Source organism: Diadema antillarum, unplaced genomic scaffold, assembly GCF_040938485.1.
Source record: "Diadema antillarum isolate AM-2024a unplaced genomic scaffold, OU_Dant_1.0 seq00000512_RagTag, whole genome shotgun sequence".
Lineage (NCBI taxonomy): Eukaryota > Metazoa > Echinodermata > Echinoidea > Diadematoida > Diadematidae > Diadema > Diadema antillarum.
Window position 1 is genome coordinate 447,099 of NW_027271466.1, and position 72,089 is coordinate 519,187.

Below are 72,089 nucleotides of genomic sequence, written 5' to 3' on the forward strand. Positions count from 1 at the left end.
CACTTTAACTATAAGATCACAGGCTCTTATGATATTATGCTGTGATTGCTGCTGTTCTTTTTCTATCCACTTAAAACCAAACCAAAACAGCCTTCTCTTAATTACTTGAAAAGAGGCACAAACGGAAATGCCAGGATGCGGTGATACACAAGGTGTAAATGAAAGATAATGATTAGTCTCTTCTAGTGCAGCTCTTATCACTATTATCAACACAGAGGTTTGAAGGAATCCGTTGGACTATGTGGACTGTACTCGTAGTCACATGGATAATAATTCAATTCTCTGATGATGTTCAACAGATATTGCTGAAGGTAATAGACCCACGACAACGTCATCGGAAATCCGAAAACAGCTATCATGGCCTCCTCTCCAGTTATGGGAATTCTTCTTCTCACGATTTTTGCTATTTGTCTTCGATTATGGATGAAGAAACGTGCCAACAATACAGAAGTAATCATAGTCTCTCAATTTAATTTGGACTTTTAAAAATCCAAATCTGCATCTTTCAGGCTCAATTAAGTTAAACTCATAAAAAAATGGAAAAGAAGATTCGAGATGCCTCTTAGCATGAAGGTTGCTAAAACTATGCGCTGTCATCACTAGTTGTCGTACTATATGTCTATGGTTTTAAACTGACGGATATAATGAATAATAATGACTTCCTGTTGTGAGTGAATAATGGATTTTGCGGAAACTTAGGCCTGTTTGTAAATATATTTTATCGGTTGTAGAGTTGCAATTAACCCCATGGACAATTACCCCCTACCTTTCCCCTGACTCTTATCCTAATCCTGAATCTAATCCTAACCATGCCCCAAACTCTAACCCTAAACCCAACCATAACCCTAATCTTCACTGCAACCTTATCACTAACATGTATTTAGCGTGGGGAGGGGGTGGTAATTGTCCTCGGGGTGTAATAGCCCTGATACATTGTTATCACGTGCATTTTCCCCTATAAAGTGAGGATGATGAAGTCATTGTTAACAAGCATGTACGAGATATAAACATCTCCTTGCTTTCGTGTGTGCTCTGAGATATAAAGCGACCATTATAAAGTATCCAATTTTTCTTGTATTCCTTATTCATGTTCACAGCACTACGCTCCAAACGCGGAAATGAGTAGCGAGGGGATTACTCGAAACTTAGCTGACAATAGTTCACGGCCTCTCCAGGACGTTAAAAAACAAGATGGCGAAAATGTTGCCACTGTGACGAAAAAGCTCTCCGTAGACGAGTCGGGTCCCGATCCCGAAGGTGTCATCTTTGCTCACTCTACAGAAACAAGTGTGGACGAAAATAGTATTGATGTAGAGGGCCACTACCTGATTCCCAGTGTCGGAGTGCGCAGAGTTACAGGAGGTAAACTTCAGGGAGCTCGTAAAAAGACCAAGACTGGTGACAATATGAAAACCCTATCCTGTCATAATACCACCAGAGAAGGTCGATCCAGTCATTCCAAAGCAGAACAGTACTCGCCTAGATACAAAGATCTGCAGTCATTCATGTACCAAGAAATAACTTCCGACCAATGCACATCAGATGCGCTGTGTCGTTCCGAGTGCCCGAATATCAGTAGCAGTAAACATCGTGTCCGTCCTTGGGCTGGCCCTAATAACACATTTCATTCTGCATCTACTTGCTCTAATAAACCAAGAGAACAACAAACGAAAAATGAATCAAAGACAGGTAAAATGTGCGATGATCAGTATATCAACTTGCCTCTGAGAGAAATAGGCCTATCTCATTATGAAATCGATATATCTCCTGAAACAAACCTTCCGAAAGGACGGAGCCGCAAAGCTGATTCTAATTTGATGCTGTACGAGAATATTCATGGTGACTCACAACTGTAGAGTACGCTCGAATCTTGAATGCTATGTAAGTCCTCATATGTAATACGAGGTCAAAAAAGAACTCCTCGATTTCTTACATTTCTCTCTCTATCTCTCTCTTTACATTTAGTGACTATGTGAGAGGTGATTTCCATGAGCAAATACCTAGTTAGTGTTCAACTTATCCCTTATACTAATACTATAACTAAAAGCACAACACTAACAATATCAATGGATGATTTAAATGGGTCTGAAAAAGCTATATGAACATTTAAAAGGTGTAGGAGTTGAAAATATCTTTCAAAAACCAATTTGTAATAAATAGATCGCTCTGTCTCCCTACAAATAATTATTTTAATGAGAACTCAAGAATGTAGTGCAATGACACGGATGATTTCATCTTGGAGTGGTGTCACTAACAAATGAGCCACCCTTGATATTGAAGAAAAAAAAAATCAGTGAAGAACACTCGTGAGAACGGTTTCGACAGCTACGTTAACTACACGGAAGTTAATCAAGCAAACGCAGTCAAAGCAGACGGTACAAAACGATGGAGTATACAGGAGAAGCAAAAAGTCCAGTTTTCACGATGTCATCCTTCCTCGAGCGTCTCCTGTCAGCTTCGCTGAGTACTATCGTGCACGAAAAGTGGTACATTTTTGTCAATGAGAGAGAACAACATAATCATACAAAAACACAAACAAAGACTCAACAATACAAAAGTCGATGTAAATCAAATGGAATGAATCAATATCACATTTTTAAGTTTAGCAACTCAAAATAAGATATCACATTCATTTATTGGAATTGCATTTATTACAATTATGAACACCAGGAAGCATTCATATCGAAGAAATGCTAAAGGTTTCAAGTTATAATGATTTCATTAAAGTCAACGAAGAAGAACGTTTACGTTTCGTCGCACTGAGTGAAAAAGCAAGGAATGAAAAAAATATATGACGGGTTTGTTTGCAAAAACCGATAAGTCCATTTTTGAAGATTTTGAAGTACGATCTCTGTCATAAAGTGCAAAATAATACCTTTTAAATGATATATTGGTCACTACATATAAAGGTATATTTTTTAAGTTATGGTCAAAAGAAGCAAAGATTTTCTTATTATTCTCTTTATTTTTCTTGACCTTTAATCGCAAATATCTCCATTTGGCAAATATGGACTTATCTGTTTTTGCAAACAAACTCTTCATATATATCAGTCAATATTATGCGTGCAATTCAAACGACGCCCTGTTATAAATGACGCTATGGAACATGATCTTGGGTAAGCTAGCAGTATATGTTGGGCAATGGTGTCTTATGAGTAACATCTTTCCTACACGTTAATAGCTAGAATGTTTGTGTGGGTTTTTTGTTTTTGTTTCAATGATTACACGCCAATAAAACCCCCTTTAAAAGTCGTCATTATGAATGATTGCTTTGGCTACCAATATTGAATTGATGGGCATTATACATGATTCTTCCTTTTTCTTACAATCAGTGAAAGGAGATTTTGTGATCTGCACGTCTTATCTTTTGGCTGAACAAATCATGCTTCTATGGGGGCAATCGCACTATGAAGCCGGATGTTTATGATATGTGTACAGGAATAATGTTAATAAGCACAGAATAGTTGTGATATGATAACTTGGCAGAAAGTGTTCTCATGACCACGCTTCGTACCTTAACAAAAATTTTCACATAAAATGCTCACTGTTGTATTGCATACACCACAGCTGCTATATTTTGTGAATATGTTTTTAATTTCGAAATAAACACACATGAAAACGTATTAAACGTGCTTGAATTCTGTTTTTCAGTGCCATGTTTTATTCAGTTTTGCAATCCATACTAAAATGTTTAATCTATCATTTTCCTTACCGCAAAATAACACAAACATACTTTAACAAATAAGCAAAGAAAGATCAATTCTTTTCAGCAAGGGAAGTAAGCGGCCCTATTACACAATTTGATTGAAACGGTGCGTAGATTGCTGTAAGTTACTTTCAATGACGACACGAATGCATGGGTGCACGTTTGAAGCAGTGTTTATTGGAGAAAAGCACATAGCAAATGGACACATGCAGTTATCTGAAGAATGCTTAGGTGAATTCTAGTAACTTACAGTACTGCTATAACATGTCTATAACATAACACAAATATGAGAGTACTATATACGTGCAATATATTGACAAAATTGTGAGCTCAATAACTTTACTTGACTAGGTCCTTCAGTAGTTAAAATCAAACACGAAATTGTGGATTCCTTAATAATGCTTCCATGGGTCTAGGGCATTTACCCCCTGGTCAATTACCCAAAACCCTTCCCCTAACCCTAACCCCTAATCCTAATCCTGAACCTAATTCTAATCCTAACCCAGACTCTAACCCAAACCCAACCTCATCCCCAATCTTTACTCTAACCTTGTCACTAACCATGCAGCATTTATCCGGGGGATAAATATCCTTGGGGGTAATTGCCCTGATACGATATCCATGCATATTGCCAGCTTTACATTGTATGCGACTGTAAATTATGAACAGAACTAGTGTGCGATAGGTACTTTTCTGATGAATCTGAGCGTTTTGATTATTGTTCTTTGTACTCGCTAAAAAAGATCGAGTGAAAATATTCACTATTGAAGGATATATTATTTTGAAGCACTAAAGCTAGGCTTTTGTTTCATTTTCAAATGCTAAATAGTGTCTTTAGATCGCCTTAAACATTTCATTTGAAATATTAATATTAGTCAACTAATCTATAAGAAATAAGAACTTGAAAAGGTGTGTTAACTGTCTTTTATTTTTTGCTGACTGTATATACATGTACGTTGCCGATTTTCTATAGATAATTCAGCAGTGGATTTATCCTACATCACTTAGTTCCAGTTCGATACTTAGTATGAATATCACATTGAAAAATACTCCATTTTGAGTGTGGTGGTCACAGTTTTTACTGTGCCACATACTGTAAAATAAGGAAAGTCGTATTTTTCATGCAGTATTCAAAACTTGTATTCTTGTCTAACTTTTGATACGCTGCATTATTTTCTTCAATGTAATTGCAAAAAAGAACAAATAACAACAAAACAAGAACGAACAAACTGCCCCGGTCAAACGTCCTACACGTAAAGATCGACGGGAGTTAGAAACTTGTTTGAGGATGACTTAGTACAGATACTACATAATCTGATACTTTGATAACCAAAATCATAAGCATCCAGAAAGTTGGCAAAGTTTCGTTGATGATACATGTGTCAAATTCAAATGGGCAGGATCACCAATCACACTGTCAAACGTCCAGCTGTCATTAAACGAATCAGATCCAACAATAGGAAAATCATCTTCCAATACTTCGACACTGAAATGACATGTTCGACACTTATCTGTTATTATTTTGTTACAGGCTAGAATGAAATGATTAAACATAACATCAATCTTTACAAATTCCATTTTATGTAGTCTTCTTGTCCAGCGACGAAGATACTAAACTTAAAAATTGATAACTTTTGAATTGAATGGCGGATTTTCCTCAAATTTCACTGATGTGTGCTATTTATATTGCCACGTTGACTCAATTTTAACATGGTGAAAATGTCATTTAATACCAAAGGAGTCTCTGTTTCCTATTTAAATATGTTGATGCAATGACGCGATGCTCCGTTTTCTATAGAGATATTCCAGGTGTACCATCAGTTTATACTTTCTCCCTTCTTCTACCCGTCCCCCTCTAATTATGTTATAAAATAGTTACAGACTCAGCGATGATATAAACGAGGCATTTGGGTGACATCTTCCGAATTCTGTACTTGGTGTTACATGCAGTTACAGAATAACTGTGCATGCATTTATGAAAACAAATAACTTTTATGTACAATGATTTCATTTCAACGTTTATTGTTATCGTGTCTCGCTCTCTCTTTCTCTCCTCTTCATGCTCACGTAGTCAGTTTGGCATTCTTACATTGATTCAACGGTAGTCTGTAGTCTTAAACAAGGCATTTGGTACTCGTTTTATGAAGAAAAAAAATGTGCTCGTTGAAAATAATCACACGCATGAAGTGGCAGCGGAAAGTTGCGCTGAAGGCGTTTTGTTCCATTTTTTCTTTGCTTGTTAGCTGATAAACCCGGAAGTGGTACCAGAAATATACCCCCCCCCCCCTTTTTTTTTTTCAAAACGTGGCGCCGGCCTAGTTTGGGACCGATCCCCCTTGAATTGAACCTCTTCTCTATAATGCTTGCTCACACTGGTGTACAGTTCCTCTCTCTTTTGTGCTGACCAAGAACTAGCCAAATAACAGTCCTCCTTTCTATCCATCTGTGCATAGACTTCAACAGTTACAGTATCGGCGGGTCATTTGGTCTTCTGTGGTGCCTTGGAAAAATCCAACTTTTAGATGCACCCTTATATCTTTACTCACATCAGTATATACCATTCCTCATTTGAATAAAGAAGTATCCCTTTCTCTTATCCACTCTTTCAAAGAATTCCACAGGCACAGATTTTGCCTCAAAAGTGACCTTCTGTGGTGAATCTGTACCCTTCAATGAAACTGTTTCCCATCAAAAATGCTTGTTCACCTTGGCATACAGTTCCTCATGTCTGAATGCTGCCGTATCACCAACCTCCTTACGGGACATCATTCCTTTATCCACCTGTGCATAGAGTTCCTCAGAGGCAGTTTCGATGTCATTTTTTACGTTTGTGATGTCTTGATGCCCGTTATTGTAACTTATTCCCTGTGAACATCCATCTCCCTGCGTATTAACGTTGGCATACAGTTCCTCGCCACTACATACTGACACAAAACTCTCCTGTTCGGTGAAATTTCTCCCTCTCCTATCATCCATATTAACATAGAGTTCTACAGGTGTTGCCTCGACGCCATTTTCGTCTTGTGTGATCTTTTTTAGCCTGCCAATGGAATCATGCACCTTTGAGGGTCCATCTCTACGCTTGTCTACTTTGGCGTACAGTTCCTCGATGTTCTGTGCTGAAACAGAGCTATTCTCACGTGAAGAACTTCCTCTTCTCTTATCCACCTTGGCATAGAGCTCAGAGAGTTCTTCGGCATAATCTTTATCTTTCGTTGTGACTTGGTGTCTGTCAATGAAAACGGATCCCACTGGAAGCCCAACCGTTGCATCGATGTCGTCGTATTCATTGTCTTTGTTAGAATAATCCCAGTCAATAGTTTCCACAGATCTTCCACCAGAGGGGGAATTTTTTGCCCTTTCTTCATCTGCTGCGTAAGCCTGCCAAATACAATTGCCGGGCTCTGCGTGCTTACCCATAAGACCGGTTGCAGGACCTCTCGCAAATTCAAGCGAGTTGTACTCTGATTCGTCAAACAACCGAACCTGCGGCATCGAGATTTCTCCGTCAGTTGTGTCACTGCCGATGCCCGTTGAAACGAACTTGTCACATTCATATTCTTTAACATTTCTCAATGGCTTCTGATGCGATTTTCCCCCAAAACACTTAACACCAACTGGTTGCTCAGAGGTAGACGACCAATTCTGCCCATGGTCTTCTGCCGAAACGGCTCCTTTCGAGATCATCTGCATGTTGTCAAAATTTCTGCGTACGTATTCAGCATTTTGGTAAATATTATCTTGATCATAAGCAGAGTCCTCAATCCTTGTAGGGATAGGGTGTCCCCCAGGAAATATGGCATGGTCGACTGAAGGCCTCAGGGTATGGAGTGGGAAAGCAGCATCCGGAGCGTGATTATCAGGAACTGTCTGTTGGTCTGAAGTTTGCACTCCACTTATGTCAGCGTCGTTCCGAGTTTGAGATGGCGACGGTTTATATCTGCAATGAGCGGGAAGACATAGCATATCAGCTCCACATACTTCCCATTTCAGTGAACTAGAAATCGATATAAGTTCCAAAGGCCTAATCAATTCTATAAATGTAATTGCGTAATTTTACCCAGAAGAAAATTAAGACTTCTGAAGTAAATTTTAAACAATTCTATACATACACTATGACAAAATGAAAAAAAAAGAATAAAAATCACTCTCAATGAATGCTTTTTCCGTTTACATTTCCCGAGATAGACTCGAAGAGATAATGCAAAATATCGAGTATATAAACGCTGCTTGTTTAATGATTTAATGTTTTTGCTTTTTAGGGGGGGGGTAGGTGCGAGGGCAAAATCGACTGAATAGCCTGTAACACATGTGAAGCAGCAGATCATTCTTGATAAGAATGGAAAATAAATGGAATGAGGCGCTACCTCTTTCAGGAACAAGAAATTGTTTTTATCCGAACACAACAAAATACGAAAACATGGATGACTTTATACATGTCATATATTTGAAGGGTCCCAATTCCACTTATAAGACTTCAGAAACTGAAGTTCCATGGTGTCAATTTTTGGCCAATGCTCTTTAGAACCACTGAATTAGGAAAGGGAAGTGACATAAACGAAATTAGAGGTTTCAGCAAAGACTCACCTTTTTCTTTGATATAAGCACCAAGCCCTAGAGATGATTGCAAGAAGAGTGATGGCAATCACATATGAAAACGTCAGCACAATCAGAAGAGGAAATTTGCCTAAAGCGGATAGGAAATGATAACAATTGACGATATGATGACAATGATGACAATGATATTCAGTAGAGCCTAGGGTAAAATGATAGACAAATTGAAAATGTAAGATTCCATTAAGTGATCCAATTCCATAATCCTTAGTTTTGTGTAGCAAAGAGTAAAGACATTAATGTATTTTCTTTTTGTTGGTATGTATGTGTCAAACTTGTGTTATGCACAAATACGTCCAGATGGCTACTTCATGAGGTTGCTCACTATGGCTCTTTAAATCAGCCTGCACATAATAAGGACCATTACTTCAGAACTTCACGGGATTTTCCAAAAGTCAGCTCCAAAGCAGCACCTAATCAGGTCTGCTGGCGATGTTCAAAGTCACCTTGAGTTAAAGTGCACTATATATAACTTTAACTCAAGGTATAGGTTTTGCTCTGGGAGCCACTTAATGGGAGAGCGCGGCAAACATACACTAAGGGCAGACTCTGGACATGCAGGACATTGCTAACATAAGGGCAGAGAGGGCTGAGAGACGTTAATTGTCCATGGATCTCGGGAATACTTACTAACTACTAAGCAATAAGTCCATGTAATGAACACACAAATATATACCACAGAAAAGATCGTATATTTCCCTGGAATTTAAACTGCAGATATTTGCAGTAAAACAAACAGGTGATCTTCTGTGACCTAGTTGTGGACTTCTAGTCTTAATGTTCAATTACCCTAAGTGCAACAGTGGCTCCATTTGGAATTCAACACTATATCATCATTCCAAGTCATTCATTCATTCAGGGAATACCGCGGACGTATATTGTATAGCATTGTACTCTGTTCAGGAGAGTACTTACAGCTGTCGGTTGCCTACTTTCCTGTGACTTTTTGAATTTTAAGTAGAAATACTCTCTTCGAGACAAATAAACGCTATCATACTACTACAATTCTGCTTGATAGTGAATAACAGAATCTGATAATCTCCTTTGATGGTACAATATGATAAAACTTTTAGATTGAGGATTTACCTTTGACCGCTCGGCACAATGGGGTTGATGCGTTCCAAACTGGTGATTGTGGCATTTGACCGTCGTTAGGTGGCGTCATACATAACAGAGTTGCACTACCATTGATGGTGTAACCTTCATCACAGTTCAGGGTAACTATGGAGCCAAGCCGCGTGGTGTTTGAATTCCATGTTCCGTGTGGTACGTTATCAAGGTGACCACATTTCAACTTTTTACCTGGAGAAGACAGATCGAATGTAGATGATGTTATCATTAGTCAAAAAGGTCATTTGTTAAGACACAAAAGTAGGGCTTAGGTTTCCATGTGGCTTACCTTGAATACTTACTGCAGTAAGGATAAAGACAATTTGTTTATGTATTTCCTTTCTTACTTTGTCTTTGTAAAGGCATTTTGCCTACTTTTCTGGTCCAGCAATTAGTTATTACTCTTTTTTTAAAGAAGAGACAGCAAACTACACGCTGTATATCAGTCTCGTCCATTTCCAATGATTTTGATTTTGTATGTGTCTAGACATGACATTTATTGTAGTTGGATTCAAAGTATGTAGTTTATGTTTGAAATGAAATGAACGAAATGAAATGAAGGCAGAGTAGGGTCTACACAACAGAAATACGAAATGTCAAACATAGTATTACGATATCATTTAAAATCTCAAAATTTTCATGTGCTCTATGCAGTATCCCACGATTACTTTGCAGGGAGCCATTCCGTGGATAGAATGAACATAATTGAATAACTGAATTATTTATGATTCAAATTTGAAAGGTACATCGATACCGGAAATGAATGCCAATATCGTTGTGGTTGCGGTAAAACATTTTCGAGCACATATTGCCATTATCAAATGTGTTTGAAAGCAGCGTTTGTAGATATTTCTTTCTTTCCGTCTAGCTCTGTCTGCATAAGAACGGTACTTATATGTAAACATGAATTGAATGCAGATATGCCTTTGCTATGCAGATAGTGACGCCACGAGAGCATGATGAGAAATTCATGTTCTCGGTATTGCTTTTATAAGTCCATCATTTCTATAAACGATTAAATGTCTTGAATTTAGTCCCCTTCTATTTTTCTTCTTAATGATATAGTGTCCGGTTAAATTCACTTGGCAACAGTGCCCTTTGATATGCAGGGACGTTCATCTTCATTGCAATGACCTTTGGATAAAATGTAAAGCCGTCTGTCATTTGATTGCCGGCTTTGATGACCATTTCATAATTTTTATCGATAGCAAGTTAGAATATTTGTTTACTCAGAAAGGAAGCTGACCAAGATTTGACGAACCAAAAATCATTTATAGAAGATGCCCTCTTATCTCGAATAGTCTCAATGAAATAAGCCGAATGAGATTGAGCATTTACGTTTAACCGGTAGGCAAGATGGAGCTGAAGCATTCCAAACTGGTTGTTGTGTTGTGCCATATGACGTCACACAGAGCAACGTTGCTCTACCATTGGGGAAGTAACCTTTATCACAAGCCAATGTTACCGTTGATCCAAGCCTCATGGTACTGGAATTCCACACACCGTGCATTACATTGCCAGGGTGATTACATCTCGGCTCGTTACCTAGAAAGGACGGAATGATTACAAATGACATTAATACCAAATCGAGATAGGCTGGCCTAAAAAATAACAATAACAATAATAATACTAAATAATGATGATGATGATGATGATGAGGATGATAATAATGATAACAATGATAATAATGATGATAATAATAACAACAATGATAATAATGATAATGATAAACAAATATAGATAAACAAATAAATAAATACTTGTAAGGCTGTTGGGGAGGCAAAACCTTGTATCCCCAAAATGTCAAAATGTTCAAGAGAGAAAAGAGATGGCAGCCAATGCTCTGTAATAGATGGAGTCACTTTTCTTATGACATAAAGTGGTGGCTTTGTTTTGAGGGTAAGACAGCTAAGATCTGGATAGGACATGACTTAAGTACCAGTAATTACCTGACAACTGATAAAAAACCCCGATTTTACAAGGTCTTGTCACCCTAGCGACAATAATAGACCGGTGGATAACCTGCAGTGACTAATTTGTGCAAAGTTCGAGTTGTTACTTAATAGGCCCTCTCTTTAAACTATGTTTTTATTAGACTGTGAATGCTGTGTTTCCATCGCAAGGCCTGTATAGTTCAGGATGTAGCTAAAAGAAGAGGCGAGTACCCGTGGATTTGGCCGGGCCAGTTACGCAAGTTGGGACTGGTGCATTCCATGCAGGTATATGATTGGTGTCAGGAGATCTCACACATCGCAACGTGGCACTGCCATTGACGACGTAACTATCATCGCAAATGAGAATTCTTGACGATCCCACTGACGTCTCAATCGAGTTCCATTCTCCGTTGGATACGTTACCAGGCTGATCACAAAACATCCAAGAGACTGAGAAAGGGGAGGTCATGTAGATGAGAGAAAACGACTGCGTTACATAGGAAATTTAACTGAATTAACAAAATCAGAACATTCACAAAGAGTATGAGGGAATGTCGACATAGTCTTTGTCTTTTGGCTTATCAAAACAAATTTAAGGTTATACCTCTCGGATTAATCAGATAGGATTGCACCAATAAATGCGAGTGACATCTTCATCGATTGTAAAATAATTAAGGAGAATAGTAAACTAGTGTGAAAAATTCTAATCGCTAGAAGTTAAGTTGCCATGAGGTAAAGTGCTCTATTATCCCATGTTTTTTTTATGGACGGTAACATAAGTGTTTTCTGAGCATCACCATTTCGCTACGTCTCTTTTTGTCTTTTATTTCTTGATTATAGTATCAGATGTCATCGCTTGTTGCGAGACAACCGAAGTGTGAGAAAGGGCACGTAGTGATTTTATGGTTTCGATAACATAACTTTCGGTTCTAAAATTATTCTGCGGCAAGAACTACTCTACTGCACGGAGTCTTTTCCACTATTACCATGCCTTTTCTCTTTGAGTTATGCAGTTGTTTAATATGAAGGGAATTAAGTTCCTCGAGCATAATGTATTTGTGGATTCAAGGAAATCAGAATAGCGATACACTCAGTAAAAGTTTGTAGAAAATCTGAAGATCTGCTCAAAAGTTTTGAATGTTCACATCTTTTATCAGGGAGTTAAATCCATGCGCTTCCCTCCCTACATGCATGACATGGAATCCCTGCAACGAAACTTGGTATTATGAATACGCAGGTGATTTCATAAAACCTACTTATTATCCAACCTTTACTTGAAATTCTCCGTAGATAAGACAAGGTAAATTGTTATTATCATAATGCCTTGTAGAGGTCCTAGGAATGTTTTCGATGTCATAATCTGATATCAGCTGCGTTTAATCATTCATACACGTTCTATAGAATAGGCATTAGCATGGTTAGGGAAACATCCCCATTTATAAACGAGCGTGTAATTACATCAATCACTACAAGATTTAAGACCTGACTGAGACGAAGGTGTACTTGTAAGGAAAAAAAGACCAGAATCCTTTAGAGAAAAGTTACTCTGAAACTGAAATCTTACTGCAAGATGGTACAGTCGAGTTCCAAACCGGGAAGTAAGTCGACCGTCCAGGTAGTCTCACACATTGGAGAGTTGCGTTACCAATGATGGAGTAACCTTGGTCACAGGTGAGGGTTACCATAGAGCCTAGTCCCGTCATGTTAGAATCCCATTTTCCGTTTGGAACAACGTCAAGTTTGTCGCAGAAGCCATAGGAAACTGTAAAGAATGGAAGTTAACGAAGACAAATGTTGAATTTAGATTTGAATTTAGATTACTCCTAGTTATATGTGTTTACTCTTCATTGTGCATAAAAACAGACTTTACTCATGTTTGAAAAATGTTACGCAGCTACACACACACACACACATATATATAGAAAAATAAATTATATAAACACACACACACACACACACACACACACACACGAGTGCGTGCACGCGCGCGTCCACACAATAGGCCTTTATGTCTGCAGATGTGCTGTGGTTTTGTTTCTGCGATGAAGACTTTTGAATTTTATGAAAAAGTCATAGCATTTTTGTTTCGGCTAAACGTGCATCTGCAAATGCACGTTTCTTGCAGTGATCTATTAAAATCATTGTTTCAGATTGCCTAGTGACGTGAGTGATAGAAAAAATACAAAAGTCATTAATGACCCTAAGACATAGCCTTTTCAGGTGATTGTCTAAGAAATGCAATCCCACATCATGTTCATACAGAGCAAATTCAAACAAATATTATGGAAGATTATTCATCTAAATCGTTCGTAATTACAAATTAAAGAAATATTAACGTTTCTAACGTTACATCACCCTAAAATAGAAGGAAAAAAACAACTTAAATAGCTCCAATTAATACTGCATCAGGCACATGTTTGCGTATTCATATACTGTAAGTGGATCTTCCATATTTTTATTTTTTCAGAATCAAAATATTAATGCTTCAGCGTTTAAAAAAAATATTGATGTTGATGACGGGAAATTGTCTTTGGGTTTGTTTTCGGTAAGTCATTCATTCAATGAATTACTTATATCAAGTAATTCATTCAGAAATGTACATAATCATTACCAAGGAATAAGCCAATTCGTAAAATTCCACTTTGCGTACGAGCAGAGAAAGGTCATTTGGACCAACTAGCTTGCCATAATTAATATTCATGCATTCCTTATAAATGGTGCTAGCCAGCACATCCACGTTAAAACTATTGTCTGGTATTTGTTAGAATTGAAAAACAAGTTTGTTACTGCATTCAGTGCAAAATGATGAATAGGATGGTTTCCAAAGGGTTGAATGACTTGGTCTACCCAAGTCCATTGTTTGTTTAAACATGCGTTCTATAAATTGTTAGGTCGGGCAAAATTACGCAACATATCGCCTGGAAAAAAAAAGTGAACTGCCCAGCCAACTGAGAAAAAAAAGAGGTCATTGTACCAACGTGCACATGGGCTAATTCAAATTCAAATTCAAATTCAAATTTATTTCACTTTCACGTTGATGTGATATCCTTGCACAACACTCACCATTAAATGCGTTATAGAAATCATGTCTGGTGTTACTTTCGGCCAAGTTTGGACATAACCACTCGTGACGAGAATTGTTAGAAGAAGAAATGCCAGCGAGTGTCTCTGATGGGACGCACATGCATGCGCCTTGATGGATTACGGCAATGACGTCAACGACCTGTCTTTGTTGTCGGCAGGTGGAGACGCATTCCATTTCGGTCTCTACAGTTCGATTTGGCCGACCCCGAAGAAGACTGCTGTTTTGGAAGACGTGTTGTATTGTGTAGCATCCAAGAAAACCTGGTTCTGAGAGAGGAAAGATAAAAACTCCACGATAAACTCCCCCTAACGGAAATTAATCATGTAAATTGATCATTACGCCTCCGGCTTGTTGATAAATGACTATATTTCATTATGACGTTATTAGTCGTTATGAAAAATCCTCCACCAGGGTCCCGTTTCTTAAAGTTTGTTATCAGTAACAACTTCCAAATTTCTATGACAAATTTGCTCTCAGTCAGTCAGATGCAAGGATTTTAGTATCTTACAATTATCGTAATTTGTTATTAATAACAAGTTTTATGAAAGTGGTCTCGTCTTTGCATTTTTGACAGCCTAATTACAAACACACGAGAAGCAGCTCCACCAGTGCATCTCACAGCAGTCTTGTGAAGTGTATACTACAATATGCATAATGTCCACATACGTCATGCACGTCAACTGCTTTCCACGCAACAAACTTGATAGTTGTACGAACAAGTATACCAAAGGCTCAATCTGAATCCATTTTTCCCAGTGGGCAGGATGGGTACGACTGCGTTTAACTAATTTTTACCTCGGCACCTAAGCTTCACAGCTCTGAGAGAAGGGCATTCGATGTTTGTCCACGAACAGTTCATCATACTTCGCGAATCTGTGAAACGAAAATGAATCGCTCTCTTTGATTGTTTCTTTGCGAAGCATAAGTTTGCTTAATAGTTATATTGATATAATATTGTGTCTACTTCACATTTTATATAATACACTGGAATAGAATGTCCAATCTTAAGAAGATTTAAGAATGTCCAGATAATAGTTCGAAATATGACATACTAACTATTGTCGAATAATTATATCGCTTCTTAAAGCTTGAAGGTAAATAGTAATCACAGCTAAACTTACTGAGTATATTAATGCGGAAGTCTGCGAAGATCATTACAGAAATTTTACCTAACATACCTACTTGTGGTTGACCGCAGTCAGTAATCCCCCCCGATCTCTCTCTCTCTCTCTCTCTCTCTCCTCTCCCCCCCCCCTCCCTCTCTCTCTCTCTGGCCACGGTTTATTCCATTTCCAAAAACATAAAAATATCACATTATACTTTTTTTTTCAGCCCTAATTTGCACAGGAAATCAAAACAGCTTATCCGAGCCTTAGGATAGTTGAAAAGGAAAATTAATTAATCAAATCACCCTTTTCAATCTTCCTTTTTTCATTTGATTGAAACATGACAGTACACGAGACACGAAAAGTCAAAATTCTCCCTTTTTTTACCTACGAAAATGTTAATACGGTACATTTCCTATCAACTCTTAAAGACAAAACGATATCTACACGTTACATAACAATCAGCTCAGATGGTCAACATTAAAAACAATACTCACATGGCGGACAATAGCCAGCCTTTACCCAGTTTGATGCGTTTAGATGAGAAAACAAAGCTGAGGCAGAATAGCTGTGAAATGCCGGGAAACCAAGCTCCCCGCAGATGGAATCTGCAACCCGGTCAGTGAAGCCGTCTCTGCAAACATAACTGTCCGTAGCTGTTTGCAAAACTACCAGACCGTCGAGAGGAGAATGTCTCCCAATCAGTTTCACGGCCGGTTCATCTTCTGTCAAAAGTATAATGAAAAAAAAGTTTAGATATTCTCAAACTAAAGATTTACACAACCGTTTACACTTTCAAAGTCATGAACAAATTCGATACAAGCAAATTACCCCAAATTTATTCTGCATTGAATTATGTTTATGAGGAATAGCTCAGTAATTACGCTCTTAGACAATGCAACGACACATTTTGCGAAAAGACTTTTTTTTTTCACTGTCACTCGAGCTTATTCAATCTGGGATTCTCTAAAGTGTTAATGTTGAATTTATGTACTTAAAAGATGAGTAACAAAGTGTGGGTTCACACATGAAATATATGACGCTATATTTGCTAACTTTCCTACGTATCTGCCGTCCTCTTTGTATCATCCTAATTTTGTGTTTCCCATATATAGCAGTGTTCGTGTTTCATATCTTATGCTGAATGCGAACGTTACACATCCAATGTGAATTCTTCATGTATCTGATTCATCGATTATGTATTTCATGTGGCAAAAAGATGAGTAAAAAAGAAACAAGTTATTTCACACAATCGATCTTCATTTCATTTTATATTCAAATCATTTAATTTCACTTCTAAATCCTAGCAGAAAAGAAACACTGACTGTTCATAGGAGGTGGCATTTACATGTGAATGTGTAATGTGTGTAAACATCGTGTGTTTTTTTGATTATGTGATATACATACATAATGTCCATCCGATCAATTCTTGGTCATTTATTTTCTATTTTTTCTTCATTTTTCTCTTTTCTGATGTTATGAGAAGTTATAAACTGATAAATTACATTGCAGTTGACTGATGATTTTGCCCTTCAGTATTAAGCTCAGTAACTTTGTAGTCTATACGAGATACTACGCCTGTCTTTGATAGAAATCAGGATGTAGTTGGCTCTACTGCAGTGAGTGAACTTATATTCATGACCTTTTTTTACTACTGCTTTGAATGTGAATGGGTAAATATGTAAATACGTAAAAAGAATCGACAAAAGAATCAATGATATGTAATTTGAAAATTGATTTACACTCCATCAAATTGTTATTTAACCGTGTTATATTTGCATCATTACTGCTTAGAGAGAATATTGATATCACACTCATATGGATCAGAAAACTATATCTTAAATTACGACTCTACAGCGGTGATGAATCACAGGGAAAACTTTCTTTATAAAATATAGTTTAAATCAACTGCACATACTGTTTACAATATGATAATTTTGCAAATGTCATATAAACGTGTCCTCGCATATCCAACCCGCTTTTACCGCTGTTACCTCTTAAACCTCACTATTCTGGTGGATATTTAATCGGGGATTCAGTCATACATAGTAACTGTTATTAACACCTTTTATTTGTATATATACCCGATCACGTCAAACTATACACACTAAGAAATCAGGGTTCAAAATTGAACCTCTAGGCGTGATGCAATAGCAGCACCCCTTTCCCTCAAAATTTGAACCCCTCTCTAGGGTTCAATTTTGAACCCCATAAAAATGAACCCTCTGAATTCAAAACTGAACCTCAAGGTTTATTTTTTACGGGGTTCAAAATTGAAAAATTGAAAATTGAAAATTGAAAATCATAAAAATGAACCCTCTGACTTCAAAACTGAACCTCAAGGTTTATTTTTGCACCCAGGCAGGTTAAAAATTGAACCTCTGAAGGATACATTGTTCAACCTCAAGGTTGTAAAAAGGTTCATTCTTCCACCCAAAAGGGTTATTTCTTGAACTTTTCAGATATCAAAATTGAACCCTTTGCGGTGCATCTACGCTCCCTGGTTTTTATTTTTCCTCCTTAATGGGTTACATATATACTTTACATATATATATAAGCCTATATATATATATATATGTAAAGTATATATGTAACCCATTAAGGAGGAAAAATAAAAACCAGGGAGCGTAGATGCACCGCAAAGGGTTCAATTTTGAAAACATGCATGTATTAAATAGACACATATATATATATATATATATATATATATATATTATATACAATATTACATACAATATGTATATTATTATATATATTATATATCCTGCTGAAATAATGGAGATGTTCAAGCTTAAAGTACAGCACAGTGTTCAGAGTTGTTCAATCAAACACATACTCCTTAGCAATGCCAACACATACTCCTTAACAATGCCACCACCAATTCATTGTACATGCTGCTCATACTTCATGTTTGGCACACACTTTGCACAGAGAAATTAAAACATATCTGCATCACAGATGATTACATTTCATGTTTGTTTAATAAAGTCTTGGGATGATAAAAAACGAGGAAAATTAAATAAAGAGAAATTCCCCATTTTCGTACATTATCTAAGTACAGTTCATCATTTGGTACATACAAACTTGTCACTTTCATTTGTCAAGATGGATGCATTTCTGCATTCACACAAAAATGCACATGTATTAATTTCATAGGCTAGGTTTTCATCATTCAAAACAAAGAATTAAGTCAAATCAAGTTTTTGCATTATAATGTAATACATGTACAATTAAGAAAGTTAAATACAATACATGTACATAACATATACTCATATAGTAATGGAATACAATGTATATCTAAATTTTGTAAATAAGGGAAAACAATATTCCCTGATGAAAAAAAAAATGTATCAAAGATCTGTCATTACATTATCATTACATCATTTCAATTCCCTATAAGAATTTCTTTATGACAAAAAATAAACATAAAAATCTCTCCCAGCAGGAAAAAAAATGAAACATTTGCAATCCATGTGCGTTGTGCAAAAAGTACACTTTTATCATCTAAAGAAAGCAGAGCTGTTAATTCCAGATGTTGCATTTGCAAGCAGTTACAACACAGTGAATTCAGGTAAAAAAATAAAACAGTTGAATAAAAGGTATACATGTACATTACAAAACCTTCATGGTTAGTTTCCACATGCATAGAAGGAAACAAAATGGCCACAATACTTTCCAGCTACATGTATATGCAAATGAATGAAAATACTTCATAAATTAAAGATTAATATCTAGAGACCTTCAAAAAAGAAGGATCATTAACAAGTAATCAAAGCACAGTACACAAATATTGGTAGGATTTCCGTGAACACATCTTTACATGGCTAATGTTTACATACTATAATTGTAAAGGTTAGTATCCTCACCTGTTACATAACAGAAGGAAAAGAAGGATACCAAGTTTGCTGAAACTGCAATAAAATAAATAATCAACACCACTAATACACACACACACATGCAAATTTTGACAAGCAAAAAAGGAAAAAGGACCCCCCCCCCCCTTCCTCTAACAGCATCCAATTAACCCAAAGTATGGGGATATGTCTATTCCATCGATATAGGGATGGCATTTGTAACTAGAATCACATTGTACGAGATATGATAGAAGAGAGAGGAACACTCAGAGATAATAGTAGGATAGCATAGGCAGGATAGGAGAGGCATAAAACAGGAAGGTACAGGAATTGTCCAGCTTTATACAGAAAGCTTGAATTATACCACTGTACTACAGTGTAATTCTCAGTGCTGGCTCAAGGCTAAAATTCATCTTCCACCCAAAACATCAAAATGCAGCTTATATTCATAAGCAAGAATGACAAGAAAACCAAACTACTCTAGCTGCAAGAATTTCTATAACAACCTCGAGGATGATAGTACTGTACAAAGTGTCAGCATACAAAACAATACATTTTTTTAGTATTTTAGTCATTTAGGCAGAGGATGATACACAATGCAAAGCAGATACAAGTATTAACTCATCACGATACAAGTAGCCACAGGGTTGTAACTCTACAGTGATTTCTTTAAAATCATTCGATGAAGTGCTCTTCACAATACAATATTACCCGCCAGTATACTACACTGATTTTATGAAGACTGTTTCAGACTGTAGTTGATTGCCCTGGACAAAGGTTTCATCATGGATGCATCTGTAGAACTGAGTGAAGTTGTAGCGATTCATTCCACGAAGACAGCTGAAGAAGGTGCCTCAGTCATGCAGAATACCTGGGGGAAAACAACAACAACAACAACAAAAGTGTTACACTCTCCTCTGTATAGTGATGCAAAAATGTACAATATATCATACATTTATTGAGAAGATTAATTTCTGGGAGGAAGGAAAACACCAAATTGAACATTTCTATGGGTTGCACTTTCCTGACAAATCATAAGTACAACACACTCTACACACCCTCTTAAGCTTAAATTTGATTGTAGGGTAACAATCTCAAAACAATGCTATACTACATGTATAATGTAATTCAAGAACTTTAATAGACCATACACTCTACACTGAAAATTTGAAAATGCTCTGCCATCTGGATGAAATATATGCCAATGAAGAACAGGTGAAGTCAAAATTACTTGTGAGGGCCATCAACCCTCTCCATGAAAAAGGTCATACTGATCATGTACCGAGTTTTCACTTTCAATGCAAAAATGCAGATTAACCTTGAACTGGGAACAACTGTTGATTGAGAGAAGAGAGATGACCAGTCCAGTCGTATACTAGTACTGGGACAAACGTCTTGTCCAGGATCATCCTCCTTTAAAGGGGAAGGCTAGTAACTGATCAGTGGGAATCAGTGGAAATGCTGGGAGATGATTGTTCCAATCCTTATGGGATTCATTCAAGAGTTCATTGTATATCTATTGTTGTGTGAAAACGATTTGCTTCAGAATGGTCTCATATTCAAGTAATGTGCAGTTTAATGCTTCCAGTGGCCCGTTGCATAAAACTTACCATTGAATTTCAATGGTAACTACCGTCAAAATTAGGCGTCACAGCCAATCAGCATCAAGGATTATAAAATTTACCGCTAATTTGAAGACTTACCGCTAGAAAGGAGCGGTAAGTTCAGCGGTAAAGGTTTTATGCAACAGGGCCCAGGTTAGCGTCCCTGGTCAGTGACGGAGCATTAATCTGCACATTACTTGAATATGAGACCGTTCTGAAGGAAATCATTTTCACACAACAATAGATATACAATGAACTCTTGAATTAATCCCATAAGGATTGGAACAATCATCTCCCAGCATTTCCACTGATTCCCACTGATCAGTTACTAGCCTTCCCCTTTAATGTTGATGCAGTGACTGCATCAGCAATTCGGTACAGCGTATTTGGCCCAGTATACACTGGACTCCTGTTATAATGAGGTCCTCAGGGCCTACAGTTTTCTTTCGTTTTATCAAAGTTTTGTTGCAACCAAACAAGTAAACAATAAAGCAACAAATGTAGAGCCAATAACATTATGGCCTCAATTTCAATTTTGTTGTAACGTTATTTATCAGAACAGGAGTGCACTGTGTGCATGTATAAAGACTGATGCATTAGAGAGTTCCATAAATAATACATCTGAACATACAATGAAAAAAAAAAAAATGAGACACAGCAGTCTCGTGATCAACTCACAGTATTGTTCTTTGGCAGATCAAGTACAGGTCAGTTGCAGGTTAGGTGGCGACATATGGCAGCAGACTTTTCCGGACTTTGCGAAATGTTGGCAAGGTTTCTTTCTTCCTTGGCGTTGTAGTGTTGCGATTCCTGCGTTAAATCTATTAAGCACATGTACAAAAGTAAACCGAATACATGGTATGTCATCTTTGATAATCCAACTAAAAAACAACAGTAATGTAGAGCTGTGCAAGAAAGAATTGGATGCTATATACATGGCCACAGGAACCAAGGGGACTCGGGCCCCTAATTTTTCGGCACAATACAAAGGAAAACATTATAATTGTCCCCACTTCGGGTCCCCATCCCCCCCCCCCCAACTTTCTTTACCCAAAAGTGTGTAAGTGGCACTAGAAAGAAATACATGTAGATAAAAACCTGGAAGTGTGAGCACCATAAGGATCTGTTTTTGCGCTGAATACTTTTTTGTTTTTTTTTTTGTTTTTTTTTTTGCTTGTAAGCTGAAACCTGGAAGTGTCACCAGAAGTTGCATTCACGGCCTTTTTTTTTTTTTGCTTGTTAGCTCATGAAACTAGGAAGTGCCCCCCCCCCCCCCACTTTTGAAAACCTTCCGCCAACAGTGATACAAAGACTCTGCATGGCATACTGCAATTAATCTTACAAGATTAACCATTCGATATTTGCAACTCTTACAGATAATTAATGCTGCATTTGCAACATTCATAAGAAAACAGTTTTTATATCAAAGGGAGCAAAAGTGCATTTTCCTGGCCTGCAGAGAAAACTCACCTTTGCCTTGGTGTCACAAGTAGAGAAGAAGCTTTGACATCAGGTTTCATACCGAGAATACTCCCAGGGAGTAGGATGCAGTTCAGCGCAGCATAGTCCATAATGAAACAAACAACATCCTTCATTTGCTGTAAGGACAAGGATGCTTCAAACACCTTTGACCTGAAGAAAGAAAGAAAGAAAGGGGAAAAAGAAAGAAACTTGCAATGGTAACACAGAAATTTGAATTTATATTGAACTGTTCATGTGCAGTAGGCCCTATAACAAATCTGCAGGTAACAGTGCCGTCAATGCGATACAAAGCATAAGGGTCTGAGTAACGTACATTTGTTGTACCGGTATGGGTACCAATTGTAACCAAATTTACCACCACCCACCAGTTTAATATGTAGATGAATGATGTCTGCACAGCGCATGGTGATGTCAATAGGCTATTATACAGATTGCTCACACTTAATACAATGTACTAGTCTGCTACATGACGTACAACGCTGCTGGCAACTTGTATTTTCACTTCGAAATCAGTATAATTATGATCGACTGTTGTTCACCATGTCCATAGATATAAAGTTTGGGCCATAAAGTTTATATATGTACTGTAGATCTACTTGAAATATCTCTTCTTCTTTCTTTTTCTTTTTTTGATAATCAGTACCGGTATCATCAGCTTCACACCCTTGCCACACTGACACAGCTAAACCTTTTAGTCTAGCTAGTCGGCCACTATATACCGTACAAGAAATTTTATAAAAACCAGTATAGGATTTTACTGTACTCAGTCTGCACTACTGTGGTACTTGGTACTGACTGCGGCACTGTGCAACCAAACCCAAGTAAGAAGGAATTTCTTTCACACTGATGATTACTAGCTGTACCTCCTCTGCCTTAGTACAGTTTGTGGCACATTCTCTCATTCAGTGTTTCAATCACCGGTATCCGTATCATGTGTGTCACCGCCGACCGCGACTCTCACACAGCTTATCATGCAGACTGTATCAGGGGCATGCAGATATGACTAGTGACAGTGCGCGATCGAGTCTTAGTCCCACACACAGTTGTACACTGTGGGAGCCCGAACGCTTCGAGTTCGGGCAGGTCGCAGCAGTTAATAGCCTACTGACTCTGTAGACTGTCTCATATAAGCACATGCAAAAGAAGACGAAACAGTATCACAAATCACTATACATTAAACTACCATTAAATTAAACAATGCAAACTGTTTTGCCTTATTTCTTGTCGATAGTCTCACTCAGAATGCGTGAGACTTGGTAACTCTGCTAAATGGCAGTAGCAAGCATGCAGTAGTAACCGTAAAGAGGCCCGTATTACTTCCCATTTATAGGTCATATGATTTTGCATGTACAGTGTATTAATACACGCGTGAACGTGGTAACAAAGAACGGCACGACAAACGATTGAAATTAGGCCTATTACCGAAGAATTGAAGGATCTAGCCGTACAGAAGCAACCCAAATATGTCATGATTTACAAAGTGATCATTTACTCACCTTAGTCTTGTATAAATCAGCAAGTCTTGCAACGAAAAAGCCCTGCTTCAATGCAATTGCACGGGAGTTCTAGAACGAAATGGAAGTGATCTGTCGCGACGCTTTGCTTTGTGACACGTATACACATACTGTACAGTATAGCTAGCTCGCTGTATGCCTCGATCGTCTTCTCTGATGTGAGTGATTGGTTAATTTCCGGGATTGGCGTGTTAGTCTTTGCTCACGTACTGTTTATGAAACTGGCACGAACAAAAAATGCTATTTCATTTTATCAAACACCAACAAACATCTTTATATTGATTGATTTGCAATCTTAAAGATGAACATCATCCACAATTCAAATCACTACTGATACTGCATTACAAATCATAACATGTTTGAACGCAACACTATGATCTAGGTTTTTGTAGCAGACTAACTCTTCTATTTGGAGACGTTCAAAAATTAAACTTTCTCAAAGGTGAACCCCATTCGGAGTAAATAGCACCCATAGAAGTTAAATATTCAACCCTAGTCCACGCAAGGGTGCATTGGGTCAAATTCAACCCCAAATTGAACCCTGATTTCTTAGTGTGTAGAGTTCTTTCATACGATACTTTTATAGACTGTTTTCAAGTACTTGGTCAATAATATCAAACGTATAATTGGGCCAGACCCAAGTCAAAGCATTTTCACGGCTATCTCCTCGTATTTAACCCATTGTGTGTCAAATTTATAGCCTGTCCATAAGAATGTGTGCAAAATTTGTGTACATTTGACTCATTGGTATAGAAAGGGTTAATCCCCTTATTCGTTATTATCTTATGCCATTTTATGCTTCGCTATATTGAAGACGATATAAGCAATGCACTTGACTGGATTTGACCCGCCCCTCAATGATCCGTAATTCAGCAATATTTGGATACTTTGTTATTTATTTGTTACTGCACCTGGAGGAAATATACTTCTAACATATTGAACCAGAGTAATTACAAGGCTAACATTGTTGCCATGCCTGCGATAGGTAAGATTATCGGTCTACAATAATTATTGTACATTTTAAATATTCGAAGTGTTCATTCAAATAACGATTGTATCTGAAATTAACTGATGAAACATTATGTTCACTTACATTGTGTAAATTAACATTTATCTTTTACTTTAACAATAACAAGTTACCTTTTAAACATGACGCGGTGACGTTGACTCTGACTGGATATATGTATCTGGAGATTGGATTGATATAGTCGAAGTCTCAGCTTATATCCAAGTGAGAAGATGGGCGGAGATTTGTCATTATTTGTAAGCAGAATCACACTTTTGGTGTTCGATATTTCATCTTCTGCGGATATTTTCACGAACTGATTGTTTAAAGATTGCAGCAACAGAACAATCCTCTGGCCGTCCCTCGACCGTATTTCCCACATTGTAGTTGCGAAACTAGTCTGGCTGTCTACTTTCAACTCGACGGTAATCTCCTTCGAACAGTTGATGTTAAGATCTAAAATCAGAAAACAAATGAGATTACATAGATAGATAATGAGAATAAACCAAGATTAACTGTGATTCATTATTACCGTTTCACTAGACCAGAGACAGACGTTTGGTGGTTGAAAAATAAAACAGTTTGTATGTTGTAAATATTATTCTGCAACTTCAACACAGACATCAATGTTGATGGTAAAAGGAAAATATAGAAAAAAAGTTTACAGATTTCTCTGCACCTGATGAATAATAGTTTTATCTTTTTTAAGACTGTGTAAACTTTTGGCTGATGTATGTTTCAGACGAAGCAAATTTCAATGGGTCTATATACAGATGCACTCGGTCGGATTCCTCTCTCTGAAACTGAAACCTTTCAAAGATTGCTGTTTCTCCTTATATAGGTTATTTTTTATAATTTTTTATCTCATTTGAACTATGAATTTACCAGTTTACTTAGAATCAGTTCATCACAAGACTGTGGTATCTTTTTTTTTTAATTCATCCAATTGAGACAAGGAAGAAGCCTTCACAGAGCTACATTCTTTTGTTTATTAAACAGTTATTTTCCCTTCGCACTTTGGTCTAAAAGATTCTTTGAGAACTTGATTTCTTTCAGAAGGATAATTCAAATTTTAAAAAAGAAGTCATTAGATAAAAGTCGTTTTGAATGGGAATGTCCCTCATTACTACTTACCTATGAGTTCCGATACACGTGAAGGAGGGAAAGACAACATGATTATCACGAATATCCACTTGTTTAGACTGACAGTCATGACTTTGGTCTTCGTGTTCTTAATCTGTAGTCGCAGCATATCAATTGCCGGGAATGACTATACGATCTCACGGAGAGAAATGTGTTAAACCGATAGTGACAAACAAAATGGCGTCAGTAAATGCAGCTACCAAGTGAAGCTTACGCACCTCAGACAAATCAGACTGACAGAATCTCTCACAAGCTTCCTTCCCTTCGCGTGACAAATTCATTAAGCAAAAATAACAGCCCCTGGATTGTCACGTATCACGCGATATGAGACAATGGCCAACTATCTCTTATCTCCCTGGCGTGTCTGATGCGAGATGAAAGCGAAAATGAACTCCATGTTCAAGTGGTATGTATACGCAATAGAATGTGAGCATTAATGGGGCAGTTATAGAACCAAGAATGACGTTGCTTCACAAGTCTCCCATTAGGTTGCACGTAAAATCTGAATGAACGGCACTTGAGAAGAATTAACCAAAAAAAACCAAAAACAATTCTCACATTTAAATTTTACATTATTGACTTCTTTTCACCTGTCAAGTATTCAACTTATTGATAAAAACGTAATATTCTATCATACTTAAGGAAGGAATAATGGGTGATTGAAAAGGAGATGACAGCAAAATCATAATCAAGTTTCTATTGATGCGATTGTCAGAGTCATTACTGAAAATATGTGAAATTTGAAGGTTTTTTTTTTCTTCTTTTTTTTTGTCCATTGTTGGCTTGACTATCTTTTATGATCAAAGATCAAAATTGCAGGTTAATTTAAACAAATAGAAAATAGAAAACTTTACTTTGTTTACAGCATTATTGTACAGCGACAAGATTTAGCAATTGTGAGATTCAGTGGGATCTTTCTGTCGCGGTAAAAGCGATAAACAGTATATAAATAATCCATTATACAGCAATAATAACGATGTACATTATCTGCAGAGTTGATGCCTTCATAATGAGACTCTTTAATCGCAGTCATTGAAACTCCAGGGATCTACTGTGACAAATATGTCATATTCCAGCTGAAACCACAAGCAGGAAGTAAAGAAAAGAAAAGAGTTTAAGCCACAATGGTGGCCGTGTAGTCAAGGGTTCAGGAAACTAAACTTTCTACCTCTTAAGCGCTGCACGAAACCCATTATGATGCAATCAAGAACCGTGAGAATAGATATCTGTCATAGGTAGGCATCAACAGCAATTAGGACAATTATTAATGAAGCAAACACTGTACCTTTTGTCCTTGGAAGAAAAGAAATCCTTTCCATACAGTAATCGATACACACTGTAGTTGAAAGAAAAATCTTGTCACTGTGTGTGTTTAAGTAGGGCAACTCGGTGGAAATTTATGTGATTACAGTCAAACATTGGAAGAAGTTTTACCAGGAAATGAACCTATTTTGTACTTTTGAATTTTTCGTGAGATTAAAACGTAGAAGATTAGATGATTTAATTTCAAAATAGCTGTCCTGTGATCATTTTGATGAAAGCAATCACAATATATATATATATATATATATATATATTTATGATATCATGTAAATTATACACACCTTGTATATACATATATAAACCCTAAATATTGATATATATATGTGAGTTTTATTGCAAAACGACCTGATTCCATTCTTGTTAAGTTGAAATATTGAAATATATTTGTGATTAAAGCAGCTAACCTTTACCATAAAAATGTCCTATTTCGGTCTGTTGAATTGTTCGTGAGATTAAAACACAGAAGATTAAATGCATTTAATTTCAAAATAGCTGTTCTGTGATCATTTTGATGAAAACAATCACCATTATACATAGTTACATACAGTATATATATACAATGAACGTATACATATGTTTTATAACATAATATGATACATCTATACAATGTGTGTATATTATATCACAATCATGAATATCTATATGTATGTATAATGGTGATTGTTTTCATCAAAATGATCACAGAACAGCTATTTTGAAATTAAATGCATTTAATCTTCTGTGTTTTAATCTCACGAACAATTCAACAGACCGAAATAGGACATTTTTATGGTAAAAAGTTAGCTGCTTTAATCACAAATATATCTCAATATTTCAACTTAACAAGAATGGAATCAGGTCGTTTTGCGATAAAACTCATATATATATATATATATATATATAGGGTTTATATATGTATATATGTATATATATATATATATATATATGTATATATGTATATATGAGTTTAATCGCAAAAAAGAGCTAACTGCATTCTTGTTAAGTTGAGATATTGTGATATATTTGTGATTAAAGGTGCTAAAAACAAAGAAAATGATAACAAAAATGATGTTTTAAATCATAACTTCAAGAATATTCCTTGTTATGTAACAAGTGAGGTATTACTGGAAAGGTTTGATTTTGTTGTGATGAGGGACTTACATTTAAATGTTTAAAAATGGCTCTTAGTTCATTTTGCAATAATTTCTTTAACATTATATATATATATATATATATATATATATGTGTGTGTATGTATGTAATTCATTTCACTTTGCGCTTTGCTTCATGTTCTAAAACAGTGTTAGCATTTGTGTGTGTGTGTGTGTGTGTGTGTGTGTGTGTAAACAAATTTAACATGGTGAGATTTTAATATGCCAAATAAGCTACTCAAAGTTCTCCTCTACCCCTCTGTGAATTAGCTTCCTTCTATAGTTTTACGGGTAAGAATATATCATGAGGTGTTTATTACTAATGATTGCTATGTTTCAGCAGTAACTTATTTAGTATCATTATAACCCTCTCGCACTTATAGTTGTCATAATCAACTTATTCATAGACCGTGTTCACAGCCATGTTGCCTTGATCATGAAATCATACCATTCAAGATTATATATCCGTTTTTTATCTCTTGTGTGTGATACACAAACACACACACACACACACACACACACACACACACACACACACAGTCACGTTACACTATTCACAACCCAATCAGTCTCACTTGATAAAGTATTTTAGCACAGATATGCCTGGTGATATGCAGTTACCAATTGTATAATCTCGTTCTGAATCATAAAAAAAAAATGCTCCTTTGTGTTTTTCTAAAGTTTTCGACAGCACTTCATTTTTGTTTTTGTTTTTGTTTTTGTGATTAGGTAGTTATTAGAGGCCCATTTTCATATAGGAAAAGCATGGCACGGGACTAGTAGATGGTGATATTGGTTTTGAATAAGAAAATAAAAAGAATCAGAAAAAAAGTATTACGTAGTGTAGATATGTCTTCAGAAAAAAAACCCACATGAAATGTTATTATTAAACTCCACACGACTCTATCCAACCTGAACTTGTTCTGACTGCAGAAATTCTAAACCATCATTAATAACCTCCATTGCATAAAATGATAACATCAAAAATCCAATCTTGTTAACCAATAAAACATTCGTTGATACTTAAAACCATCAGATATTAGAATAGTATCATGGAAGGAGAGAATATAACCTATGTATAATAGAGAGGGAGAGTAAGAGAGTATGACGTACACCAGTTAAGAAATGAAAGTGAAATGGAGGTAAAACAAGAAAGAGAAACAGCAAAAATAAAAGAGTTGGTAGTGATGAAAGAGTACTTACAAATCATAGAAAGATAAAGGTAAGGGAGTCAAAGTTTGGGAGATAATGGCCTGAAACTCCGAATATCCTTACTCACAATGATAATTATTAGCAAGTTATTCATTAGCGCAGAGCTCATGTCATTACATGTCATTAAGTATTGCAATTCAGAATAAAGCTTCTCACTGCTTTCGAAATTCTGTGTAATGCAACACTGGCCAATACATTGTAGGAGTGGCGCATCTTTACTTTCAAATTCAATCTTCTTATACATGCATTTACATGTCCTGATTAAAGAATATTCAGTGCGAAACATTTACCTTTCCATGGGTGCATTCATGTCGGTCTGCGATAATCTTCAGAAAAAAAATCATTCTCACAAAAGTCCATAGGCCTTAGGAAAAAATGAAGCTTTCCTATATACTCATAAAGAAATTATACTTATGGCAAACTTTCGAAAAAGTTCTTTGCTAGTAAAGTTATTTCTGATGATGATATCACTGATTTCCAGGTCCACTACACGAGGGTCGTGCTGAATTCATATCTGCTAACATTTATATACTCAGAATGATCCTGTGTCTCGTGCTTCGTCGCAAAATTGGTTGGGAGTTCATTTGTACTTGTTTCGAAAACAACATAGACACGTGCTTCTACCGTAATAGTGTTTCCCCTCGTTAGCTTGATAGCTGAATGTAGATTATAATGGATCATTCAGACAGCCGCAAAGGGGTCGCGTTCTTCGGGAACAAGACAGCTGTTTTATTCCAACTCGGGCATTTCTATTAGTTTGCTAGAGTAGGTTGATGCAGAATATACTGGATCACTCAAAGGAGTCACAAGAGGGTCGCGTTTTACATTTTTTCGGTTATTCGCATACTCAATGTAATTCTGCGTTTGTTGGTTGGCTGATTGATTGGGTGTACTTTTTTTCTTCGATTTGCTTCGAGAACAAGGTAGCCATCTCCATCTAACATATTTCATTTCTCCTGATATTCTCATACTTTAGATGATCCAGTGTTTCTTGGTTGGCTGTTGATTGGTCGGGAGTAGTTTTGTTGGGGTTTCCTTCGAGATCGAGATATTTTTCATTTTCATCCAACTCGGGCATTTCTCTTGGTTTGTCAGGGTAAATGGATGTAGAGTATATCGGATCATTTACATGAGGTGCAAGATTGTCTCGTTTTGCATTTCCTCGAATATTCACATACTCGGAATGATCCTGCTTTTCTTTGTTGGCTGTTGATTGGTCGGGAGTAGTTTCGTCAGGATTTGCCTCGAGAACAAGATAGCCATTTTCATCTAACTCGGGCATTTCTCTTTGTTTGTCAGGGTAAATGGATGTAGAATATGGTGGATCATTTAGATGAGTTGCAGGTTGGTCGCGTTTTGCATTTCCTCAAACATTCGCACACTCGGAATGATCCTGCGTTTCTTGGTTGGCTGCTGATTGGGCGGGAGCAGTTTTGTTGCGTTTTTCATTTCCTCGAATATTCACATACTCGGAATGATCCTGCGTTTCTCGGTTGGCTGTTGATTGGTCGGGAGTAGTTTCGTCGGAATTTACTTCGAGAAAAAGATAGCCATTTGCATCCAACTCGGGCATTTCTCTTTGTTTGTCAGGGTACATGGATGTAGAATATAACGGATCATTTACATGAGGTGCAAGATTGTCGCGTTTTGCATTTCCTCGAATATTCGCATACTCGGGATGATCCTGCTTTTCTTGGTTGGCTGTTGATTGGTCGAGAGTAGTTTCGTCGGAATTTGTCTCGAGAACAAGATAGCCATTTTCATGCAAGTCGGACATTTCTCTTGGTTTGTCAGGGTAAATGGATGTAGAATATGAATATAATGGATCATTCACATGAGTTGCAGGTTGGTCACGTTTTTTGTTTCCTCGAATATTCACATACTCGGAATGATCCTGCGTTTCTCGGTTGGCTGTTGATTGGTCGGGAGTAGTTTCGTCGGAATTTACTTCGAGAACAAGATAGCCATTTGCATCTAACTCGGGCATTTCTCTTTGTTTGTCAGGGTACATGGATGTAGAATATAACGGATCATTTACATGAGGTGCAAGATTGTCGCGTTTTGCATTTCCTCGAATATTCGCATACTCAGAATGATCCTGCTTTTCTTGGTTGGCTGTTGATCTGTCGGGAGTAGTTTCGTCAGGATTTTCCTCGAAAACAAGATAACCATTTTCATCCAACCCGGGCATTTCTCTTGGTTTGTCACGGTAAATGGATGTAGAATATGAATATAATGGATCATTCACATGAGTTGCAAGTTGGTCACGTTTTTTGTTTCCTCGAATATTCGCATACTCGGAATGATCCTGTGTTTCTTGGTTGGCTGCTGATTGGTCGGGAGCAGTTTTGTTGGGATTAACTTCGAGACCAAGGTAGCCATTTTTATCCAACTCGGGCATTTCTCTTGGTTTGTCAGGGTAGATGGATGTAGAATATGGTGCATTATTTAGATGAGTTGCAAGTTGGTCGCGTTTTTCATTTCCTCGAATATTCGCATACTTGGAATGATCCTGCGTTTCTTGGTTGGCTGTTGATTGGTCGGGAGCAGTTTTGTTGCGTTTTTCATTTTCTCAAATATTCACATACTCGGAATGATCCTGCGTTTCTTGTTTGGCTGTTGATTGGTCGGGAGTAGTTTCGTCGGAATTTTCTTCGAGAACAAGACAGCCATTTGCCTTCCACTCGGGCATTTCTCTTTGTTTGTCAGGGTAAATGGATGTAGAATATGACTGATCATTTACATGAACTGCAAAATTGTCGCGTTTTGCATTTCTTCGAATATTCCCATACTCGGAATTATCACACGTTTCTTGTTTTGTTGTTGATTGGTCAGGAGCAGTTTCGTCGGGATTCGCTTCACGAACAAGATAGCCATTTTCATCTAACTCGGGTTTTTCTCTTGCTTTACCAGAGTAGATGGATGCAGAATATAATGGATCATTAAGGTCATTGAAAAGATGGTCAAGTTTCACATTTGTACTCATGTTCGCATATTTATGGTTATCCTGCGTTTCATTTTCATCCATCTCGGACATTTCTCGATTCTTGTATTCGGAGTGATGCGTTTTTTCGATGCTCGCCGACTGGTCGGACGTTAAAGACCTTCCCTTGTAAATGCCATCAGCATCTGTCTCTTCACGACTTGCCTGAGGTTGACATTCATTGAATCTGGGCAAGTTGGTACTGGGATGCAGGTAATCGTCTGCATCAACTTCACTTTCATCTGTAACAATATTTGTAGACCGGGCAAACGTGATATCCATCTCTGCAGGAAATGAGGCATCTTTCAGGCTGCTTACTTTATCCACTGTAGGGTAATGCTGAAAATAAATTAGAAAATTAGAAAATGAGAAAATTGCATACAGGAGACTATCGCTAGAACGAAAACTGATGTGTGCTTCGAGGATATTTGGTGCTGTCCCTATTTTCCTTCCATGTAAGTCTCGTACTTTGAGCTCTACTTTTAAAATTAGATCGGCTTTCACAACAACTCACAACATTTGATTTTTTAGGAATCCTTTACAGTACACTTCCTACGTGAGGCACGAGCCGTATTGCCTACTTGAGAACGTTTTGCATTTCTTTATGCTAGAGTCACACACGGCCGGATTTCGTACAGGGTTTACAAGGAATTAAAACCGTATCGACCCGGTTCAAACCATAGACACCCGCATTGACCCGCATCAAAATCCGTGTCAATTCCTTATGGATTCCGGGGTCTACGATACGGCGAAAAAAACCAAAACAAAACAAAACAAAACAAAAACGGTCGTGTTCAAAATTTTCTCACAGATTTCAATTTCGTATTGATATCAGAATTGACCCGCTTCGAACCGCACTGACTCGCATCGACCCCCTGCAACCCGTATGCCGCATTGCCTTCATGAGACTGATGATGACAAGGTTTACATCCGGGTCGGTACGGGTCGAAGCGGTTTGACACGGGTCGATAGGGGTCGAAAGAGATTCAGTTAAGGATTTTAAAGCGGATTTTTATACAGTTCGATACAGGTCAATACGGGTCTGTACGGCTCGAACCGGCAAGATACAGTTTTAATTCCTTATGGACATGGTTCGAAATCCGGCCGTGTGTGACTGTAGCATATAAATTGCCCTCCATTTAGGGACTAATCCGGCTCATTTTCACCCGGATCAAATCCGTCTCATTTTCACCCGGATCAAATCTGTTTTGTGACCCGGCCGTGTGTGACTCTAGCATTAGAGAAACTTGCAAAAAGGTATATGAGAAAAAAACACTGGGTTAAAAATAATACATGTATGTGATAAAAACCTAAAATTGCATTCAAACACTTTATCCTGATATCATTTATATGAGGAGAACATAAGAAATCCTTAAGAAACCTACCATACTTTACACAAAAAGTTGATTTTCAGTACACAAATCTTTCGGGCAATTGGCCCATTGTCAAGTGATTTACAGACTCAAAATCACTTGAGACCCTGTTACTGGAAAGCTCTGGAAGACTCCGATCCTTGAGACTCTGTCACTTCAGTTCAGATGATAAGGGTACCGGAAAAAGTACAGGAACGGCGCAGTGTTTTCAAAAGTGTGGGGGCCCACTTCCGGGTTTCATGAGCTAACAAAGTGATGACACCTTATGTATTCCTTTGTATGGTGCACAAAAAGTGTGGGGGCCCGAGCCCCCACGGCCCCCACGGCTGCGCCGGCCCTGAAGTATGTATTGAAAATTAAGTGTTGGTGTACAGCATGGTAAGTTTCCAAAGAATTGTTCTGCTCTCTATCAATACTGCTTGTCTAACACGTGGACTACGATAACATCTGAAATCTCAGAAAACATGCATTTCGCTTTCCCTTTTGCTCTCTTTTTTCTCTCCTTTCTCTCTAAATCAGGCAAAGTCCTCTTTTGCTATGACTATCGCCCCATTGCTACAATTCCCTTCCATTATTTCAAGGAGAAATTATTGGAGGGAGTTGCAATTACTTGCAATTACTAACTTGAAAGAGTCTGTGCCTTAGATTTTTTTTTAAAGGTGTATGGCGTCATACAAATGATGTGAACCGTCATCATCGGCATATCTCCGACTGCTTATTACAAATTCCTTGTAGTTATACTTTTTGCAGTTTGCTTGCGTTTCACTTTGTTGAAGCTTCCGCGCTGGCAGGTTGTACATAACCTCACACATAATACTCTGTAACATTTGTGCAATGCGTTTGTGTTGACAGATGTAACGAAATTTCGGCTTTAACGGCGAAAGTGGTTTGGTCCTGACTTCCTCATTATATCTTATTTCCCCGAGCTTCTGGTTGGCTGCTAGTTCGTATCAAATTTCAATCTTAAATTCAATCTTACACTTTTGATTTATTTTCTATCTAATTTCTTATAAAAGATCACTAAGAATTACAATCTAATATATGATTAAAAATTGATAGAAAAATTAGTGAAATTCCACCTGAAAGTACAACTCTCTTATTGAATACAAAGGTCTGTATACAGAAGTACTGGACTATTTCCAAAGTAAGAGAAGTACGATTGGGCCTATGTATGTAGAAACAAGCTTGTTGAGCCAGTCCGAGGATAAAATCAGACACAGGGAAATATGGAAGAAGGATATTTATTTAGACCACATGGATAACATGATTAAGGGGAGAAGATACCAAATGAAAAGAACACATAAACAAATGCTACTTTTAAAAACATCAGACAAGCATTCACAATTGTTCGACTGTAAGATCTTTAAACAACAGGAGATGCAAGTAAATAAAACTAATTCGTGTAGAATCTTTGCTCGCGGACGATGACCTCAACGACCCCATTTTGTTACAATAGGGTGTCATTACATTTGACATCAATCCTTGCAACTAAATATATGACGCAATTATTCCTTGAATCATAGCTTTAAAAGAGGAAAGGTATTATATATGCAACGTCTGTCTAGGTTACAAACCAATGACTTTACTTCCACAATAATAATAATAATAATAATAATATAAAATATTTATTTAGCGCTTAAAGTACAACATGTTTCTAAGCGCTTTACAATGCTAAACAACCAAACATACAAATCAGCTTAGAATAACAAATAATTTACTACAAATGCATACAGGGCCTACATAATCATTAATTCTGCTCTAAAAATAAATGAGTCTTAAGTTTCTTTTTGAAGATGTCAACGGAGGTGGAGGTCTGAATGTGAGTAGGGAGAGTGTTCCAAAGAAGGGGGGCACAAACGGAAAAAGCACGGTCACCATAACGATTGTGGGTGCGAGGGCCAAGTTTAAGTTGGGTTGCAGATGATGATGTTAGGTTAATGTGTGTATCCGGTCTGGGTTTCGATGAGATCAGGTCAGTTAAATATATAGGTGAACAGAAACAATAAAAAAAAGGGTGAGAACTGCCATGCTCTCAGTTTCAAAGTCGTAATTACTCTCTGTTTTTAAAATAGGGATGACAACAGCTTTCAATAATTGACGGGAAGATACTTTTTTACTTAGTGATAATATTGGTGACAGTGTTAGTGGAGGCATTTCTTACTTGAATATTGGAGCTACGTTTCTTGATGAACTTTCGAAGAATACCAGTACCAATCATTGAGAGAAGAAGAAGTCCCACGACAATAGGGAAAGTAATAGTTGCTTTTCGCATTGACAGTTCTCTCTCCATGGATCCATCCGATGCTGCAATAAAGATGGCATATTTAGAATTTTGAATGTATGAAGTCGTTTTCTTAGCGCACAAACACACAAATGCAAAAAAAAGAAGCTATTTCTTATAACAAAACACAGCCACACAGCCATTTTTCTGTGATGACCAACATTCATTAGACGTCGTGTATCATGTGTATCCTTGTGTAGAATGTAACTTATTTATTGATTACAAGTAAACAGCAAAGTCATAAGTGTAGAAAGGTGCCCTGTTTTATTCTGACATATGCACTCATCGTTCCAGCGGTCCGATTAAAATCAAAATTTTCATGTTATATTCGGTATGAAAGTTAACATTATGAATTGTTCGTTGTTACAACTGTAGTTAACAGCAAGAAATGATGTAAATATTTTTATACTGGCTGAAACTCTAAAACATGATAAATCATTCGAATACTTTTTACAAAGAGAGACGAAACCCAAATTGAAGCGGGACGTCCGTGAAATTTAAGCATCTTTGAGTGTAATTTGTTCTAGATAAATTACATCGAGTACAATCAAACGAATGAAATGATGAATATGTAATCGGAGTTTGTTTCCCTGTGATTACTGGCCTGATGAGTCTTTCCAACCCTTCTTTAGAAGAAAGGGCAAATATTTATACTCTTAAAATATGAACAATGCAAAAAAGAAACAATTATGACATCATATACAGAAAAGCCCATTCTGGTGTCAATTAGCTTCAGAGAGGGAGGCAGAAGATTGAGTATGTACCTTCAACTGCTTGGCAAGATGGACTTGATTCGTTCCAAACTAATGGGTGTGTCAATCTACTGTCGTCGGATGACGTCACACAAAGCAAGGTTCCACTGCCGTTGAGGACGTAACCACCATCACAATCCAGTGTTACAATGGATCCCAGCATGGTGGTGTTTATATCCCACGTTCCATGAGATACGTTACCAGGGTGATCACATTTCGGCACGTTACCTGGACGGAGGGAATAATTATTGCAAGTATGAGACATACATAATCAATGTGATGGCCAAATGCAGAGGATTCGTATTTTGCTGATGTTTTATTTAACTTGCTGCAAAATGCGTGTACACACGCATCCAAAAATTATTTTCTTTTTCGGGTTAGGGAGGAGCATGACTATTTTCTACATCAAAACCATAATTAGCTCGAATATAGCAGAATACATAGGAAATCATTTTGAATGTTAGGGCAGACCAGGTAGCGTGGGGATATCATGCAATGGGAAGGCTGGCTCTTTTACCACTAATCTCAATGTTAGCACACACAATAGCGGAAGGATGTTGACTGGACTGCCGGCGTCTAACGTTACAGATGCGCGCACACTTCAATGACCATAATTATTTACTGCCTAGATGGACAGTTCAATTAGCAGGCCTGCGTTTGTTGTGGTTTTCCACATGTACCCAGACAGGCTGCAAATGAAGATCGATCCATTCGGGCTATCCCTCTTACCACACGTTATCGATTCCTTAAGAAATAACTAGAACATGTATGAATTATACGCATTTTATTCAATATTTATTTTTTTCTGTTTACTGAAATGTGTACCATAAAAACGCTTAATACTTCATACTTCACGATTATCTTTAATCCTCATAATTGAGTAATAAACAAATTTCTTCCTATTCCTATTCAATTTCCATGCATTTAAGGGCTCCCAACAATAATGATTAAAACAATCCTCATATATCGTAGTCTGCAACCCAATGGATAAATGACGGATGAAACTGTTGTCGTTGCCATGGTTGTGGCCTTAGTAAGATTTCAACTGATGAAAAGGCTCAGTTCATTTCAATCATTTCATTCTTATCATTGCTTTTATGCAACTGATTTTAGAACAATGGTAGTCTACAGTCAGGGTAAGAGAGATGATGATAGGAGAAACTTATCTTTTTTATGGTAAGACGAAAGTTTTTTGTAATAGCGCCCTCGTGACATTTCGAAGTCCCCCTGTAGTTTGAGCAGAAAATGTTATGCTCTCTTTGGGACAAGACTATTGCATCCTTAGCTCTCACGTAGAAATAGAAAATCACTCTCTTACAGACGAATTACGTACGATTAACGCTGGTATACGACTAGACTTCTGTATGATACTGCAACAGAAAATCTGATAAGTTCCTTTGGTGATACAAAAGGAATTATGATGTTAGATTGAGAATTTACTTTTGACTGTTTGGCATGATGGGATTGATGCGTTCCAAACTGGTGACTGTGTCGATCGACCACCGTCAGATAACGTCATACAAAACAACGTTGCACTACCATTTAGGGTGTAACCTTCATCACAAGTCAGTGTTACTATGGATCCAAGCAGCGTGGTGTTTGAATCCCATTTTCCGTGTGTTACGTTACCAGGGTGACTACATGTCGGCTCGTTAATACCTGGAAAGGACCGAACGAATTTAGATGGCATTATCATGAGTTAAAGAAGGTCAGTCTTAGAGGGATACGAGAACGTTTCTTTCTTTCTCTCTCTCTCTCTCTCTCTCTCCCTCTGCCTTTCTCTCTGTGTGTTTTAATAGGCATAGCATGTTAACATGATTTGATTTCAATATACAATTACTTTTTCTATGCATATTGGAACGTCGAGCTAATTGTTGTCTCCCTTGCTTTTTTAGAGTTGGTATTTCAATGCTTTTGAAGACCTTGATTTTTTTTTAATAATAATGTATTCAAATTACCTCCCCTCCTAATACTTTCTTCTAATAGAACAAAGTTTAGTTCATTTCACTTGGTAACAACGTCCTTTGATAAGCAAGGACGTTGGTCATCATTGCCATGAGCTTTGAAGAAAATATAAAGTCATTGGTCAATAATTCATTGTCGGCTTTAATGTGACTATTAACATTTTCTTAGTGGCCAGGTAGCCAGGTGATATATTTGTTTATTCATTAAGTGAGCTAAACAAAATGTAACGAACAACAACAACAACAAGATGTCTAGGGAAGACACCTTCTTGTCTCGAATAGTGTCAATGAATAAAAGGTCTGATGAGATTGAGCATTTACGTTCAACCACTTGGCAAGATGGAGCTGAAGCGTTCCAAACTGGTGGTTGTGTTGTGTTGAATGACGTCACACAGAGCAACGTTGCTCTACCACTGGGAACGTAACCTTTATCACAAGACAGCGTTAAGGTAGATCCAAGCAGTGTGGTACTTGAATCGAACACAACTTTCGTTTCATTACCAGGATGAATACATGTCGACTCGTTACCTAGAAAGGACGGAATGATTACAAAGGACATTCATATCATATCAGATAGGCTGGCCAAAAAATACATGTAGTTGTAACGCTGTTAGGGCAACAAAACCTTGTAAAATTTCACATGTTAAGGGGAAAGAAAAAGTGGCAATCAATACACTGTAACAAAAAGAGTTACCTTTCCTTTGACATGAATTCTTGGCTTTATTTGGGGGGTAAAATCGCTTAGATCTGGTTTGGACATAACTTAATTTCCAGTAATTATCCGACAATTGATAAAACTGTGAATTTACCAGATTTGTCAGCCTAAACTACCAGTACTGTAAACTACAATATAGGCCGATGGATAAACTGCAGTTACTGACTTGTGCAAAGTTTGAGTTTATACTTAAATAGACCCTCTCTTGAAACTATATTTTTCTTAAGACTGTAAATTTTATGTTTCATTGCAAGGCCTATACGTCGATCAGTATCTATATAATTAAAAGAAGAGGCAAGTACCCTGGGATTTGGTCGAGCCAGTTACGCAAGTTGGGATTGATGCATTCAACGCAGGCGAATTTGTGTCAGAAGATCTCACACATCGCAGCGTGGCACTGCCATTGATGACGTAACTATCATCACAAGTAACAGTTATTGAAGATCCCAGTGACGTCACAGTCGAGTTCCATGTGTTACCAGGATGATCACAAAACATCCAAGAGACTGAGAAAGGGGAGGCAATGTAGATGAACGAAAACGATATGCGATACATAAGAAATTTAACTGAATTAACAAAACGAGGTATGTGCCAAATTGTGTCTAGCGCATTCGCGAAGAAGAAGTTAAGGTTTTTCAAACTCCCTAAAGTACGTTGACACCGTCTATGACCTTTGACCTTGTGGTGACCTTCAACTCCCCAAGGGGCATCTACTATTCAGGTTTGGTCGCAAAAAGACACAGGGATCAAATGTTATGAGTCATAATCGAAACGCGCCGTAAAAATTTAACATTGGGCCCTAAAAGTTCGTTGACCCCTGTCTGTGAGCCTTGACCTTGTGGTGACCTTCAACCCCAATGGACATCTACCATCCAAGTTTGGACACAAACGGACATAGGGATCAAAAGCTTTGAGCCATAATCAAAACAAGCCGTAAAAAAAAAACGAAAAAACTTAACATTGGGCCTTAAAAGTTCGTTGCCCCTGTCTGTGACTCTTGACCTTGTGGTGGCATATTATTATAAATAAAATTTTTTATGAGCCATTATCGAAACGCGCCGTAAAAACTTAACATTGCGCCCTAAAATTCATTGCCCTCTGCCTGTGACCTTTAACCTTTATGTTTTGTAAAATGTGTAACTTTGCATCAATACTCTTCCCTCCAAGTTTGATTTAAATTCAAGTCCTTAGTTGAGGGTTATTCAAGTTTTTGTAGCGTTACGGACGGACGGACGGACGGACGGACGACGGACAGACAGACGCCGTATAGGCGATCCCTTAGTCTCCCCACACCTCCGGTGGGCTCGACAATAACAACATTCACAAAGAGTATGAGGAAATGTAATATTCGCTTTCTTTTGTCCACACACACACACACACAAAATGAAAACTAATATCTCTTGGATCAATCAGATAGGATTACTTCATTAATTGTAAGAGATAAAAGAATAATAGTAAACTAGTGGGGAAATTTTGATCGCTAGAAGTTAAGTTGCTATTAGGTAAACTGCTTTATCATCCCATGCAATGTATGGACAGTGTGTTTTCTAAGCATCACCATTTAGCTATGACTGTTTTTGTCTTCTGTTATTTTTTTTTTAATTGCAGTATCAAATATCATCGCTTGTTGGGAGACAATATATGTGTGCGAAAAAAACACATAGTGATTTTATGGTTTCTTTGACAGAACTTTGTTCTGCGGCAAGAAATATTGCATGCGGGAGTCTTTTTTACTATTATCTCAGCTTTTCTCTTTGAGTTATGCATGGTGGTTGTTTGATGTAAAGGGAATTAAGTCCCTTTAAAATAATGTATTTGTGTATCCAAGAAAATCTTAACAGCAAATCACTCCGTGAAAGTCTTTTTTAATAAAATCTGAAGATCTCCTCAAATGTTGGAATATTCACATCTTTTAATAAAGGAGTTAAATCCATGCGCTTCCCTCCCTTCATGTATGATATGGGATCTCTGCAATGAAACTTGGTATTACGAATATGAAGGTGATTCTACATATCCTCATTACTTTTATGAAACCTTAACTTGATATTCTCCGCAAATATGATATGGCAAATGTTATCAGACTGCCTTTTGGAGGTCCTAGAAATGTTTCGATGTAGTGATGAAATTTCAGGTACGTTTAATCATTCATCTACATTTTATAGAGCAGACTGCAAGTATACATCTATAGCATGGTATTAAAGGAAAACATCCCCATTCATAAACCATTGTGTAATTACTTGACCAATACCTGCAATCACTGTAAGATTTAAGATCTTAATCACGTGTCGTTGTGGGTAAGAAAAGGGGGCCTGCTCGTTAAGAAAAAGAATACTTTGAAACTGAGATCTTGTACTGCAAGATGGTACAGAGGAGTTCCAAACAGGGAAGTAAGTCGACCGTCCAGGTAGTCCCACACATTGGAGAGTTGCACTATCATTGATGGTGTAACCTTGGTCACAGGCGAGGGTTACCACAGAGCCCAGCCACGTCATGTTAGAATCCCATTTTCCGTTTGGGACAATGTCAAGTTTGTCGCAGAAGCCATAGGAAACTGTAAAGAATGGAAGTTAACGAAGACATGTGTTGAATTTAGATTTGAATTTAAATTTCTCCAAGTTAACTGTGTTCACTCTTTAAAAATGCTTTAAAAATGTTACGCAGCTACTCATACACACACAAACACGTGCGCGCGCGCATACACAAAATAGGCCTTTATGTCTGCAGATGTGCTGTGGTTTTGTTTCTGCGATGAAGACTTGTGAACTTATGAAAAAAGTCATGCAATTTTTGTTTCGATTAGAGGTGCATCTGCAAATGCACATGTTTCTTGCAGTGATTTATTAAAATCAATGTTTCGGGTTTTCTAGTGACGTGAGTGATAGAAAGAATACAAAAGTCATTAATGACCCTAAGACATAGCCTTTTCAGGTGATTGTCTCAGAAATGCAATCCCACATCATGTTCATACAGAGCAAATTCAAACAAATATTATGGAAGATTATTCATCTAAATCGTTCGTAATTACAAATTAAAGAAATATTAACGTTTCTAACGTTACATCACCCTAAAATAGAAGAAAAAAAAACCCAACTTGAATAGCTGCAATTAATACTGCATCAGGCACATGTTTGCGTATTCATATACTGTAAGTGGATCTTCCATATCTTTATTTTTTCAGAATCAAAATAGTAATGCTTCAGCGTTAAAAAAAAAAAATATTGATGTTGATGACGACAAATTGTCCTTGGGTTTGTTTTCGGTAAGCCATTCATTCAATGAATTTCTTATATCAAGTAATTCATTCAGAAGTGTACATAATTATTACCAAGGAATAAGCCAATTCGTAAAATTCCACTTTGCGTACGAGCAGAGAAAGGTCATTCTTGAACCAACTAGCTTGCCATAATTAATATTCATGCATTCCTTATAAATGGTGCTAGCCAGCACATCCACGTTAAAACGTTGTCTGGTATTTGTTAGAACTGAAAAACAAGTTTGTTACTGCATTCAGTGCAAAACGATGAATAGGATGGTTTCCAAAGGGTTGACTGACTTGGTCTACCCAAGTTCATTGTTTGTTTTCATTGGGCAAAATTACGCAACATATCGCCTGGAAAAAAAGTAAACTGCCCAGCCAACTTAGAAAAAAAGAGAGGTCATTGTACCAACGTGCACATGGGCTAATTCAAATTCAAATTCAAATTCAAATTTATTTCACTTTCATGTTGATGTGATATCCTTGCACAACACTCACCGTTAAATGCGTTATAGAAATCATGTCCGGTATAACTTTCGGCCAAGTTTGGACATGACCATTCGTGACGAGAAGTATTAGAAGAGGAAATGCCAGCAAATGTCTCTGGTGGGACGCACATGCATGCGCCTTGATGGATTACGGCTATGACGTCAGCGACCTGTCTTTGTTGTCGGCAGGTGGAGACGCATTCCATTTCGGTCTCTACAGTTCGATTTGGCAGACCCCGAAGAAGACTGCTGTTTTGGAAGACGTGCTGTATTGTGTAGCATCCGAGAAAACCTGGTTCTGAGAGAGGAAAGATAAAAAACTCCACGATAAACTCCCCCTAACGGAAATTAATCATGTAAATTGATCATTACGCCTCCGGCTTGTTGATAAATGACTATATTTCATTATGACGTTATTAGTCGTTATGAATAATTCTCCACCAGGGTCCCGTTTCTTAAAGTTTGTTATCAGTAACAACTTTCAAATTTCTATGACAAAATTTGCTCTCAGTCAGCAGTCAGATGCAAGGATTCTAGTAGCTTACAATTATCGCAATTTGTTATTAATAACAAGTTTTATGAAAGTGGTCTCATCACTGCATTTTTGAGAGTCTAATAAACACACGAGAAGCAGCTCGTGCATCTCTTAGCAGTCTTGTGAGGTATATACTACAATATGTATAATGTCCACACACGTCAACTGCTTTCCACGCGACGAACTTGATAGTTGTACGAACAAGTATACCAAAGGCTCAATCTTAATCCATTTTTCACACAGGGCAGGATGGGTACGACTGCGTGTAACTTATGCTTACCTCGGCACCTAAGCTTCACAGCTCTTAGAGAAGGGCATTCGGTGTTTGTCCACGAACACTTCATCATACTTCGCGAATCTGTGAAGCGAAAATGAATCGTTCTCTTTGATTTTTTTCTTTGCGAAGCATAAGTTTGCTTAATAGTTATATTGATTTACTATGTCTACTTCACATTTTATATAATGCACTGGAATAGAATGTCCAGTCTTAAGAAGATATAAGAATGTCCAGATAATGGTTCGAAATATGACATACTAACTATTGTCGAATAATTATATCGCTTCTTAAAGCTTAAAAGTAAATAGTAATCACAGCTAAAGTTACTGAGTATATCAATTCGGAAATCTGCGAAGATCATTACAGAAATTTTACCTAATATACCTACTTGTGGTTGACCACAGTCAGTAATTCCCACCCCCCTTCCCGATCTCTCTCTCTCTCTCTCTCTCTCTATCTCTCTCTCTGGCCACGGTTTATTCCATTTCCAAAAACATAAAAAATATCATATTATATTTTTTTTCAGCCCTATCTTGCACAGGAAATCAAAACAGCTTATCCGAGCCTTGGGATACTTGAAAAGGAAAATTAATTAATCAAATCACCCTTTTCAATCTTTCTTTTTTTCATTTGATTGAAACATGACAGTACACGAGACACGAAAAGTCAAAATTCTCCCTTTTTTACCTACGAAAATTTTGATACGGTACATTTCCTATCATCTCTTTAATGCCCCAGTCACACAGTGCTTTACGATGGATTACGTCCGCCGCGGATAGATACGAATGAGTGGACGCAGGGGGACGCAGCATGGACGCAGGCATCCGCAGGGACGTATGTAGACGTAACTGCCCGTAACTCATCCGTAAAGAAACGCAAAATGACGTCGCCGAACCTGCGAAATTTTGAAATGTTCAAAATTTCGCAGAGGGACGCCACGGACGCAAACTTACGCAAGTAACCGTAACCAAACGTAACTATCCGTAATTGAACGTAACTACCCGTGGCTTGGACGCAGACAATCCGCAAAAAAATTTACCTCCCGTCCGTTTGCGTTCGCTTACGTCCACCGTAAGTATCCGAAATTAACCGCAAGTTAACGTATCACAACAGTTTTGGCCGCTTACGGATATTTACGGACAGCTACGGATGTTGCGGACAATTACGTCCTTCGACGTTTTCCGTTTTCCACTCGCATGGGAACACAGAGACTCGTGGGAAGGCACGCTACTCCTGTTGCCAAGCTGCAGCGCCTTTACCTGAAGGAATGCTACAACACAGTCGGAGCGGTGGAGAGGCAGAACTGCATGGTCAAATTATGAAATTTCTCCCACAATTAATGGTCATATTAAGTGGCACCCCATTATACTCTGTATACTCATGACATCGGTTGACTCTTGGTGCTGAACTTTTTTTTTGTACTCTTCGAATGTATATTTTTCGAAAAAAAAGGCAATATTTTGGGTAGGGGATGGGGTGACAGCATTTTATTAACTTTTCTGGCCTGGGAAGGTGTGGGACAGGGGCAACTATATAAAATGAGAACGAATCTAATATTTCTCTATAGTCTTACCCATGCACTTTACGCTCCATCGAATGTGTATTACATTTTTTTTTAATACTGCTACTACTACTACTACGAAATGACATTCATATTGCGCAGCTACTATAATAATATACTGCGCATTACAAAATGACATGCATACATGAAATTCAAACAGAAAATACATTACTTCAAGAGATGACTTAATATTGTACTTGGGTGTGGGAGAGGTGTTTGAAGGTTTTGATGTCTTTTTTTCTGTAAATTTTATAAGCATTGCTTTATCATAAATATCTCTTTAACATAACCCAGTAAGTCATGAATATCGCTGAACAACGACAGCGTAACCACAGTTTGTCTATTCCATGGCTGCAAGTAATATTTTCTTACTCTAATGTTTAACTTTTCGATCTATATTGTATTTCATTTGTGGTATAGTGATGTTAAATGTGACCCTGCACCACAAAACACACAAAAAGTCGCCACACAATTTTAGTTGGGAGCATGTTCTGAAAGAGCAGACTTTAAGCTTTAAAATGATGTATTACTCAAATCAAATGGACTCTCCTAACCTATCTAAATATTGGAAAGAATGCACACACTCAGGAAAAGTGTAAACTGAGAAAAAAGGCTCTGAAGTAGAGTGTCTATTCAAGCGCTTAATCTTTATCAAGCCGTGCTGGTTGTGCGATGAATGGGACAAAAAACAGGATGGAAGCCACCGGAGTAACAACAATGAGGGGATTATCAGATTAAACTGAAATTGATAATAATAATAATGATAATAATAATGATAATAATAATAATAATAATAATAATAATAATAATAATAACAATAATAATAATAATAATAATAATAATGATAATAATAATAATGATAATAATAATATTATTATTATTATTACTACTACTACTAATAATGATAATAATAATAATGATAATAATAGCAATAATAATGATAACAATGATGATAATAATAATAATAATAATAATAATAATAATAAATAATAATAATAATAATGATAAAGCCTTACCCAGGGTAGCCAAGTCAAGATCGGCTCGGTTGACCCATTTCACCTATTTTCAGTCCTCACACAAAATCAGTGTGTGCGACTTTTTGTTTGTTTTGTGATGCACGGTCACATACATTCTTTACATTTATGACGTTTATTCATATTTGAGTTGCACAAACAAAATTCAAACTTCAAGTTCAAAATTTCATGTATCTTTTATTATTGTAAAGTAAATTAAAGGATTACGATTTTTTCACAACTTGCACGTAACTCAATTTCAGTTTTCCCCAGTGTACAATGTAAGACAGTCCAAAATGTGATAACCTTGCTGTCATAATATACTGACTTAGCAGGGATCGTAAGAGAAAACCAAATTGTCCATAGTTATTCATAGCAATCTGTAACTATCCGTAACTATCCGAAAAATGCGCAACTCTCCGCAAGTGTTCAGAACACTATTATGTGCCAATTCGTAAGAATATCCGCAAGTGGACGCAAGTATTCGCATCTGGTCGTATCTGTCCGTATCGCCCGCATTTTTTTGCCCGCACGTTTTGTACAAATTTCTGGTGACGGCAAAGGATCCGCGAGGGTCCGCGGAAAAAATGACTTTTTTGGACGTAAAGCAGGACGCAGAGCATTATGTGACTGGGGCTTAAGACAAAACGATATCTACACGTTACATAACAATCAGCTCAGATGGTCAACACTAAAAACAATACTCACATGGCGGACAATAGCCAGCCTTTACCCAGTTTGATGCGTTTAGATGAGAAAGCAAAGTTGAGGAAGAATAGCTATGAAATGCCGGGAAACCAAGCTCCCCGCAGATGGAATCTGCAACCCGATCAGTGAAGCCGTCTCTGCAAACATAGCTGTCCGTAGCTGTTTGCAAAACTACCAGACCGTCGAGAGGAGAATGTCTCCCAATCAGTTTCACGGCCGGTTCATCTTCTTTCAAAAGTATAATGAAAAAAAAAGTTTAGATATTCCCAAACTAAATATTTATACAACCGTTTACAATTTCAAAGTCATGAACAAATTCGATACAAGCAAATTACCCGAAATTTATTCTGCATTGAATTATGTTTATGAGGAATAGCTCAGTCATTACGCTCTTAGACAATGCAACGACACATTTTGCAAAAAGACTTTTTTTCACTGTCACTCGACCTTATTCAATCTGGGATTCTCTAAAGTGTTAATGTTGAATTTATGTACTTTAAAGATGAGTAACAAAGTGTGGGTTCACACATGAAATATATGACGCTATATTTGCTAACTTTCCTACGTATCTGCCGTCCTCTTTGTATCATCCTAAGTTTGGGTTTCCCATGTATAGCAGTGTTCGTGTTTCATATCTTATGCTGAATGCGAACGTTACACATCCAAAATGGATTCTTGACGTATCTGATTCATCGATTATGTATTTCATGTGGCAAAAAGATGAGTAAAGAGAGAAACAAGTTATTTCACACAATCGATCTTCATTTCATTTTATAATCAAATCATTTAATTTTACTTCTAAATCCTAATAGAAAAGAAACACTGATTGTTCATAGGAGGTAGTATATACATGTGAATGTGTAATGTGTGTAAACATCGTGTGTTTTTTTAATTATGTGATATGCATACGTTTAATTTCCATCCGATCAATTCTTGGTCATTTATTTTCTATTTTTTCGTCATTTTTCTCCTTTCTGATGTTATGAGAAGCTATAAACTGATAAATTACATTGCAATTGACTGATGATTTTGCCCTTCAGTAAGCTCAGTAACTTTGTAGTCTATAGGAGATACTACGCCTGTCTTTGATAGAAATCTGGATGTAGTTGGTTCTACTGCAGTGTGTGAACTTATATTCATGACCTTTTTTACTACTGCTTTGAATGTGAATAGGTAAATACGTAAAAAGAATCGACAAAAGAATGAATGATATGTAATTTGAATATTGATTTACACTCAATCAAATTGTTATCTAACCGTGTTATATTTGCATCATTACTGGATAGAGAGAATATTGAAATCACACTCAAATGGATCCGAAAACTATATCTTAAATTACGACTCTACAGCGGTAATGAATCACAGGGAAAGCTTTCTTTATAAAATATAGTTTAAATCAACTGCACATAATGTTTACAATATGATAATTTTGCAAATATCATATATACACATCCTCGCATATCCAACCCGCTTTTCAAGACGCTGTTACCACGTAAACCTCACTATTCTGATGAATATTTAATCGGGCATTCAGTCATGTATAGTTGTCAACACCTTTTATTTGTATATATACCCGATCACGTCAAACTATGAAGTTCTTGCATTTCATTATTTCATTTTTTATAGACGGTTTTCAAGTACTTGGTCAAATATTAAACGTATAATTGGGCCAGACCCAAGTCAAAGCATTTTCACGGCTATCTCCTCGTATTTAACCCATTGTGTGTCAAATTTATAGCCTGTCCATAAGAATGTGTGCAAAATTTGTGTACATTTGACTCATTGGCATAGAAAGGGTTAATCCTCTTATTCGTTATTATATTATGCCATTCTATGTGTCGCTATTGTAACGAAATTCGATTTTACCGTTTCGATTATAATTTGTCATAATCGATTGTGCCTGTAGTATTGAAATGGGCGCATTATCGGAATGTTGGACAAACATTATAATGTGGTAGCGCATTATTATGAGTTTTAACATTTATTATTAAATATGTGGTTACTTGTTTGTCATGGGCAAGTTTGGATTATTTTAATACCAACTCCGGTTTAGACCGATGATACATGCCGAATTATAGTAACCATGTACAAGAGATACTGTTAAAACGTATAGTCATTGTACAAATTTTGTAACCACGCCAACATTGTAAATAATTTGAATGACTACTGCGGGTAATTTCCACGATCCTCACGGTCGTGCGGGATTGCCTCCTTCATCTGCGATAGGAGGGGAGGCGTATAAAGTGGCCGTTGTGTGACATAGTCCGCAACAAGCAGCCCGTGTATGATACATTTCCAATATGTTGTTAATAGTCATTTCTATGTATAATAAACTGTACATGTGTTCCTGAATTGCTGTCTTCACTGTGTCTTCTTGAGTGGTACCACAATACGACAGCTTGGAGGGTGGTGGTACATGTTCCTGAGAAGACCAACTAGCAAGTCATTGGAATTCGGGCATAATGGTAATGTGACTTGTCGCATAGTCCGTGCCCAATCCAAGCTCCAGTCGTCGCCGTTGGATTTCGGGTATATTGGTAATGTGACTTGTCGCATAGTCCGTGCCCAATCCGAGTTCCAGTCGTCGCCTGAGGAAGTTGGTAACGGTGCGATACAGCACTTTACCCCGTGCCATCAACGATACCTGTGCCACCATAGGGTTGTGAAAGGTGTTCCACGTTAGCGTGACTGAGTTGGTAACAAAACCTGGTAGCAGAACTTGGTAGCAAGAGTTGGTAGCAGAACTTGGTAGCAGCACTTGGTAGCAAGAGTTGGTAGCAGAACTTGGTAGCAAAAGTTGGTAACAAACTAGACGTACCAATTTAACACCATCTATAACTGACGTTTGGAAGTGACATTATCTAAGTGATGCTGAGCTTTGTATGTGTGCCGCTTGTGTTGGTGAGCTGCTTCTGACACAACATAATACATGGTATATAGCGTACAGACTAGTAGTTTTAATAATTTAAAGGGATCATTGTAAACTGCAACAAAACGAACCCCGCCTACTCGGCCATCCTGACACGGCTCGCGGAGACATTTGTACAAACAGTCAAATACACTCTAATACACTCACGACGAGAAGGCGAGTTCGTCACACTATATTGAAGACGATATAAGCGATGCACTTGACTGGATTTGACTCTCCCCTCAATGATCCGTAATTCAGCAGTATTTGGATACTTTCTTATTTATTTGTTACTGCACCTGGAGGAAATATACTTCTAACATATTGAACCAGAGCAACTACAAGGCTAACAATGTTGCCATGCCTGCGACAGGTAAGATTATCGGTCTGCAATAATTATTGCACATTTAAAGGGTGTGTACAGTTCTGGTCGAGGTGAGGATTTAGGTTTTAACGTTTTGCGAGTTATTCAGAAACCACTCTGTGAGATGTCAAAGGGCATGCAATTCTAAAGGGTATCAAAAGTTTATTTGATGAAAATCGGTTTTGAAATGGCTGAGATATCCAAAAACAATGTGAAACAAAGAGATCCTAATAAAGTTGTGGCCTGTCGCCTTTTATTATTATCACTTTTTTGGGGATATCTCAGCTATATCAAAACCAATTTTCATCAAATAAACGTTGAATCCCTCTTAAATTTACATCCTCTTTCATATTTCATAAGAGGTTTCGCATTATCTCACTTAGAAATGTTCAAAACATGAATCCCTTACCTCAACCAGTACTGTACAGTCCCTTTAAAATATACGAAGTGTTCATTCAAATAATGATTGTATCGGAAATTAATTGATAAAATATTATGTTCACTCACATTGTGTAAATTAATATTTATCTTTCACTTTAACAATAAAAAAGTTACCTTTTAAACATGACGCGGTGACGTTGACTCTGACTGGATATATGTATCTGGAGATTGGATTTATATAGTCGAAGTCTCAGCTTATATCCAAGTGAGAAGATGGGCGGAGATTTGTCATTATCTGTAAGCAGAATCACACTTTTGGTGTTCGATATTTCATCTTCTGCGGATATTTTTACGAACTGATTGTCTAAAGATTGCAGCAACAGAACAATCCTCTGGCCGTCCCTCGCCCGTATTTCCCACATTGTAGTTGCGAAACTAGTCTGGCTGTCCACTTTCAACTCGACAGTAACCTCCTTCGAACAGTTGATATTAAGATCTAAAATCAGAAAACAAATGAGATTACATAGATAGATAATGAAAATAAACCAAAATTAACTGTGATTCATTATTACCGTTTCACTAGACCAGGGACAGACGTTTGGTGGTTGATAAACAAAACAGTTTGTATGTTGTAAATATTATTCTGCAACTTCAGTATTGATGGTAAAAGGAAAACAGAGAAAAAAGTTAACAGATTTCTCTGCACCTAATGAATAATAGTTTTATTTTCTTTTAAGACTGTGTAAACTTTTGGCTGATGTATGTTTCAGACGAAGCAGATTTCAATGGTCCATATCATACAGATGCACTCGTTCGGATTCCTCTCTCTGAAATCTTTCAAAGATTGCTGTTTCTCCTTATATAGGTTATTTTTTTATCATTTTTTATCTTATTTGAACTATGAATTTACCAGTTTACTTAGAATCAGTTCATCACAAGACTGTGGTATCTTTTTTTTAATTCATCCAATTGAGACAAGGAAGAAGCCTACACAGAGCTACATTCTTTTGTTTATTAAACAGTTTTTTTTTTCCTTTCGCACTTTGGTCTAAAAGATACTTTGAGAACTTGATTTCTTTCAGAAGGATAATTTAAATTTTAAAGAAGAAATCATTAGATAAATGTCGTTTTGAATGGGAATGTCCCTCATTACTACTTACCTATGAGTTCCGATAAACGTGAAGGAGGGAAAGACAACATGATTATCACGAATATCCACTTGTTTTGACTGACAGTCATGATTTTGGTCTTCGTGTTCTTCATCTGTAGTCGAAACATATCAATTGCCGCCCAATGACTAGACGATCTCCCGTAGGAAAATGTGCTTAGCCAATATTCTATTAACAAACAAAATGGCGTCAGTAAATGCAGCTACCAAGTGAAGCTTATGCACCTCAGACAAATCAGACTGACAGATTCTGTCACAAGCTTCCTTCCCTTCGCGTGATACATTCATTAAGAAAAAAAAAAAACAGCCCCTGGATTGTCACGTATCACGCGATATGATATGATGACCAACTATCTCTTCTCTCCTTGGCGTGTGTGATGCGAGACGAAAGCGAAAATTAACTCCATGTTCAAGAGGCATGTATACACGATAGAAAGTGAGCATTAACAGGGAAGTTATAGAACTGAGAATGACGTTGCTTCACAAGTCTCCCATTAGGTTGCAAAAAAACCCCCACAATTCTTACATTGAATCTTAAATTATTGACTTCTTTTCACTCGTCAAGGTAGTCACCTTATTGATAAAAACGTGATATCATATCATACTTAAGCAAGGAATAATGGATGAGTGGAAAGGAGATGACAGCAAAACAACAATCAAGTTTCAATTGATGTGATTGTCAGAGTCATTACTGAAAATATTTGAAATTTGAAGGTTTTCTTTTTCTTCTTATTTGTCCATTGTTGGCTCCATGATCTTCTATGATCAAAGATCAAAATCGCAGGTTAATCTAAAAGAATAGAAAATGGAAAACTTTACTTTGTTTATCACTCTTCAAATATCACTATTGTACGGTGACAAGTTTTAGCAACTGTGAGATTCTGTGGGATCTTTCTGTCGTGGTAAAAGAGATGAACAGGTCTTGTAATAATCCATTGCACAACCATACTTACCGTGCTTACAATGTACATTACCTGCAGAGTTGATGCCATCATGATATATCTCTTTCATTGCAGTAATTGAAACTCTGATGATCTACTGAGACAAATATCTCATATTCCAAGTGAGACCACAAGCAGGAAGTGAAGAAAAAAGAAAAGAAAAGAAAAGAAAAAGATTTTGAGCAACAATGATTGCCACTTAGAATAGTCGAGCGTTCAGGAAACTAAACTTTCTACCTCTCAAGCGCTGCATTGACAATACGTCTCACGAAAACCACACACACGAAACCCATTACAATGCAATTAAGAGCCGTGAGAATAGATGTATGTCATATGTAGTCATAAAAAAAAAACAATTAAGACAATTCTCAATGGAGCAAACTGCACCTTTTGTTCTGGGGAAAAATACTTTCCAAACGGTAATCGTGCAGGCAGTGGATTTGACACTTCTTGCTCAGGGTGAAGCTAGATTTATTGATATTCGTCTTGATAGTTTTACCGAGAGAAGTCACTCGTCATGTTTTGTGTAAAGTTGGGCAACTCGATGAAAATTGGTGTGATTACAGTGAAATAAGGAAGAACTTTTACCAGGAAAATGTCCTATTTGGGTCTGTTGAATTGTTAATATATTTAAATGTAGAAGAGTAAGTGCATATATATACATATATATATATATATATATACATCTTCTGTGTGAGAGATGTGTTTTCAGTTGCTAAGACCTTGGGCCGTCGCATCTTAGGATTGTGTAGGTGAGAGTAAGGAAGACACGGTAGACGTAGGTTGAATCATCATAGTTTGATTTTAATTCTCAAGCTTATGGCCCTGCCCTTGTGAATATCAAGAGATGTGATGTACAATTCACATTTGGGCTGGTTGTAGGCCGGCAATCACTTGGCAACCGGTTGCGGGAAACATTTAATGATGATGGGTGGAGATAGACGTGCTGAAGTTAGGTGTGTATGTGCTATAAGTTCAGCAGATCAGTAAGGTTGTGATATATACGATATATATATATATATATATATATATATATATATATATATCCCTAGTTGGCACCTTAGGGAGACATATTGGGGAGAAGTGTCTTCATTAGGGAGACAACTGGTCATTAAGGAGACAATTTTCGTGTCTCCATTGCGTAAACTGCCATTGAACATGTAATAATAAATTTGCATATAAAACAAATGGAAATGTCTCCCAAATGACCCATCTAGGAGTATATATATATATATACATATAATATACATGTACAGCTGCATATATATATATATATACATATATTCATATATATATGAGTTCTATTACAAAACTAGCTAACTCCATTCTTCTTATAAGTTGAGATATTGAGATACATTTGTGATTAAAGCTGTTAATAATAAAGAAAATAATGAGAAAATACAGGATATTTCCTATCATAACTTCCTTGTTATGTTGGAAGTGAGGTATTACTGGAAGGGTTTAATTGTGCTTTATCTGATCATGGAATTATTTTGAAATGAAAGGAAGATATTATGTAGAGGGGTGAAGGTTCAGGCAGTGGCGTATCTAGGGGGGGGGGGGGGCAAGGGGGGCACGTGCCCCGGGCGCCACTCCTAGGGGGCGCAAAAAAACGAAAAAAAAAGGAAGAAGAAGAAGAAGAAAAAAGAAAAAACGAAGAAAAAGAAGAGAAAAAAAGAAAAAAGAAAAGAAGAAGAAGAAGAAGAAAACTCGCCCGGAAGGGGGGGGGGGGCAGAAAACCAAATCAAACAAGATAAAAACAAAACATGATGACGCGGACAAAATAACCATGTTTATTGTGTTCACACAAGAATTCCCTGTTCTGTAAGCTGAAATACAAAATTTTCGGCTCGATAGCCAACATTTATATAAAAAAGAAGGTAAGAACAAAACGTGATGATGACGCGGACAAAATGACAATGTCTATATTGTGATCACACATGTCATTTTATATCTAGCAGCCAAAATGTTTCACGGAGCAGCGAATGCAATATCTTTAGTTCTGAAGCGATCGCCAATTGGATCAAAAGAAGGCGCCAACGGGAGGGGCGCAAAAAACAACAACAAATCAAACAAGATAAGAACAATACGTAATGATGACGCGGAAATATACAAATTTCGGTTCACTCGCTCGTACGATTTAGAGTATTTTTTCAAGTCCTCAGTTTGTTGGTATAAATATCTTGATTAGAATTGTAAGATTTAATAAGCAAAAAATGACAAGAGTTCCATGTTTTGTAAGATGAAATACAAAAATTTCGGCTCGCTCGCTGCGCTCGCTCGCCAAAATTTATCCAAAAAAAGAAGAAAAAAGGGACGAGGACGCGGACACAATGACAATGTCTATTGTGTTCACACATATCATTTTATATTTAGCAGGAAAAATGTTACTCGGAGCAGCGGCTGCAATTTCATTCGTTCTGAAACGATTGGATCAAGAGGACGCCAATGGTTTCGAACATACAGGGGGCGCAAAAAAAGTCAAAAAAGATAAGAACAAAACGTAATCATGACGCGGAAATATACAAATTTCGGCTCACTCGCTCATACTATAAAACAGAGTATTTTTTTTTCAAATCCTCAGTTTGTTGGTATAAATCGTTATCTATAAGGTCGTCACTATATCTTGATTAGAATTGTAAGATTTGATAAGCAAAAAATGACAAGAGTTCCATGTTTTGTAAGATGAAATACAAAAATTTTCGGCTCGCTCGCTGCGCTCGCTCGCCAAAATTTATATATGAAAAAGTGATAAGAACAAAACGTGATGATGACGTGGAAATATACAAATTCGGCTCACTCGCGCGTACTGATTTAGAGTATTTTTTAAAGTCCTCAGTTTGTACGTATAAATCGTTATCTGTCAGGCCGTCACTATATCTTGATTAGAATTGTAAGATTTGATAAGCAAAAAATGATAAGAATTCCATGTTTTGTAAGCTGAAATACAAAAAATTTTCGGCTCGCTCGCTGCGCTCGCTCGCCAAAATTTATCAAAATTCATTATATTTAAATCACTCTCAAAAGACCCCTTTTAAGTGCTTGAAAAAGCATATCATGTGCACTTGGTTTAAAGTCCCTACCGGGATGGGGTCGGGTTGAACACTTTTTCAGAAATTAGGATCGCAATTTTCGCGCTTGCCCCGGGCGCCGTTTTCCCTAGATACGCCACTGGGTTCAGGTGTGAGTTTTTTCAGTTTGTCTCCCTCTACAAATTAAATTTGTTAAGATCGCAACTTTGTTCCGACATATTTGTTAATTTACAGATCAGCAGCAGTTGCGATCTTGACAAATCTATCTTTTAGAAACTCATACCTGAACCTTACTTCGAAATGTTTAGAATTAGACTCATTAACTCATTTTGCAACAAAACTCTTCACCATTATGTACATATATATACATACACGTATATATTAATTATACATATATATATAATATATACATATGTGTGTGTGTGTGTGTGTTTGTGTGCGTGTGTAATTCATCTCACATTGCACTCTGCTTCATCTTCTAAGAGAGTAATAGCATTTTTATGTAAACAAATATTTAACATGGTGAGATTTTAATATGCCAAATAGGCTACTCATAGTTCTCCTCTAACCCTCTATGACTTAGTTTCCTTTTACATTTTACCAGTAAGAATATCATAATGAGGTGTTTAGTAATAATGATCGCTATGTTTCAGCAGTAACTTATTTAGTATTATTAACCTTACCGCACTTCATAGTTGTCATAATCAATGTATTTATAGACTGTGTTCACAGCCATGCTTCTTTGATCATGAAATCCCACCATTAAAGGTCGCACATCCGTTTTTTTATGTCTTGTGTGTAATACATAAACACACACACACACACACGTGTGTACCGTTTCTCTCTTAATGAATTTTACATTAAAAACTCATCAGGAAAAACATCTTCACAATTGGTGACGAAAAGTGCTTGTATGAAAAGAAATACGAGAAGTAAGATAGAAAAAGACAGGGAGTGGAGGGAGAAAGACCAATGTTCCCAGAACAGCAAACATTAGGCATTACCGCACTACGTAGAACAGGAACAAAATGAACATGCTGTCTCGAAAAAGCCTCTTTGATTATATTCGTTATCAAATCAATGATCACACATACTTTATAACAGATAAACAAATCATACCAATGAATCGTGTATGGTTAATTAATCCGACATACTAATCACAGTATTGACATAAAAACTATTCATAAGCCGAGACGAACTTGTCTTACTATACGCAGTGTATTTATTCGCAATGTTGCAACAGTGTTTCATTCTAACTCTAGGGAAATTTTACTCTTCAAAGAATCATAACATCTTGTCGTGTAACTTCTGTACAAGGAAATTGTAGTTCCATTTCTGAGACGACTCTGATTACCACATATTTATAGATTCTTTATTTCCGAGTTTACTGCTGTAAAATAAAGGAATAAGAGTGCGTTATGAGGCAAGCAATAGAAAACTAGAAATTGCAGATCACTGACGCTACAAAACACAATTTTTCATTACGATGTATTTGTAGGATCCTCGAAGCGATATAATCACTATGTTCAGAAGATTCAAGGATATTGCTTGGACTTTTAAAATGAGAAGCACATGAAGGTCAGGGACACATTGCGAGTCGGAAATCCGATTTCTTTACTTTCTCAAATGTATTTTTAGACTCACAGCTCATGCAATGACATTCTCTCTCTCTCTCTCTCTCTTGTCAGTTTAGGATAATTTTATTTTTACTGAGGGATAGTTTTCCGGATGCAATCAAGACTCCTTTTCGAACGCTTCGTGCTTACTTTGCAGATACAGTATATACCTTAGTATGAAATATATACATTAATGTTCCTGTGTACAATGATATCGTCTCATTTCTGCACCTAAATAAACATTATCATCTTTTATTGATTGTGAATTCTGTAATCTCGTTGGTCAAACACGTAATTGATAAAATCTCGTATTACCTGTGTTACTCAGACCAACCACTGAACATTTTCCGTATTCCGTGATATGACGTCATGATATTACACAGCTATAGCTGCGCGTGTACGTATGCGTGTACATATTCAGCTCTCGAGACGTAAGTCAGCATGGCTAACAGCCGGCGATTTCAACATCATTCACGAGAGGAAGTCAGCGAGAAGAAGGTTCGCCCAACGTCCAAATATACAGAAAAGGCCAATGCAAAGGCAGCCCGGACCCTCTGTATTCCGCATAGAGTTGGATTATTAAATTATAATCCAGCTCTATGGTATTCCGTGACTGGAGACGTTACACACAGTGTCAGCGCGCGTCATAATCAACACTAGCTTATGTATTCGACAGCCGGCGATTTCAACTTCACAAGCTGCAAAAAATTAACGGGAACAGAAGTGAAATCCCGGATTGCCTTTGTAACTTTACCAATGATATTACACTACAGATTTCTTGTAGAATTGCACTTCAAAAGATAAAATCGTTACCCCCTGCTTGTTCTTACGAAATACGGGAAATATCTATGATATTTGCCCATATTTCGTGAAAAAGCAGGGGGTAACTGATATTCTCTCTTTCTCAAGTCAGTATAAAATCGTTGTATTGATTCAGAGGTGGTCTCGGGACTCATCTTGAAAAGGTTAATGCTTACATCTACATGCATGTTCGTAATTTTCACATCATATGTAAAATTCAAGTTTTAACTTACATAACCATATACTTTGCAAATCCTTGTTTCAGTATAGATAACATGAACATGTGTTTACATTATGAAAAAAAAATAATGCTTGTAAAGAAAGAAACATATTTACATGATTTTGCCTGTGTATGTGTACTGTGGACACTGGTATAAGTATCTCCTAAATAACTATTTTTTTTTTGTCGTTTGACTTCCAATATGTTTAAGCGCGTGCGTTTCCTCCTGTGCTCGCTGAAGTGCGTTTTTAAGGGGGTAATGGGTGTATCCTCTAGACACCTATTCAACACTGACGCCAATTCTTCAAGCAGCTTCAACAATTCAGTGACAAGGACACTGTACAATGATAAGAAGAAAATTTAAATGCGATAGTCCTAAGAGGGTTATTCGAAGAATGAATACTTCATTAGTAGATATTCGCCCTTCCCTTATCAACATCTGCATAGAATTCAGCAAATGCTGTTTGGAGTTCATTTTCCCTTTCAATAGTACCTTGATGCCCATCAGTGGAACCGATTGCCATTGAACGTCCGAGTGTCTCCTTATTCACATTAATATACAGTTGATCGCGTCTAGGTGCTGACACTGAACTAGCTGCTGCATCGCAGAGCTGCTCTCCTCTCTCATCTATCTCTGCGTAGATTTCAGAGGGTGCATTAGTGGCGTCTTTTTCGTCTTCCGTTGTACCTTGGGTCACGTCAGTAGAACTGTTTCCCATAGAGCGTCCATCTCTCTGCTTATCGACTTTGGCATACATTTCCTCGCGCCTACGAACCAACGAAGAACGATTCCCTCTGTCGAAACTTCCCACTCCCTTATTCACCTGTGCATAAAGTGGTACAGGTGCAGCTTCGGCCTCCTTTTCGTCTATTGTGGTACCTTGGTGCTGTTCAATGAATCCGTCTCCGTTCGAGTGCAGATCTCTTTGCTTATTCACTTTGGCGTATAGTTCCTCCTTTGTAGACACAGAACTATCCTCCTTTGAAAACATCTTTCCCCTCTTGTCCACCTCTGCGTAGAGTCCCATAGTTGCAGTATTGGTGACATCATCGTATTCCGTTGTGTCTTGGAGCTCGTCAAAGGAACTGATTTCTGTAGAAAGTCCATCTCTCTGCATCTCTGCGTTGGTATACAATTCCTCGCAACTCCGCGGTGTAACAACAGAAGTTGCTGACCTTTCTTCCGCGTACTCATCATCGTCGTAAATCGTCACATTGTCTCGGCGAGGATTCAGTAGGTTGCAGTCATCCGAATCAAGTGCTGAAGAAAGATTTGATGCCTGACTACAAGCGGTTTCACGAAACTCACTTGAGTCCACCTGTTCGTAGAAAACTTCCCTGGGCGTCAAAGGGTCGTGAGCAATGGATACAGGGAAATTTGTGGTCAGCGAATCCCCCTGTAAGCTGTAATTGGAGGTGGATAGGGTAGACGTCGGCATTTTCGGTTTGTCGTTTGCTGGGCTTGCTGTATCGATGCTGTTGTATTCATTTTCGCCGTAAGAAGCATTCCATTCTAGAACTTCGGCAGGTTGTCTCGTCAGGGTGGAATTAAGTGACCTTTCTTCATTCGTGATGTGAGTATTTCCAGTGCAGCTGGCGGGCTCTGTAGGTTTGCTCATGTGCGGTCTCATCACACTTCGACCAACGTCAGGACCCAATGTAGATTCAAGCGAGTTGTACTCTGTCTCGTCAAACAGACGGAGTCGCTGCAGCGTTGCGTCTCTGCCGGTGGTGACATTGTCGATACCCGTGTGCGCGAGGTTGTCATATTCACATTCCTTAGCTTTACTGGAAGGCTTCAGTTGCGAAGTTTCCAGGAGTGATTGCTCACTTGTTACCCGACGCTGTACAGCGGACGAGTGATGATTGTCCCCTCCTTCTACCGAAATGACTCGTTCAGATATTCGCTGCATCTCGGCAACATCTCTGCGAATCTCCTCAGCATCCTGGTAGATATGATCTTGATCAAATGTAGAATCTTCAGCTCCAACTGGGACCGGATATCCTCCAGCGGTGATGGCATTGTCGACAGGAGGCACCAAGGTATAAAGTGAGAAAGTACCAGTATTGGTGCCATTTCCAGGAAATCGAGATTGGACTGAAGATTGGACGCCAGCCATGCCATCATTCGTCTGGTTTGGATTGAGTGAGGTTTTATACCTGCAATAAAAAATAGAATAAAAGGGGTCCCGATCTTTCTTCATTAAATCAAACTAAAAACGTAATATATTTTTCACAGACAATATACTGTAACCATTTTTTCCACAATGAAAGTCGGACTTCTAAATTGTGAAAATGGTCAGCCAAGTCGATCTTGAGTATTCATGTTTTCTGAGAGAGATATTCTTCTTCTACATCATCCCGAAGTTTGATATCATAAAATGAATGGGAAAGTGTGTTTTCAGTATTTTTTTTTCTGCACCCCCTTTTTATAGAGTAGTGTGGTCAGGTATGTCTTTGAGGTCCCTTTCCATTTCTTGATAATCCTTTGCACACTCTTTAATTTCAACTCCCATAAATTTTGAAAGGATAATGCTACTAATTGAAAGTTGGCATTAATCCTGGGCAGAATGTATTAGTAGAGCATGCTGAATTTCAGCTTAATCTGTATAATCTATTTATTGTTGTTGCTCCAGTGGTTTCCATCCTGTTTTTGTCCTATTCATTGCACAGCTAGCAGGGCTTGGTAAGGAGTAAGAGCTTGAATAGACCCTGTACTTCAGAGCATCTCTTCTCAGTTCACGTTTTTCCTAAGTGCGTGATTTCTTTCCAATAATTATTAAGATAGGTTAGGACAGTCCATTCGAATCGAGTTATGCATCATTTTAAAGCTTAGACTCTGCTCTTTTAGAATCTGCCCTTATAACCAAAAATCCATGTCTGGTGATTTGTGTGTGTGTGTGTGTTAGTTTTGTGATGCCGGGTCACAAATAATGTATACATACATAATGACCGTATTTAACAGTACTTGTACGTATGTTTTGCGTATAATAATATATATATATATATATATATATATATATATATATATACATATATATATATACATGTTTAAATATATATGTATATATATAAATATATACATATATATATATATATACATGTTTAAATATATATGTATATATATAAATATATACATATATATATATATATACATGTTTAAATATATATGTATATATATATGTATATATATATATGTTTATATATATATATATATATATATATATATATATTTGTGTATATTAAGATAACAGTACCGATACGTTTCCACCTTCTCTCGATTTCCTTTACATAAAGTTACATTTAAGAAACATATGTCTCAAACAAATAAAAACTGGAAGTATAAAAAAAACACAATTATGTATTGGATGAATGTCCTTATAAAATTGCGTTTGGGAAAGATATTGCCGATGGAAATGCCAGTGTGAAACTTGAATTGGCCTGCAAATAATTTACATCCGTTTTCTTGTCATCAAAGGCAATAGTTTATGAGTGTTCCTCTTTTATCTTTCGATTTCTGTGTTACGCTTTATGTTAGTTGTGATGATGATGTCCAGCGAACTCTAATCCAATCGAAATGAAATGATGTGCTTTAAGATGTACCGATGTGATGACATTTGTGGAAAGATGTGTTTCGTATTTTGGGTCATCTTTTCATCGATGTGACTTCCAGGATCTCTACTTTCGAGCTCAATCAACAGTTTGAACAATGTACGTTAGGACTACATAAGATGAAACTTTTAATGAATCAATAAAAAACAGGCAATTCGGAGGCCTCAGACTCACCTCTGTTTCAGATATACGCACCAAACCGTACAAACTAGGGATAGCAATGTGAAGAAAACCGCAAATGAAATTGTCAGGTAAAACAGCCAACGTTTGAACTGATGGGTAGCGGCTGTAGATGAAAAACATGGAAAGAGTGTAAATTAAGTAAATGCACGGTAATGCAGAGAACAAGATATAAACATTGCGATCAAATTTAAAGCACGTCGTATTAAAGTCGAACTGTACAGGTGATTTTATGAGTGGTCTTCTCTTGTTCAATCATTATATCGGCACTTTCATTAACATTATGTTGATAAGATGTGGATAACTACGCCACGCAAAAAAGGAAGAAAATAAAGCTCTTGTTTGTCTCCATAGTTGTGTCCATTTCTGAAATTTGATTCATCGGATTTGTGATATAAACTGTGTAAGAAATGAGCTATTGTCATTCAGTGGACAGTGCTGTGGACAGTTAATCTTGGGGTACGATTTCCCTTGTTACCACAGCGTCATTCGAAAGCCACTTTGTATTAATTGCAATTGGTCCCTCGCAGAAAATTCAAAGCTGTAAGTCAACGCGCAAATACTCAAATTCGTGAAGAAGAGCTAGCTTCATGGATGGCAATTTGGTAGGGCTATGTTTAAATGCTGGCAAGATAGTGCTTGCCCATAATAACATTACGTAAGGAGAGATACCTTGTGCTTAAACATCGTCAGTGTAGTCATTGATAAAAAAAAGTACCTTCAGCTGCTTTGCAAGATGGGGGTGATGCGTTCCAAGATGGTTTGTTTGTCGAAGAACCATTGTCTGATGACGTCACACATAGCAATGTTGCACTGCCAGTAAGGGTGTAACCATCATCACAATCCAGGGTTACTATGGATCCAAGTCGTGTGATGTTTGAATTCCATTTTCCGTGTGGTACGTAACCAGGGTAACCACATTTCGACTCGTGACCTGGAGAGGATTGAATGAGTTCAGATCACAGTGGGTCCTGTGGATTAGTGCTTTGTGTATTAGTAAGTGTGAGGGCTCTGCAAGGCAGAATGTACTGCCCTTTCGAAACAAACAAACAAAGAGCCAAAGTGTTTTCATATGTTAAACGCCTGACATGAAAGGAAACACTGCTCGCTGCATGATGTACATGACTTTCACAATGTTTTTGATACATGGATGGTACTTCTTCTTCACATACGACAGCACACCATGACGATTAAGGTGTAGTTTGAAGAACACAGGTTTTTTAAATCAACTTTGATTAGACTCCGACGTCTTTAAGCGCTTATGACGACGACTAACTTGAAAGACCGCCATTTGATACATAAACAGTGGATGGTGAAAGAAGGGTCTACTGTACATGGTAGGCTCAGCTTGATTATAAGGGGAAAAAGACACACACATAGAGAGAACCCATATAGTTTTAAAACTTCAAAAAATGCATGAAATAAGCATACTATAAGTACTTGTATAAGTTTTGATATCTATTTTTCTATCTATCTGTCTATTTTTAAGTCAAATTTTAAGGGTTGACATTTGGTTGACACGGTGTTAATGATTCCACCAGTACACACGCCATCCTAAGATTATAGACTTTGTTTTCCACGTTATTGCTCCCATTTCAAGGTGTGTGTGTGTGTGTGTGTGTGTGTGTTTTCGAAATCAGTGGAAATGACAAAAATTTAGTCTCCTCTCATTCTTGTATTGTCAATCTTGGACTTTCAGTCACGAGAATTAATTTAATTCAAACAAAGGCAGCAGTGAGAGCCTCTGAAATAGGCGCGTTATCACATAAAGTACTAAGACCTTGGGATGATAATTCAAGTTATAAGTCTTGTGATTGTACGTTTATAAGTTCCTCAGTTTCTTGTCAGTGGCAACGTAAAATGTTTATTCTCGTAAAGAAAACGAAAGAATCCCTGCCAAGACAAAAAATGTACACGTACTATTATACGACAATTTTATATTGCGCATGAAAGTTCCTATACAACAGCAACAGTACTGGAGGATTTACTTTTGTCCGCTAGGCAAGATGGCGTTGATGTGTTCCAAATTGGTGGGGGTGTTGATGGATCATTGTCGGATGAGGTCATACAAAGCAATGTTGCACTTCCGTTAAGGACGTAGCCTTCATCACAATCGAGGTGTATTATTGATCCGAGCAGTGTGATGTTTGAATCCCATTTTCCGTTTGGTACATTTCCAGGGTGAGTACATTTCGGCTCATCACCTGGACGCAGTGAATAATGAATGCGGTTAAAAGATGTAGAAAGACAAGAAAAGTTTCCATGGTGTTGTTTTTCTTGTTGCTTTTGTTGTGTTTTTTCCCCTTCTGTGAAATGCGTATATCTATACAATCATGTGTGTAATCATATTTTGTTTTAAAGGGGATGGCTAGTAACTGATCAGTGGGAATCAGTGGGAATGCTGGGGGATGATTGTTCCAATCCTTGTGGGATTCATTTGAGAGTACTTTATATATCTATTGTTGTGTGAAAATTATTTGCTTCAGAATGATCTCATATTCAAGTAATGCAGTTTAATGCTTCCAGGTTAGCATGCCTGTACAGTGACGGTACATTAAACTGAACATTGCTTGAATACGAGACCCTTCTGAAGAAAATGATTTTCACACAACAATAGATGTATAATGCACTCTTAAATGAATCCCACAAGGATTGGAACAATCATCCCTCAGCATTCCCACTGATTCCCAGTGATCAGTTACTAGCCATCCCCTTTAAGATGTCGCGGAAGAAGGAAAGATTATGAGAGGGGAAGAGAACTTGTGTTTTAATCATATTTAGAGTACGAAAGTGTCTACCTGAACCAAGAAGTACAGAAATATTTAGTATAATTAACTTACATCACCTAGAATGTCAAGCTTAAAGAAGAATGAATGAATCACGTATTGATAATGAACTGTGACATATAAAAGAAAAGCTGCTTAAATGTTTCTGTTATTACAAGCGAGCTACTCAAAACTTCTTGTCCAATGTCATATCTACTTCATAAAAGAATAAATTTTGATTGTATTGAAGCAACATGTTCATAGGTGCTCATAGTGTGATTCACTTGTGACAGACATATTTAAATCTTAAATATCAGAATATCATTGCCGTTATATCTTCAATGAAGTTTTCATCGAGTATTCTTGGATGATGCGTCACGATTTTTTTTTTCTTTCGCACTATTCCGATATTAAAATAGAAATGGAAATAGTGTCCGTAGTAAATGACACCACATTATCAAAACTTAGTCCAAAATCGCTTTCTGCACTTGAGCTACATTTATGTTTATAGTAAACATCATCGATGTCTAGATTTTAGTTAATGTGAGTCTTGGACTCAACTTTTGGGTCATTTGGTCAATTTCAATAGAATCATGTCATGAAAGGCACTGAGATTTAAAGATGATATAAAGTTTTGGTACCTCAAAAGTTTCCCTGAGTTTCCTTGTCTTAGTTTTTTTTTTTTCCTGGTTAAAGTACCTTTCATATAACTAACACTGTGAGACTTACTCGCCCCAAAGTGCTCTCATGGCTTAGTAATCATGCAATAATAGTTTCGTACAATACGTGTATATTAATTGTCGCGGTACCGCGTCGAGTCAAACTAACAGCTCGTTCGAATTTTTCAGAGCCCGCTCTGCTCTGGTACGAAACCATTATTTCATGATTATTAAGACATGAGAGCACTTTGGGGCGAGTAAGTCTCACAGTGTTAGTTATACGAAAGGTACTTTAACCTGAAACACAAACTAAGACAAGGAAACTCAGGGAAACTTTTGAGGTACCAAAACTTTATATTGTCTTTAAAGTGATTGTTAGAACTTCAACCTTTCGATAGTATGCAGAGAAATTATGATGTACGTACTCATAAACAGAGCTAACAAGGCAAATCATCAGATGGAGATATATTTAAGGTTGAACATTTACCTTCATCTTCTAGGCACGATGGGATTGATGCGTTCCAAACTGGACCACCGTTGGACGACGTTTCACAAATCAAAGTTGTGTTGCCAGTAAGAATGTAACCTTCGTCACAATCCAAGGTTATCATGGAACCAATTCGTGTGATGTTTGAATCCCATTTTCCGTTTGGTACGTTACCAGGGTTACTACATTTCAACTCGTTACCTGGGAAGAAAAGGAGCATGAAGTTTTACGAGTCTTGGGGTTAGTCAAGAGTATAAGAACATGACTCTACAATGTTCTTTGTTGTTGTTGTTGTTGCTGTCATATTCATCTGCTCAAGTGGTGTGACTCCATGATAGTCAGGCATCATTTTATTTATCTTAGATGGGAGAGGAGAGAGCCGTGTGAAAGATGTTGTCTTACTTGTAATGTGAGGGCAAGAAACTACCCACTTGAAATGAAAAACAAAAATATTAACCAAGAAATCACAAAACAAGATGTATTTTCTCTGAAATTTATTTTGAATACCAAGACGAACAAATAAAGAAAACTTGTGATATGTCATGACGCGTACGAGTATACTTAAAAGTCTCATTAAAACGTATGTAAATGCAATAATATTTTAGGCAAACATTACTCACAAATGTCCGTATCTGATCGTGGATATTCATGACGAGGATCATAAATTAACCTGTGTCACCATTTAACAGAAGTAATACGTGAGAATAAAAACTAATCATTGTCGTTTTTCATAAATGCTTCATTGTATCAGTCAAAACCATTCATGTATAGCTACATCCATTAGTTTCTGTGTTACATGTTATGTTGTCCTAAAATGAATGAAATCTAAACGTACCAAACCATCCATTTCAAATTGTTCATCTGCAGTGACACAAGTCGCTCAAAATGTGGAATGCGTATCTTTATTTTTTTTTCTAATGTTGAATAATGTATCTGCTGCTTAGGTTTTATTATTGATTAAAAAGGATAAAACGGAACAAGAAGGAAAGTACCCTCAGACGTTGTTTCGACTCTCTGACAAGTTGGGACTGATGCATTCCATGCAGGTAGCTCGCTGTCAGTGGATTGCACACATTGCAATGTGGCACTGTCATTGATGACGTAACCATCATCGCAAGTAAGAGTTATTGAAGATCCCACTGAAGTTACGTTGGAGTTCCACTCCCCATGAGATACGTTACCAGGAAGATCGCAGAACATTCCAGCAGCTGATATGCAAGCGGCAAAATAAAGAAAGGAAGGACCCTGTCAATCACAGTAATTGCTTAGTCAAATGATGAACACTTACATGAAATATGAAAACATATCGTCTTTCACGGTCATGTTTTCTTTCGTTTTATGTGATGATGGCATTTCTAAATTGCTCAAAGGGCGAAAAGCCAGTAAATGCCCCCACAACTTAACTGAAGATCTCTTCCACATATCAACTTGTTCATTTGGTCAATACTTTTCTGGTCCTGAGTGTTTTTATAGTCTTTATAATTCCATTTGAGGAGAGTTTTGTCGGGAGGCATCCATAGCGTGAGAAAAGAGGGCACAGTGACTTCCTGATTTCGAGCTGCTATACGTTGCTGAGGTTGCCTAGAATTTGATATAAACATGCTCACCTTTATCTATTGTTTCTGAGCTGTGCAAGGTAGCACCTCTCTGCATTCAAAATGAGAGCGCCATGTGTTTAGTGAGTGCAGTTTAAAAGAAATTGAATATGAGACTGGGAACAAAAGACGTACTGTCCACTTCTCTGCAAGATGGTACAGACGAGTTCCAAACCGGGAAGTAAGTCGACTGTCCAAACAGTGCCACACATTGAAGTGTGGCGTTGCCGTTGACGACGTAACCTTCCTCACAGGTCAGGTTTACAATGGAACCAAACCACGTGACATTGGAATCCCATTGTCCGTGTGAGACGTCGTCAAGTTGGTCGCAAAAACCATAGGAAACTACATAGTAGGCAACCAGAAATGAGCAAAACATGTATGAATAAGTTATGAGGCACAAAAACATGTTTTGAATCACCATTACGCAAGCTATTAGGGCTATATCACACGCAGCTACACAAAGTTTCTGCAGCCAGATCATTTGATTCACTATATCCCGAGTGGTTCCCAACTGACGTTTTCTCTTATTCTTTTCTTCAATCTGTAGACGTATATCTCATTCATGTTCGGATGTGCACACTGTAAATTTTATTGTCTTGAACATAAAAAGAAATGACTGCATTTCATTTGTAATATATATTCGATGCAGGAAATTCCTCATCAATTCATTTGAATCGATCTGAATTGAAATTAATTGAATTGAATTGAGTTGAATTGAATTGAACTGAATTGAATTGAATTGAACTGAATTGAATTGAATTGAATTGAAAAACGTAAAGAGAAAACATGAAGGGATCTAATTTGGAAGCAAAAAAAATAATTCAAAACACAACATCCCTTAAATTATTCAAAAAACGCACTTTACCCACCCCCCCCCCAAAAAAAAAAGAAAGAGAAAGATAGATCGATTTGATTTCAATGATTGATATTTGTTATATAATTTCTTAGAAGATTCCACTTACCACTTTGATGAATATCGATACGTATGCGATTTTGTGAGGTGATGAGAAAATAATGGCATAACTTTATACTTTGTATTGTGTTTGTTTAATCTGAGGTCACAATATTAAATTTACCAAAATGATGGAAAATTATGACCATTATGTAAAATGTGAACATATGCTTGCAAAATATACATTGTTCACAGAAAAAGCAGTTAAAATTACCATTAAACGCATAACACACAGCAGATTTGAATTCCAGTTCAGCTCTATCAGGACACGACCACTCGTGAAGGTTGGTTTCTGAAGAGGATATGCTGGCAAATGACTTTGATGGGACGCACACGCACGCGCCTCGATGTAGAACAGCTACGTCAGCAAATTGTCTTTGTTCTCGGCACATGAAGACACATTCCAGATCGTGCTCTACGGTATGTCTGAGGAAACTCCGACTTAGAGTATTCACTTGCGAACTCGACATTTTCTTGTAACATCCGAGATAACCAGGGACTGAGGGGAGAAGACCGTAGTCAATTAAGAATAATTTTCCCTCAAAGTATTCTTCAAAATTTGTGCTTAAAGGTACGATTTACTATTGGGAGCAGTGATCGTGGTGATTTAAAATGCTTTGGTTATCAAATTTGATGCATATGTGTAGGTCAGTTGTATCACAAAACATCCTATCATATAAAAGTTTCGCAATAAAGTCTAAAACATAAGGACATATCTTTTTTTTTGTCAGTAAACCCTAACTGTAGATGGTTTATTGCAGAAACAATTTTATTAATGCTATTGTTCACATGTTGTACATTTAACAATGCTTAACATTGATCAAATTGATTAACACTTTTACATTGGTTGTTTCTATCTGTAACTTACATTCTAAAACTATTTTGAAGCACTAACGCTGGGGTTTTGTTTCATCTGCAAATGGTAAATAATACTTATAACCAATTTGTTAAGCGTGTGTTTTCTTTTCGAGTTCTTTATTTGAGTGCGTAGTTTGGCTGGAAAGAAAGCCTCGTTTGTTTGGGTATTTTAGGCATATGTATGATTTCATAAATGAAGAGGTTATGGTAAACAAATATCTGCCGGTAAGGACATGATAGACATGTAATATTTCAGGTTTCAGGTTTGACTTTAAACAATGTCGAACTCATCAATGTCATGAAATCATTGAAAGTCTAAAAAAAATGCGACATATAATATACATATTTTTTTTAATGGGAACATTTTTTATAGTGCTCACTTGAGTTGGATATTCAACATCCTGGCAAGGTTTGTAAAGCTGTCAATAGAATACATTAATGATACAATCATGTAAGTATATGATTACAAAGCTCTTTACTTTTCTTCTGAGTTCTCATTAGTCAATGTCAGTATAACACTCGTATCATCATAGAAAATAGGTGTACTGCCTAAAACTCAGAGAGTTATGTATCCATACATTTACTTGTCCTCTTGCGATCAATTTTATTACAGTGTATGATAAAACAGCTATACTAGGGTACTGATTCCTTCCAATTTAAACTATGGCAAATGTAAACTTAAAATAACTAAATAACAGAATACGGAATGACTTAGAGAACTGTAGATGACTTGTTTTCTTACAAAGGGCTTACACTTCAGTCCCAAATGACTATCTAAGACCCCGTTTACAGTGTAGGGCTTGGCCGAGCCCGGCCTCAATTGCGGTACTTGGCCCCGATATTTTGTCCATATACAGTGGAGGGCTCGGTCCAGGCTGTTAATTCAAACTGATCAATATTTTGTAGTAGTGGCTCTCTGCTTGTAAACAAACACTAATATTGGGAGGGCGCCGGTGGCAATTTGGTACCGCATTTGGCCCAGTTTGCGTTTACAGTGAGAAAAGGCCATGGCCGAGACTACCTCCAGAGCTTGGCCAAATGCGCGGCCGATTTTGGTACCGCATATTGGCCTTTTGCGCGTTTACAGTAAAATGAAGGCCGGACTCGGCTGCGGCCGAGCCCATGTTTGCATGTCTGTGTGTTTGAGACTATGTGATACGTCCTCTAACTGGTTTACTAGAAGCTTTTTAATAGCGTACCGTTTCTGACTTCCAGCAGTATTGTATTTGAGATATAGATATCGGAGTTGCAATTGTGACCCTGCATTTTATAAGTACCAAAAAGTCGTCCATTATATGAAACAAGGACAGATTCTGAAAGAGCAGACTTAATGATTAAGAATTGCATAACTCCATTCAAAATTATTTCTAACATATTGAAATACCTGGAGTATACATGGAGTACACACACTAAGCAAAGGTATGTAATGAGAAGAGATGCTGAACAGAAATCTATAAGGGTCATAATCAACCCAGTGGAGCTCGGTGCGATGTGTGGGACACTAAACAGAATACACGTATATAACACTCCATCGCACTCACAATGATTGGATTATCGTCTTATGCTGATATTCATTAAGATCATTTTATTTATGCCTCTACCTTTTTTGCAATTCAGTATATAACATTTGCAAATCTTTTACTTTGGTTCAAAATTTATCAGTGCTTAAAGAGTTCTTAAGAGATGAAAAGAAACTCATACATAATCATTATTATTTGACAAAAGTTTTCCAGAAAATCTTGCATGAAACTCAAGTATCCGTATGTTCTTAAAGTCATGTTGAAGTTGAATTGTTCTTTCAGAAAACGATTGAAAGAG

At 37.2% G+C, this 72,089-nt stretch overlaps 1 protein-coding gene and 1 long non-coding RNA gene across 2 annotated transcripts in view; both read right to left on the reverse strand.

The window, feature by feature from the left end:
• Positions 1–5,993: 5,993 nt before the first annotated feature.
• LOC139734190 (uncharacterized) lies at positions 5,994–47,922 on the reverse strand. The gene is made up of 9 exons (XM_071644994.1): positions 47,730–47,922; positions 44,451–44,528; positions 14,428–14,715; positions 12,929–13,126; positions 11,596–11,814; positions 10,769–10,975; positions 9,407–9,622; positions 8,294–8,393; positions 5,994–7,646 (listed from the first exon to the last, which is right to left on the reverse strand). Exons 2-9 carry the CDS (start codon positions 44,515–44,517, stop codon positions 6,395–6,397), a joined length of 2,547 nt encoding a protein of 848 aa, XP_071501095.1. The 5' UTR covers positions 44,518–44,528; positions 47,730–47,922; the 3' UTR covers positions 5,994–6,394.
• A 20,338-nt stretch (positions 47,923–68,260) lies between these two features.
• LOC139734130 (uncharacterized) overlaps positions 68,261–72,089 on the reverse strand; it is a 5,740-nt gene continuing 1,911 nt past the window's right edge. The window contains exons 4-5 of the long non-coding RNA XR_011711141.1: positions 69,628–69,912; positions 68,261–68,803 (exon numbers count right to left, since the gene is read on the reverse strand). This is a non-coding gene — a long non-coding RNA (uncharacterized lncRNA). The remainder of the gene's footprint in view (positions 68,804–69,627; positions 69,913–72,089) is intronic.

What these genes read in the sequence shown, in the direction of transcription:
- LOC139734190 (XM_071644994.1), bottom strand. Translation starts at nt 44,517, where the DNA reads ATGATGAAGTGTTCGTGGACAAACACCGAATGCCCTTCTCTAAGAGCT. An exon ending in ATCTTGCCTACCGGTTAAAC is followed by an intron (nt 9,623 to 10,768) that starts GTAAATGCTCAA and finishes TGTCTTCTCCAG; the next exon opens with GTAAAAAGTTGAAATGTGGT. An exon ending in ATTGTGCCGAGCGGTCAAAG is followed by an intron (nt 8,394 to 9,406) that starts GTAAATCCTCAA and finishes TATCCGCTTTAG; the next exon opens with GCAAATTTCCTCTTCTGATT.